The 65,797-nt window shown below is 39.4% G+C and overlaps 1 protein-coding gene and 1 non-coding gene across 2 annotated transcripts; both read right to left on the reverse strand.

The window, feature by feature from the left end:
* Nucleotides 1-21,030: 21,030 nt before the first annotated feature.
* Nucleotides 21,031-58,828, reverse strand: LOC126973755 (cytoplasmic dynein 2 heavy chain 1-like). The gene is made up of 18 exons (XM_050821074.1): nucleotides 58,781-58,828; nucleotides 57,120-57,295; nucleotides 55,011-55,113; nucleotides 50,454-50,603; nucleotides 49,154-49,296; nucleotides 48,116-48,242; nucleotides 47,915-48,028; nucleotides 46,763-46,973; nucleotides 44,219-44,304; nucleotides 43,128-43,238; nucleotides 41,405-41,573; nucleotides 39,027-39,192; nucleotides 36,601-36,796; nucleotides 35,543-35,757; nucleotides 34,486-34,582; nucleotides 31,227-31,363; nucleotides 28,482-28,691; nucleotides 21,031-21,262 (listed from the first exon to the last, which is right to left on the reverse strand). Exons 2-18 carry the CDS (start codon nucleotides 57,293-57,295, stop codon nucleotides 21,031-21,033), a joined length of 2,643 nt encoding a protein of 880 aa, XP_050677031.1. The 5' UTR covers nucleotides 58,781-58,828.
* Nucleotides 32,739-32,856, reverse strand: LOC126973948 (U5 spliceosomal RNA). The gene has a single exon (XR_007731451.1). It is a non-coding gene; the product is annotated as a U5 spliceosomal RNA (small nuclear RNA).
* Nucleotides 58,829-65,797: the final 6,969 nt, after the last annotated feature.

Below are 65,797 nucleotides of genomic sequence, written 5' to 3' on the forward strand. Positions count from 1 at the left end.
TCGCCCCAGCCCCACTCGTAGCGGCAGCTCCAGCCTGCGGATCACCGACAAGCTGGTGATATTAGTATTGACACACTCTCAACACAAATTATCTTGCCCCAAGTTAAGCATATATAGCCTGTGTTATGGGTTGCAAGACAACGACATATTTAATACAATATACTTACTTAAACATACATAAATACATTTAAACATCCATGACTCGGAAACAACCATCCATATTCATCATATAAATGCTTGCACCTACCGGGATTCGAACCCGGGACCTCTAGCTTACTACGTAAGATCGCTAAACGCTCGACTATAAAGGCTGATAATAATGCACAATGCGGTTTTCAAGGAGCTTCCTTCCACGTCCTACAAACCTGTTGAATGAGCTCCCTTGTGCGGTGTTTCCGGGACGTACCGACATGGGTACCTTCAAAAAAAGTGCTTACACCTTCCTTTTCCGGTAACGCGGCTGTAATTCCTCTGGCGTTGCAAGACAATGTGAACGGCGATGATTTATTTATTTATTTATTTATTATTATTTAAAAACTAGATTTATTTAGAAATACCAACATTTGTTTATAATGATGCATTATATATTTATAATATAGACTAAATATAATGTGCTTAATGTAACAAACAAATACAGGTATCTACCACATGCTTTAATAATTTTCACAAAGTAAATATTAGTTTAAGGGGAAAATAAATATACGCTAACAAGTAATAATAGTTAAATGATTTGGTTTGAAATTATTATTACATAAGATTATTATATATATATTATAAAACTAAGAAACAATTATTATGACTACATTTTATTCACTAAACTTACATACAAATAATTTACGAACTGTATAGACAAAAGTCGTGAAATTAATATCGATGTAATCGCTATATATGTTTACCATCTTGCACAGCATAGGAATAGGAGAGTTCGCTCCAAACATACATCTTCGAACCGGTGGAACTAGCGGAGCAATTTGCTTCCGGGGATATCTACTAGTGACACGAAAATTAATTTTATTCAGAAGCTGAGGACAGTCAATCTTGTCATTTAAAAGTTTTAATATAAAGGTAAGATCGATTAGAGTTCGCCTGTCTTCTAAGGAAGTCATTTTGAAAAATACGAGTCTATTAGCATAGGTAGACAGACTTTTTCTTAAAAATCCGTTCGAATAAATTAAATGCCAAATAAATCTTTTTTGAATTCGCTCTATTCTTAACATGTGTGTCGCATAGTGAGGATTCCAATATGCTCCCTACCAATGAGTTGTAAAGTGAAATTTTTAAAAAGTTGTCATGAAATACTTTTATGTTTCTAATTAAAAATCCTAACATTTTAGATGCCCGAGAGGTAGCATACTCTATATGGGGAACGAAAGTTAACTTAGCATCAAAAACAATGCCTAGATTTTTAATTTGATTTAACTTATGAATAGAAGTCCCATTAATGCTATAATTGTACGCTACGTTACTTATTTTCCGTGTAAAAGTAATAAAGTGGCACTTATCTGAGTTTAATACCATACCATTATAATGGCACCATAAAGTAATGCTCTCGAGATCTGATTGAAGTCTGGTACAGTCTTCGATTGAATTAATTTCTTTTAATATTTTGTTAAGTCATCGGCATAGAGATAAGGTTTTGATGATTTTATGGAATTGACGATATCGTTAATAAAAAAATTGAAAAGTAGGGGCCCTAAATGAGAGCCCTGCGGTACACCAGATGTAATAAATTGAGGAGAGGAATTGAAGCCATTCACCACCACAAAAAAGTAGCGACTAGACAAATATGATCTAAACCATTCCAAAAATGTGTTGGATATACCATAAGCTGATAATTTGGCGATCAAGATACTATGACACACTCGATCAAAAGCCTTACTGAAGTCAGTATATACAACGTCGACCTGTTTCTGTGCATCCAGTAATTCGGTTATAGTTTCACAAAAATCTACGAGATTGGTTGTTGTTGATCTTGAAGGTACAAAGCCATGTTGAACTTCATGTAAGAAAAACGTGACCCACCGATCACCGCCGCCCACAATAAGCTATCGATATATTATCACTAAGCTAAATTAGTTATTGATAGAACTTTACTAAATAATCACCAGTTTAATAAGGGTGATTTATGAAGCGAATATGTATAACTATGACGTCACTAAGATGGCGTCTTGTCCCGTTATCTCGCAATCACTCACCGAGCGGTACGTATGAGCGGCGCTCCACGGCCACCGAGTGGAACATGGCGAGTGACACCAGCAGCCTGGTGACCCGCCGGTCGCCCCGCACTCCGCCCCACGCTCTCAGCGTACTGCAAACGGTGCTCTTCACACCCGACCCGCCCTACACACAGACAGATACACAACCATACTTAATTCATGTCACTAAAAATAATGTGAACCATCACGTGACAGCTGGCAGATGTGAAACATCGAAATTATTTAAATACCAGATTAATAATAGACATAAAACTACAGATCATAATCTTAGTGGAACTAAATATGATACAAAAAGAATACAATATTACGAATTTTCTCCAATAAATGATTACAATTTATTCAATAAACATTTATTTTCTATATAGACACAAATTTTTGATTCAAAAATCTCCTTAAAATCGTGACAACTCAATTATTTTCATCAGTGACTTCAGTAATAGTTATATTCAATGTTGCCTCTGACTGTATTACTGTGACAATATTGGTCGATGATAACTGAAGTACAAAAGTATTAAACATAACATTATCAAGATATCTAATAAGAACAACATCTACTGTTGCTAATGTTAAAATAAAATTCTTTTTGAAAGAATGAATTTAATGACATAGATTCATTTTTTGAAAATTAACAATGAAATCCAAAGCCAAAATCAATAGTAGGTTATTATGCCTTCTATAAAAAATAATAAAAGGTATATATTAGTACTTAGTACCGTATCAGTTAACGGCCCTTTTCAATAACCTGTCTATCCTTAGTTTAACTTACTATAGAGGTAGACAAATCTATCCTTTTACGCTTACTTACATTTCAATAACCTATCGACACATAGCATTGGACTATAACTATATTGGACATAACTATAGATAGATAAGACCTTGTCATTAAACGGTGACAGCAACGTATCCGTAACTAGAGATACGTTATTGAAAACGGCCGTAAGTCAACATAGGAAATTACCTCAAGTATGACGTTGACACAGGAGCCGCTGATGCTGACAGGAATGTCACGTTCCTCGCATACTATCCAGAGACGGAACTCGTCACTCAGCTCCGCGGACTGCGAACAATTCAATTGTTTAAATACAAAAATATTGATATTGTTCATATAACGACCTGTATAGCCGAGTGGTTAGCGATCCTACCTACTAAGCTAGAAGTCCCGGGTTCGAATCCCGGTAGGTGCAAGCATTTATATGATAAATATGGATGTTTGTTTCCGAGTCATGGATGTTTAAATGTATTTCTGTATGTTTACATGAATTTATGTATGTTTAAGTAAGTATATTGTATTAAATATATCATTGTCTTGTAACACATAACACAGGCTATATATGCTTAACTTGGGGCAAGATAATTTGTGTAAAAAGTGTGTCAATATTATTATTATTATTAGCAGATAAAATATTTTTGAAGAGATAACACAATATATGTATGATTGATATACATATTTGATAAACCAGAATTGTTTATGTAATTAGTGCTACTACATTTTTGGACGAAAAAGTGCGACTCTTATCTATACAAACTTTTCTACAACTAAAAATAATCTTGATCACAATGTTTACACCTGGAACAAACAAACTTATAATGCCTACTACTCGGCTACGTCAAGTTTGTAAGTCTTCTGGGGCGTTGTATATGCTTTTATAACAAGATCCCAGAAAATGTTTAAAACAAATGTATTACAAAATTCAAAAGAATTGTTAAAAAACATCTGTGTGGTAAGGGTTACTATAACATAAATAACGTTCTTAATTAAACCACTGATTGGGAATAGAGCGACCGCCCTCAGGCTATTAAATAATAAGTTTTATTGTACGAAACCGTATTTTTATAAAAAAAAATAAGCCCGCTGAGTTTGTTGCGCCCGATCTTCTTAGATCTGTGGCATCCTTATTGGAATGGGTGGTAGTTTTAGACTTTCAATAAGTGATATTTTATCCTATTTTGAACAAAAATATTTGAATTTGATCTTACGATCTAAAAAGTGCACATTAGACTCCATCAAGCGCATCCCACGATCGGTCACTATCATTCAAGAGATACCAACATACCTCATACCTCATACCTCAGTAATGTTGTGCTTTTCCACACATTTAAAACTGTTATATTATAGGTTATAAAAACAATTATTATTGTTGCCTGTCGTGAAAATTTGTTTGTTTTTTTTATGATAACAAGGGACGAGACGAGCAGGACGTTCAGCTGATAGTAACTGATAAGCCCTGCCGATTACAATGAAGTGCCGCTCAGGATTCTTGAAAAAATCAAAAATTTTGAGCGGCACTACAACTGCGCTCGTAACCTTGAGACATAAGATGTTACGTCTCATTTGCCCAGTAATTTAACTAGCTACGGCACCCTTCCGACTGAAACACAGTAATGCAAACACATTATTGCTTCACGGCAGAAATAGGTGACGTTGTGGTAATCTAACTGGCATCCAGTGCAAAGGAGCCTCTCACCGGTAATGGTATCATCAGTAAATAATTTTATATCAACATACGAACCTTAAAATTACATGGGAACAACCGTAATATGTGAAGGCCGTTTTTATTAGCAAGTCTCTTTCTCGCCTACCCCTAATGCATATACCCTTCCTTGTCTTGTAGGTATAGGATACAGGTGCGCGTGGGGGTGTAAATATTTCATATTGTTTAATGCACCTGCGCCGCGAACTAAATCATCTTTAATATTAAACCTCTAACTGTGAAATCGTCGCTGGTGTGAACCCATGGTTAAAAAAATCCAGAAAGTGAAGAAGCGAGATGAAACCGAATTCAGTGAGTACTTATCCTTCTTCTTACTCCTAATTTTTAAAATTAAAAAAAAAAACGGTGTAAAATACTATTGAGGTTTTAAAACAACCGCCGGGTTCGGTGTTGGGATGAAGACTGACTCGCATGGATTGGGATTTGGGATATTATAAAGAGTAGAGTGCTTGTTTAAGCGGGAATAGATGATGAGTCCGCAATAAAGGATGCAAATTATATCTATAACAGTACCAAACGTAGGGCTAAATTAATTCGTATATCTGAACAGCGCATACAATGATAATACTATAAACATGATAATTTGTAACGAGTCAAATGAAGTGAGCAGCGGATGTCGGAGGGGTGGCGCTAGTGTAGCGGTGTGAAGTGTGAGGTAAGTCGTGGAGGGGTGAGGAGAGGAGAGGGGTGGCGAAGGGTATATATATATAATGCCTTGTTCAGGATTAAATTAATTATTCTGCAGTGATAAAGTGTTGTTAAATAAATCCGAGAGTGTATATTTGAAAGTTGAAAGTTATAATTGTAACATCTGTACATAATACAGTGGTTTGTGTTGGAATTCTGTTTTAATTTTCCTTGATTGCTTTACAATTACCAATTCAAGTTAGTCAATTGAGCTGGTAAAGGCGTTCTTTTCAAAGTGTTTTCAAAGTGACACTTAGTTCACTTATCCCTCTCTAAGTAATGGGCTCGTCGGAAAGTTAAAATACAAACCGGCTTTTCACGCAGATGAAGCAAGAATTCTCCGAATTGTTTGGTGAAAGGTGAAGCACCGACGACGATAGCAAGCCAGCCGCCCTCCCTGCATAAAGCCACGCCCTCCTCCCATGCCTCGGGACCTTCCTCTATACCCACCTGCGATATTACACACAATAAACTTGAAATTAATAAACGTTTTGCTATTTTTAAGCGATATCCCTCACTTCTGTGATTAAATATAAAAATTTACTTTATACCAAAATTTATGAACGATGCGTGACTCGAACCCGCGCCTATCGAGTTCCGTCCGAGAGCTCTTACCAACTGAACCAACCGTTCTGACACAATATGAGAGTTGAACAATATATACTAAAATTTCGGGGGTTTTCACGGGTTTTAGCCTCGCATCGCCCATTAATTTTGGTACTATTATATATTATCTTATATATTATGTTGACTTGTCTAGAGTTAACAGATATTTTTAGGTACCTACCAATTTTTAAAAACTAAGATAAACTTCTATACCTCAATTGTATAATAAATGTCCGAATGTACAGAAATAATGAAAGGTGAGTCTTGAAATGGTCCTTCAAGCCTAAGTACACTCCATTTCATGCTCGCTGGTTAGTAAGACCATGAAAAGGGGTGCACTTAGGGGTAGACATATATATTGGTTTTATGGTAAAAGTATTTATTTACTTAAGATACTAAATTAATCTATGACACTTGCTAAATAACTACAATTATTGGTTCTACTTTTGAGTACGCGGATCTCTACTATTAAGGTTAAAATGGTTACTCGGACCAGTCAGGTAGACTAATGGTTAATGGTAACTAGGACCGAACCGATCAATGGTTACTCACGTACTGCATCTCTACTGTGCATTGGTAATAAATAATAATGGTTAAAATGGTTACTCGGGCCGGTCATGTAATGGTTAATGGTAACTTGGACCGGACCGATCAATGGTCACCCGTGTACTGCCTTACGAAAGGCAACACATGGTTTTATTACAATTAATTTTATCTACTAAGCAATATTTGTAATATAATGCGTTTGTAATGTAAACTACAGTGACCTGTTTGAGGGTCCGTGTGAGATGCGCGTGCGCTTGTAACTGGTCGCTGGCCTGCGCTCCCAGCAGCAGTACTGGTCGCCGGGAGCTCGACCAGCGCGCGGCACACGACATCGACTCGCCACCGCACATCACGCCCGCACCTGCACCGCACACGTGATAAAGTCTGTACGGAACGAGAACCGTCGTGGCATAAAATGGAACTAATATTATGACTTTTATATGGCTCATCCCAGAAAATATTTTTTGAGACGGAATATGAAAACACTTTATTCTATAATAACTAACAAGTATCAAGATGTCATAGTCGTAATATTGTGTTGTCAACATTACAAATATGGTAATTAAATAATGCTGCGCCCTCAAATCTTATGTCAGTTCTTTTTTCGCATAGGCTGTATGAGTAAATAAATATGATATTTCTAACTATAGAAATTGATTATGAGTACCACAACGGCGCCTATTTCTGCCGTGAAGCAGTTATGTGTAAACATTACTGTGTTTCGGTCTGAACGGCGCCGTAGATAGTGACATTACTGGGCAAATGAGACTTAACATCTTATGTCCCAAGGTGACAAGCGCATTTGTAGTGCCGCTCAGAATATTTGGGTTTTTCAATAATCCTGAGCAGTACTGCATTGTAATGAGTAGGCGTATCAGTTATCGTCTCGTCCCTTAAGCAAAAAAAGCGCAAAAAAAATGCTGGGAGACTTTCTAACGCCGCTTCTTCTCTCTCAGCGCGCCATTTGTTTTCGAAGCGCTAGTAGTGTCTAGTTTATTAGAAATGACATCAAAAATAATTCTAATGGAATCAATTTTGAGAAAATAAACGCATTTTATGCCATTTAAAGCAAATACTTTATTGCACTAAAAATATATAAAGTTAGAATTCCTCTACATTCATAGTAGCAAAAAATTTAAAATTAAACTTTCTTTGTAATCTATTAAATTCCAATGTACAAAAGAGAATAGTCAATTTGGGCATTGTTTTCTTCACTCATAACATGTCCGGTCAGATTTATTCAATTTTTCAATTACCACCACTTCGGAAAACGTTGAACTTTAATTAGAAGTGGCAAGAATCTCGATGTTATTAATCCTTCTTTCAAATGAATATTTACAGCTATCATATTTCGACAAATATTTTAGAGCAGGAAACGACTCGCCCCACGCCACCGCCACAAGCTACGACATTTAAGCGAGCATGACAAAGAAGAACCCATCTATAAGTACTGTGTATCTATATATTATACAATACTAACTAACAAAATAAAATAGAGTCTTTTGTTAAGATATCTATAAACTAATTATCAATAATTATAAAAAAATCTAATTATTAAAAATAATTGCATGTTTTATAATTGGCATAGTTGGCATTAACAGTTTTCAATTGTTTCTGGTATTAACATTATGTCTGACATATATTTTCTAAAATTTATTAACACTTGCATATATAAAATCTTCATATATATATATATTGGTTGTAAACAGTAATCATTTTAAAATCTTTAAATTTACATCCAAGTTACATTAAATCTCTATCTTTAGGCCGCATTTAGTACTCGACCGACGATGAGCGCTGATGTCGGTCAAGCTTAGCAATAACTGTGAAAACATACGGCAATAACAAACGGCGCTTTTGAATAGCTACGTCGCGCTGACGAGAATTGTCGGTCGAGCTGAACGGTCCGGCGTAAGTCGGTCCGCTGATGCGCTATGCGTCCAATCAAGTTAGTTTGAGCACTAAACGCTACTACGAGTACGCACTACACTTGACTGACATCAGCGCTGACCGTCGGTCGAGCACTAAATCCAGCCTAACTGCGGAACAGGCGCCACGATAGCCGGTATCATGTAATATTTGTCTTAGGATAAAATCCTTGGTTATAAGCGATGAAATGACTGATAAAGATATTTCACCCAGCAGTGTGTCGACCAGAGCAACAATAGCGGTGTAGAGCGAGTCCGCACGTAGAGCAGCTACCACCACTACGGTCTCGAGCGCACCGAGCTGCAGACCTCCCAGCACCTTCAGGTCACCCGACTGAGCGAACTGGTTCCACACGTCCTGCTTCTCTAGCCGGAGTTTGTCGAACAACTCCTTGTTTTCTACCTGGAATGATTCACGGTGGGCCTTCAGAATAGAACCTACTGTAGACGAATAAAAATCGAAATGAACAAATGGATTTTTCGGACTATGAATAGACAGTCTGCCCTCAAATCGAAAAACCAATTGGTTTTCTTATATAATTTAAAAAACTGCGATAGAGATGGACGAAAATATCTCAATAACCGAAACACTTATTGTGAAGGAAATGTTGAAAGGATTTTTGGGTTTTTCAAGAATCCTTAGCGGCACTGCATTTTAATGGGCAGGGAGTATCCATTACCATCAGCTGAACGTCCTGCCTGTCTCGTCCCTTATTGTCATTAAAAATATCAATTGACTCCTTACTTTTATAGCAGCAAGTTTCTTCAGACACTCGTCGGGCACCCAGCTGAAGGTCCTCTTAATGTCGGCGACTGTGTTCTGATCATCCACTACCTCGGAATTACCGACGAACAGTCGCCACATCTATAACGATCAGTAACATTGGATATGTTAAAATTATTCAACTTTTACAGTTTTCTTCTCACATTTAGGCCTCATTAAGATGAGTAATATTTCAAAATAAAAATCCAGGTGTTCATAAAGTAACTCTCTCATGCAGAACGGCGAAAATAATATATATTATGTACTTCATTAGCACGAATAGACATACACACACACTTACACACTCGTATATACATATACTGACTACCATCTGTCCGAATACAATTTCATATGGTGTTTTACTGTGTGTTGATTGCTTAAAAATAAAAATCCAGGCCTTTAGCAAGGCCTTTTGGTAAATGGCTGCCAGATCATATCTATGTATTATTTACAGCTTTTTAAGTGCTGTGGATTATGTGTAAATAAATAAAATAAGAGCAGGCAACGGGCAAGAGGATCACGTGACGGGAAGTAGTGAGGCAACCGCCAATTAGTATCTGCAACACCGTCGGTCAAGAGTTGCGTTACCGGCCTTTAAGTTGTGGGAGTATGCTCTATTCTTGATTCAATGACGCTCAGGTTCCATGGTGGTGGCTATATCTATGATATTAAACAATTAGGATAAAAGGCATTTATTTCCTCAAAATTGATTCCTTTTGAATCCATTTTGAAGTCTTTTCTCATACTACTACCGCTTCGGAAACAAATGGCGCTCCGAGTCCCTCTCAGAGAAGCGGCGCAAGAAATTCTTCCAGAATTCTTTTTTTGCGCTATTTTTAATAAATACAATATTGTAGTGTCATATATTGAAAATTATCGTTAAATAATCATAATCTAGTCCCAGGCTGTCTGATCAGTTAGATTTTAAGCTGTGGGGTAGTACCTATAGGATTTACGACAGAGACATTTTTTAATAAAACATTTAAATTTATTTATTGATAATGGCTAGTAATAATGAACAGTGGCTGGGACTTTATTGTAAAAGTGCAAGTGTATACATTTACCCTTAAAGCTATTTTGTATCTTATGAACTAGATTTAGTTACAAGCAATCTCTTATTTCCAGTTTTATAATAATGAAAATCACTATTAAAAGCAAAACGATTACCCAGTTTTTTACTCAGATAAGCATCATTACTCTAAAGTCTAACTTAAGCGTTTTATTAAAGTTTAATATACATTTCTTATGACTACCATCTACGTTGAGGATGGGGATCATATAAACATTACAACAGGTACTACTTCACAATTGAGACAATAATGTACTTTCCAAACTTCACATCCTTTGCACTAAATAATCGTCCACTGTTTTTTTTAAGCTATATTTTTTTTGTTACTTCATTTGACAAAACAACAATATTCATCATGCACCAATTTTAAAATATACAAGAAGAACTAAAAGACACGTAGTAAAAATATCAATATTAGTTATTATGTACAAAAGATTTAGAGACATACAGATTTCACTTACACTCCATACTTACTTAGATCATTTGTACTTCTAGATAGACTGTGACAGCTGTAAAAACATCGAATTAAATTGAGGTTGACAGTTAACGTGTATATTGAGCAACGCACGCACACTTACACAAACTGACATACAAATGTCGAGTGCAAGACATAGCTTGTCACACACACTCAAGTAATAAACCTGGCCTGTTTTCATCTGTTGTTAGACTCGTTTCTAGACGTATAAATTATCTACGCATACTTAATTCTATATTTAGTGAAGCTGTTCGAGCCTATTTGCTTAGCGTTTCCAATTTGCTTAGCGTATGATGCAAGGAAACTCGTATTTTAAAATAATTTTAGCTATTTGTATATCTTAACAAGAGAATAAGAGAGAATATCATACCTTTTCATTTTATTTCATGCATTATCTAAAAACGATATCTAGCTGCTCAGTAATTAAGAGGTTAGAGTTGGTTTAATAAGAGTATAATTTATAAATTAACATACACTGTCCGGGAAATGGTCCGGGAATACTTGTCTCAACAGATGTAGAACTATCGTATACTTCTCCTTCTTGGGTACGCTCAGTAACACTCTCTCTATTATTCTCCTACTCATATATTTGATCAGCTCTTCGTTGTTTATATCCTTTGAATTCTGAAACGAAAATGTTTATAATATAGATGAAACAAAGACTGGGCGTAAATACAATAATGTGTCAATGATTCTGATGTAAGCGGTATCATCTGCACATCACAGTGACAAAATGATTTGACTCATAACCACTTATGGTGTATTATTAAATAAACTGCACGTGTCACATTCAGACTGAAAGTTGAAATGTGACAGTAGCCTACTGGTAAGATAGTCCAACTAAATAATGATAATATAAGGCTGCAATTAGAGCTTGACCGACGGTCAGCGCTGACGTCGATCAAGCGTAGCTATAACAATAAAAACATAATTTGAACGCTCGTAGTCCAGCGCTGATAAATTGCTATGCGCGTAGAGCTACGTAGCGCTGACGATAATCATCGGTCGAGCTCGTTGGTCCGGCATAAGTCGGTCCGGTGACGCGCTATGGCGATTATATACTGCAATTATTGTACACGCGCAATCAAGGTTGCTGTCAGCTGAGCACGCAACATGGTCTGCGCGTACGGATACGTGCTACGCTCGACTAACGTTAGCGTTGAGTCGAGCACTAAAGGCAGCCTAATTCATCAAAGTCTAGATAAACACCTACTTTATAATTTTTATTTTACCCAATATTACACAAATAAAACTGAAAACAAAATTTTATGAATGATGCGAAACAAACCCGCGACCTCTCGCGTTACGTGCGAGCGCTCTTACCAAATGAGCCAAGCGTTCGAGTGACGTATCGTTGTAACTCTGAGGTTGTGGCTGAAATTCTGAAAGAAACGTTTATAACACTTCCCGATATTTAATTGAGCTAAAATTTTATACACCTACATAACTTCAATGAGAATGCATTAATATGATATTACACATAATCTGATCTTGCAGCCATGATTATCTCTTCAATAACTTTTGCTGCAGTGATGATTGTCACCTTACGAGATAACTCCTTATTAATTAGTAGCTGGGATGTTATGCATGTATGTAAATTTATCTTAAGAAGCTTTCTCTCTGTACTGTTTTTTCAACTCGGGTTATCGCTGACAACACTGTCAATACAATAGTTATTGTGCAGTTTTTATTGTTAGACAGCCTCGTTCGTTCCTTAAAATTTTGTTTTAGGTTTCATTTGTGTAATTAATCCCAGAAGTGAGGGTTATCACTTTAAAACATTAAATTTTATAAATAAATAAAATACTTATATAATATGAACACACCGGCGCCATCTTGACCGCGTCAACGTAGACATGTAGCATGGTGTCGAGGGGCACGCTGAGCAGCGGCCGCTGATTGGCCAGCTCCTTGACCGCTAGCACGAGCCGCGCCCCCCGCCCGGAGCTCGTGCGGAACGTGTCACAGTGCGAGCTCAACTCCTTATCAACGGCTGCGGCCAACTCCAACGCTTCCGTGACTGTATCGCTGGCACTTCTGGTCTTGTTCAGAGACTCCACGAGATTCTCATCATGTAGTATATCGTTGCTGCTTGATAGATCTTTCAAAAGGTTTTCCTGAAATCAAATAAACCTTTCACTCAAACTAAGTGTGGACCATTTTGATCAACTAACCAAGGACTAGAAATTACATAAACGTAGGTAATAACTATTTTATTAATCGGACATTGTTTGGGCAAATCATTTTGAGGTTATGTTTTAGCAATTTCAATACTTGAACTTTTTTTCATGAACATAAATAAATTGTAAGCTTCTTTCCAAGACGGAAAAATTTTAGGTACTATAAGGTAAGGTACCTTACAATAAAATAATTTAATCTTAAATTTAGAAATAAAGCTATATTATCTTACTAAGCACAATACTATAAGTGATAGGTATTTATTGGAATAACATAAACCAGCTAGGTGCTCACCTGCAATTGATGTAGCTGGTACTGTAACGCGGCTCTTTTTATTTTCATCTCTTTCGATCTCTCATTGATTTCAGGGTTTTGTTTCTGCACGGTGTAGTGTATAAGTTGATCTGTCAATCGTCAAACACGTATAGTTGGTTTTAAGTGGACAATCATAAGACCATACAAGGCTTGTAATGTAATTCGAAATCTGAACTTCCAACTGAGAATCATAAATCCACAAGGACATTATTAAACTAAAACTTCTTTAGGTGAGACAGCTCACTGAGTATTTAATATTTTGTTTTATTAACCACACCTTATGGAAGTTTTTACTTCTGTCATATGGTCTAAGTGCACGCCGTATTTTTTTTAATAAAAATTAGTAAACCTCTTCTTTCGATATCGAAAAAATGGCGACCAAAAAACTTTCTAGGAAAGTTATTCAATAAATATTTTGGTTTGAAATAAGAGAATAAATAAGCTGATATATAAGTATATATCACCACCGAGTATGCTTTCTTGTAACACAAAACATCTGTACTTGTTTGTTTTAAAGTTCCCACATCGTATCAACCTGGAAACGCCATGGACAGAAGTTAGTTGTATATTGGACTTGCATCCTGGACCATTAAATAAAATAAAAAAATAGTTGCACCGCACCATTTTGGAAGAACCACACTAGGGTGGAATGTTATACATCGAGATAGTGAGTATGGTAGTGGACTTTGCGGATACTAGAGCAATATCTGCACGCAAGCGTCAGGAATCAAGCGAAACTGTTCTTGAAACAGTCAAACATGATTGTTTTGTATGTATTACATTTATATGATGTAGGTAGTTCGAAGTTGCATGCACATACATTTACAATTACGGACGAATTCATTGATGGACTGAAAATTGTTCTGTAGTTTAGTAGTAATAAAATTATGAGATTCAAAATCTGCGAATATTCGCGAATGAAACAGACACTTTTTTATTTATGATGAGCTCTGCATTTTAAATTTTAATAATAATAATCATTTATTTTCAAGACTAATAATATGTGGTACAGAATGTTTTGTGCCCTACCCTCTGCCGTAGGATACCCTGAGTTGCAGAGGCAAGGTCCTTCCGAAAGTCTATACATAATTAGCAAACTCACTAAAATGAGGTTTGCGTGTCTGTTTTTTATTTTCTTATTTTTATTAAGTCTATGTTAGTATGTCAAACTGTGCACAAGATTAAATAAGTTGAGTAATTGATGCTTAATATTTATTTATTTTACTTATTTTTTTATTAAATTTACTGAAGTAGTTATAAGCGTATGCCGAATTAAATTCATATTGTGACTGAGCAAAGCCTGTTTTAATGATTGGGGTACGAAATGTGGTTATTCTGTTATTATCATTAGAGTTTCTATTACTTTTTACATGAAATCGTGAAATTATTCCATAAATATATAGCTGACGGATACTGACAAATTTACTCTCTTCATGTAATTGGTTGGTTGGGTACCTAAACGGCTTATTGAAAGTTGTTTTTAGTAGAGTTCTGTGCGCTCGTTCTAACTTCTAACTGAAGCATAAACGTTTTACCAGCTCCACCCCACGCACAAATGCAATAGGTCATCATTGGAACACACAGAGATTTGTACACCATCATAGTTGTCTCGACTGGGGCCACATCTCTTAGATTTCTAAATATGGAATGAGACGTTTTATTTTATTTTTTGTATTATAAATTTGGGCTGTCCAATTAAGGTGTTCGTCTAGCGTAACACCAAGGTATTTTATGGTTCCCTCTTTGGCTAGGATGTTACATTTACAATAAGATCGATTGTTATTCCGGTATCTCCCTTTTTTCAAGATTATAGCCGTCATCTGTTAATCTATCAAAAAACTGCACTTCTTACAATCGCTTTTTGTTAGACAGTTTCGCTAGGCTGCCGAGTAGTATGTGGTACCTATCAATGCGTGAAGTCTCGCAGTAAAATACACGGGGTTGACAGCTGCGAGTACATATGAGGGTAGTTTATCTTTGAGCTGCGTGTTTCGTGTGGCGAGGATAATTCGAGCATCCCCGCAGTGTACGGCCGACCACCACGCGTCGTGCACGTCCTCCACGTCATATATCACGAGCACACGGTCCATTCTGAAAATGAATATTTACAGAATAATTCACTAGTAAGAGGCTCCTTGGCACCGGATGCCGGCTAGATTATGGGTACCACAACGGCGCCTATTTCTGCCGTGAAGCATTAAAGTGTAAACATTACTGTGTTTCGGTCTGAAGGGCGCCGTAGCTAGTGAAATTACTGGGCAAATGAGACTTAACATCTTATGTCTCAAGGTGACGAACGCAATATTCTTATTGTTTTTTTCAAGAATCCTGAGCGGCACTGCATTGTAATGGGCAGGGCGTATCGATTACCATCAGCGGATTGTCCTGCTCGTCTCGTTCTATATTTTCATAAAAAATGGACAACCTGACAGTCGAACAAGACATACCAAAATTTACAACCCATGTGTACTCGAATGGTTGGCCCAGTTAGTAAGAGCGCTCGGGCGGCACCCCAGAGGTGCGGTTTCGAGTCCCGCATCGTTCATAATTTTTGGTGCAAATTAAATTTCTATAGTTGTACTATATATGGAGCAACATACTTGATAGCGTACTGCACAGCGGTGGACAGGTTGTCAGAGCTGTGCGACACAAACTCGCAGGTGGTGTCGGCCAGGGAGCTGCGGAGCCAGGTGACCGCCTCACCGTCAGGGTCCACCAGCAGGGGGCTGATCCCGTGCCTCACACTTTGTAATATCTGCATTTTGTTATTACAAAAAGATAACATTGTGATGAGTAGACACTCGTGAACACGAATGATTTGAATAGCACCATACACAAGTACCAAAATGCAAATACAAGACGAATATAATTTTCAAATGAGAAAATTAACACATAATAAAATAATTATCTATTAATAATTTTTAACGTACTTAAATCAGATGCTATTTACGTCTAAGCCTCTGATTGAACTAAATTCATATTAAAATGGTTTTTATTCATCACTATTTATTGAAATTCACTTGTGGGCGGCGGTGATCACTTAACAACAGGTGACCCGTACGCTCGTTTGTCCTCCTATTCCATAAAAAAAAAAACTATACTAAAAACGATATAGTTAAAGTGTTTGTTATCTTATCATATATATAAGGAAATGTTTAGCTATTATTTGAATTAAAATCACATCGTCAAGTGACTACCTAGGTACTAATGCAAATGTTTAGAACTGCCCACTTAGAAACAATGCTAATGAAAACTTTTTTGAATTTAAATTTTAGAACTCTTTGGTAATCTAATGTAGTATATTGCATTAATTTGTCATTTGTTTTTGTGAATTGGCGGCAAACGTATCTATATACTGATGACTCTTACTGTAACATACAAGGTTGTCATCTTTTGTTATGAAAGAGGAGGAAAAAAGCAAAACAAAATGTGGCACTGGTCTTCCAAAACTAGAGACCACTCAGTTACAGTTGTGTCCATACAAACATAACGAGCGCAACACTGATTTTCAGTGACCCCATCGTGTGACGTTTGGTGCTTATATATTACGTAAAGCTATTTCTCCATTTGCTTACACATTGCAGAAAATCTCTTGAAAACATCACCTTAGAGTAACGCCACATGTCCAGCTAATAATATACAAAATACAAGGAGCGAGGAGCGGAGAAGACCGAATAGAGAAGAGGCGATAGTGAAGGGTGTATAAATGTCTTGCTTGAAGTTGAATTAATTATTCTGCAGTGTTAAAGTGTTGTTAAATAATTACGGGCTCGAGAGAGGCAGACGATTGATGCCTTGGAGATGTGGTGCTGGAGGCGTGTGTTGAGGACCTTGGACGGCCAAGCGAACAAATGTCTCACAGCTCAAGATAAAAAGCCGTCTGTCCACGATATGTCACCAACGAATTCTTTCGTATCTTGGCCACATAATGCGCAGGGGTAATGAGAGCCTGGAGAAATTTATCGTAGTAGGGAACACAAATGGCAAGCGAGACCGAGGCTGATCTACCAGATTGACCGACCAAATAAAAGACTCCAGGTCCCCGAGGTTTAGCTCCGTCATTAGGGCCGCCATAGACAGAAGTCGATGGAACGAATAGTTCACTCCAAGTGTGGACCACGTCTTGTTGATGACCACGATCCTCAGACATGAGGGAACGACTAGAGAGAGAGAGAGAAACAATAACCAGAGTATAGTTTTAAAAGTTAATGGTTATAATTGTGAAATATGTCATATGAAGGCATTTGTGAAAACTACTATTTTTAATTTTCTCTGACAGCTTCACGTAACTGCAACATTGAATACATACGCGGCATACCTGATCAATGATGATAGCATTTTTGATGGCAGACTGGTCTAGAGGCAGGCCATCTGCTTCCCATTTCAGCTGCTTCTCCGGTGACGACAAGAAGTTAATTACAGAAAATGAATCATCCCCAAATCCTATTTGACTACTCCACTTTTTCAGCCATTCTCTGAAAAATACAATAGAACCGCTGTAGTCTTAGTGAAACTTAAAAATTAAATACTAATAATTGTTGACTGTAATTCACCTTTCTGCATTTTTGGAAACAAAAATTATGTTACTTGGAGTAATATCATCCGTACATTTAGGTTTAAACTAAGTATTCCGAGGTCACTTTATGATTTTTTTTTAGTTAGGGATGGGATACAAACAACCCTACAACATGGGATTTAAAAGAAAAGTACAAAAACCAACCGACGTATACTATACTTAGTCCGGTCATAAATACTGTTACAATTAAAAATAAACAAAATATTACATTTGAATTTGGAATCTTTTCTTTTTATGGAATAGGAGGACAAACGAGCGTACGGGTCACCTGGTGTTAAGTGATCACCGCCGCCCACATTCTCTTGCAACACCAGAGGAATCACAAGAGCGTCCCCGGCCTTTAATCTGTCATTTTTATATGATTGTTCATTGAATTTTCTCTTTTTGGCGCCAATACATTGTACAATATTTTGCGGTTTTAAAATGGAGTGGGGTGATAATGAGAATCGAATCGCATAACACAAAGTAGGTATGGAGCCAAATGCAATTTTTAAAACTCTCCATACGCTTGGTATCAGTAAAACGGTTGTGGACCGGACTATTAATAGGTACAATGAGACCTTCTCTGTTTGTGACAGAAAAAGATCTAGCCGTCCACGTAGTGTTCGTACGAAAAGGTGGTCAAAGCAGTAAGGGAAAGAATTCGAAGAAATCCTGTCCGAAAGCAAAAGATTTTAATTAAATACACACAGTAAGACAAGCTACATGATATACCACAAGAAAGGTAATATAATATAATATTAATATCGGAATTTTCGGTATTCAGAGTCAATTCGTCCTGAAAAACTCAAGGGAGAACGTGTTGTCGAAACTCATATTTCATAAATATAAATGAGGCATAACATAGAAATGGTGTAGATTTCAACTCTTTTCGTCGACTGTTCTAGACTTCAATTCGATTCGATAGGGCAAGAGAACTTCGGTTGCCATTTTTTTTATCAATGGCATGCCGTGCCGCGACTTTGAGAAATAAGCAGTAAAACATTATAATTAACGCCTTGTTGCTCATTATTTAGTTTATAAAGTGTTGCAAAATTATCATTCTTCACCATTTCAGCCGGAAGACGCCCATTGCTGGACAAAAGCCTCCTCAAAAGATCGCCGTGAAGATCAATCCAGCGCTACCCTAATCCAACCTATTCCGGTGATCTTGACCAGATCATCGGTCCATCTTGTGGGGGCCTACACTGACCTGTATAAATACCACTGGACAGGCTGTTGCATATGTTTGACAGCAAATTTTTTGTGCCTATTTGAAACGCCACTCGCGAGCGTCCAGAGAACTAATTCTGACGTATAATACATATGGCTGCGAGAGAAGGGTATAGTACTCTGAAGTATTATTACATTATGCATTAATTTCGGTCGTTTTCAGTGTTATTTATATATAACGTAATAAAGAGTACACAATTTTTTTTTGTAAATAGCTTCCCTATGGATGTTTGTTTAGCTGAGGTTGTCTTCACTAGTTTTAGTACCGCATACTCTCACTATATGGCCAACAGCGCCAAAATGACGAATATCAAACAGGCACAAAAGCACTTTGACAGCCGTCAGTCCAGTGGTAATTAGGAGAGGTCAGTGGGGGCCTACCAACACTGTGCGTCCGGTACGTGGTCGCCATTCGAGGACTTACTGCCCCAACAGCCATCTGTATATCGAGTTATGTGCCATGCTCACTGCCACTTCAGTTTCGCAACCATCTGGGCTTCGTCGGTGACTATGGTTCTCCTACGGATCTCCTCATTTCTGATTCGATCTCGCAAGCCGACTCCAAGCATAGCAAATTATAGACATTTCTAATACATTCTCTCACCTTTTAATATATTGATTTATTAGCTCGGAAACCTCACCTTGCTTGCGGCTCGGTAAGGTGCGGTAAGTACACGACGTAGGCCGCCGACAACAACGATCTCTGGTTCAGCTGCTCGATCTCCGTTGATATTGTTTCCAGCTGTAACAGAAGGTAATTTTTTTTACTACGACGAATTCATTTTTTTACTACGACTTTCTAATATTTTTTGTATATCTATCGACAGTACTGTTCCTTTAGTTTGCTAGGATTAGTAATACAGTAGGTATTAGTGCCGTACCACAATAAAATATGTGAAGTTTCGACAAGGTAGTAAAGAAAGCGTAAATCGGTTTTGAAATATTATCTTACGTATCACTTTAGTTAAAGCAAAATTCAAAATAAAATTCCTACCGCGTATAATGGATATTTTTTATTTTAAAAATAAAATTGTTTTTTTTTTAAGAAAAATAAAATAATCGGCGTTTTAAATACATTCATTTTAGGTTATAATGTGAAAAATCTTCTTTACCTACGGTGTGAAGTCTCTCCTAGTTAGAGTGAATAAGGTGAATAAATATAATTATAGCAGCTATGTTATTTACAATCTAATATAACATATCATAGGCATATTTAAGTAATGTTAAAAGTTTTATCTATATCCATGCTTTAAGTTCTTTATTAAAAATTCTGAAACAGTTAGCTTATTGCCAACATTAAAACACCCAATGTTCTAATAACCATTACATCATCCAAACGAGTGTTGTTATGTTGTATTGAATTTCATAACAACACTCATATGTTTTTTTTCGATCCCTTCATGCGCAAAGAGTTTCAACATACAGCCACATTCTTATTGCTCGATGCGTGGTATCTGTATGAATTTAAAAAAAAGAACATTTTCGTTTACTCGCGTTCCACACTACCAGAACGTCGCGCGTCGTAAAAAAAAGTAGGTTATTCGAATCCCCGCCATTTTTCTTCGATATTTTTAGAAAAGCAAAAGAACATTATATTCGAGTGAATTTTAATTATTGCACTATACAAAATGTAAATTACTACTAAAATAAATAATTGTTTCATTAATACTTAGTTTATTTGTATATAATCAGTAATGAATGATAATATTAGGTTACTACTAGGACTGGTGTTTTAATGTTAGCAGTAAGCTAACTGTTCCAGAATCTTTTAGAGGATTCATATTCTAGGTGTAGATAAAGTCTTGTATGCAACTGTTGATAATTAGGTATTAAAACACTCATGTGATACACATTCGTGTTTTAATACCACTTATTACACAACAGTTGCATAAATAACTATTGTCTTTCATAATTGTGTTGTTAGCGCCATACGTCGTCATAATGCTACGAGCAGTCAGTACGTGTTATCAAGCCAGGTGACTCACGTCGGCCTCCCACTGCGTACGCTCCCGCGGCAGTCGCCGCAGCAGCGCGGCCGCCCGCTCCGTGTCGGCGCTGATGGCCGCCAGCCGCAGCTCGGTGCGCGCCGCGTCCGCGGTGTGCTCCCCCAGCTGCTGCTGCAGGCTGGCCACGCGCTGCTCCACGTCCACCAGGCCGCCTGACAGCGCCTCCACCTGCGCCTCCGCCTGCTGCAGGTTGCTGACCACACACTTATACTTTATACATTATCTGTTAGTATAAGTACAGCATTTGTAAGTGTGTTTTAAATTTTATTGATGATTTATATTTAGTGCAAGTGGAGACTAATAGTTCCCCGATAACACCACAGGGACGGGGGCGGCTGAAAACCAGCGCTGCTTGGAGTAATGTACACCGAGCAGCAATTTTTTAATTTGTATTTTTTACTTTTATATAAAACGGGTGTCCTTGTCATTAAAAAGCTTAAATATAGATTAGTAAGTAAGTATTTAGTAGTAAATTTATTTTTTGAATTTGTTTTTAGCATTGTTTTTGGCATTAGTTAGTTTAGTAACGTTGTGCATACCTTTAATTTAGATATGTAAATAGTAACACTTATTAATGTTTATCTTATTCGTATATATCAAATTATGTATCTAGTGGGTAAGCCTTAATCTTAATATATATAAATTACGTGACACGTTGTTTGTCCACGATGGACTCCTTAACTAATGAACGGATTTAAATGGCGATTACTTCATGGAGAGCAGTTTAGTCCAACTTGAGAGATAGGATAGTTATTATTTCGATTTGGGACCCATAATTATTTTTATTTCCAATATTTGTATTGTATAGACATATTTTCTGAAAGAGAATTTATTGACGCACGGTTTGACAGGTACGAAATAATTCTTAATGTTATGAAATATTATTGACTAATTATTAAAAACCATTATTTTAGTTATTATGTACAGAACAACACCTGTCAGGTCAGCTAGTAAATAAATAAATGTATCTTATTCTGTATTTTTTCTTTGAAAACATAAATGTAATTTTATATTTATTTTATTTTATCAGTGAACTGATTTAAACTAGAGACGAAACTGATGTCCGGTAACCATCCGGCCAGATTCCAGATAGATTTAACACCAGGCAAATCATACCACAATAAGTTATGGACACTGTTTATTTTTATAAATGCACGTGAAAATTTTTTGTTTTTTTAATTAGCTTAGTATTCAAAAGTAACAAAAGGCAAATAGTGGTGAATGAATACCAAATTTTCCGCATTTGTTGGTAAAGGGCGACTCCGATTGGTTTCGTATACTAGACCAGCTTTTGAAAATAGCATTTAGCTGTAAACGCCACTGCCAGGTGCTGGAAGATAAATTCTACCAAATCTTGACAACTGTGGATACTGGCTTAAATTACCTGACCACCAAACGGATGGGGTCGTGATTGAGATCGATTCTAGGAGTCTTTAAGAAAAAGACAATCTTCTTAGCAATTGAAACAGTCCCAAAGAGTGTCATGAGCTTCACGGGCGAAGTTGCATCTAGTTTCATCTTCTTTTATTCACTTAGCAGGTTTTTTTAATGAAAATAAGGGTCAGGACGAGCAGGACGTGTAGCTGATGGTAATTGATACACCCTGCCCAGTACAATGCAGTGCCGCTCAGGATACTTAAAATACCTGAAAATTCTGTGCGGCTCTACAACTGCGTTCGTCACTTTGAGATAAGGGTATTGTGATATGTAGTATGTTATGGTAGATTGTTATATGTTCAAGTTTTTTGTATTTCTGGTGTGACGTTTTATTTCAAATTTAATGTTTGGTTTAGTATTTAATGCTATGGTAATAATAGTTTAAGATTGGTTTGTTTGTTGTTTGCATATATTATTCTTGTTTGTTTGTAAGTGTCGCATTGGGTCCCCTGTAATGATAGTTGCTATGTGTTGTAAATAAATTAATAAAGATTATAAGCTTATTCGCCCAGTAATTTCACTAGCTACGGCACTCCTCAGACCGAAACACTAATGCTTACACATTACTGCTTCAGGGCAGCAATAGGCGCCGTTGCGGTACTCATAATCTAGCCGGCATCCTGTGCAAAGGATCTCAACGGTGCTGATCACGTTGTGTCCCGCGGAGCACCTACCGGTGCAGGTCCCGCAGGTCTCTCTGCAGCGGCTCCACTCGTGCCAGCGCGGCTGCGTGCTGCAGGTTGGCCCTCACCCAGGCGGCCAGCGGGGCGCACGCCGCACTCGCTCGCCGCGCGGTGCTCTCCTCGAAGGAGGCCCCGCGCCGCTCCAGTAGACGCTCCACCTACCGGTGAAGGTCCCGCAGGTCTCTCTGCAGCGGCTCCACTCGTGCCAGCGCGGCTGCGTGCTGCAGGTTGGCCCTCACCCAGGCGGCCAGCGGGGCGCACGCCGCACTCGCTCGCCGCGCGGTGCTCTCCTCGAAGGAGGCCCCGCGCCGCTCCAGTAGACGCTCCACCTACCGGTGAAGGTCCCGCAGGTCTCTCTGCAGCGGCTCCACTCGTGCCAGCGCGGCTGCGTGCTGCAGGTTGGCCCTCACCCAGGCGGCCAGCGGGGCGCACGCCGCACTCGCTCGCCGCGCGGTGCTCTCCTCGAAGGAGGCCCCGCGCCGCTCCAGTAGACGCTCCACCTACCGGTGAAGGTCCCGCAGGTCTCTCTGCAGCGGCTCCACTCGTGCCAGCGCGGCTGCGTGCTGCAGGTTGGCCCTCACCCAGGCGGCCAGCGGGGCGCACGCCGCACTCGCTCGCCGCGCGGTGCTCTCCTCGAAGGAGGCCCCGCGCCGCTCCAGTAGACGCTCCACCTACCGGTGAAGGTCCCGCAGGTCTCTCTGCAGCGGCTCCACTCGTGCCAGCGCGGCTGCGTGCTGCAGGTTGGCCCTCACCCAGGCGGCCAGCGGGGCGCACGCCGCACTCGCTCGCCGCGCGGTGCTCTCCTCGAAGGAGGCCCCGCGCCGCTCCAGTAGACGCTCCACCTACCGGTGAAGGTCCCGCAGGTCTCTCTGCAGCGGCTCCACTCGTGCCAGCGCGGCTGCGTGCTGCAGGTTGGCCCTCACCCAGGCGGCCAGCGGGGCGCACGCCGCACTCGCTCGCCGCGCGGTGCTCTCCTCGAAGGAGGCCCCGCGCCGCTCCAGTAGACGCTCCACCTACCGGTGAAGGTCCCGCAGGTCTCTCTGCAGCGGCTCCACTCGTGCCAGCGCGGCTGCGTGCTGCAGGTTGGCCCTCACCCAGGCGGCCAGCGGGGCGCACGCCGCACTCGCTCGCCGCGCGGTGCTCTCCTCGAAGGAGGCCCCGCGCCGCTCCAGTAGACGCTCCACCTACCGGTGAAGGTCCCGCAGGTCTCTCTGCAGCGGCTCCACTCGTGCCAGCGCGGCTGCGTGCTGCAGGTTGGCCCTCACCCAGGCGGCCAGCGGGGCGCACGCCGCACTCGCTCGCCGCGCGGTGCTCTCCTCGAAGGAGGCCCCGCGCCGCTCCAGTAGACGCTCCACCTACCGGTGAAGGTCCCGCAGGTCTCTCTGCAGCGGCTCCACTCGTGCCAGCGCGGCTGCGTGCTGCAGGTTGGCCCTCACCCAGGCGGCCAGCGGGGCGCACGCCGCACTCGCTCGCCGCGCGGTGCTCTCCTCGAAGGAGGCCCCGCGCCGCTCCAGTAGACGCTCCACCTACCGGTGAAGGTCCCGCAGGTCTCTCTGCAGCGGCTCCACTCGTGCCAGCGCGGCTGCGTGCTGCAGGTTGGCCCTCACCCAGGCGGCCAGCGGGGCGCACGCCGCACTCGCTCGCCGCGCGGTGCTCTCCTCGAAGGAGGCCCCGCGCCGCTCCAGTAGACGCTCCACCTACCGGTGAAGGTCCCGCAGGTCTCTCTGCAGCGGCTCCACTCGTGCCAGCGCGGCTGCGTGCTGCAGGTTGGCCCTCACCCAGGCGGCCAGCGGGGCGCACGCCGCACTCGCTCGCCGCGCGGTGCTCTCCTCGAAGGAGGCCCCGCGCCGCTCCAGTAGACGCTCCACCTACCGGTGAAGGTCCCGCAGGTCTCTCTGCAGCGGCTCCACTCGTGCCAGCGCGGCTGCGTGCTGCAGGTTGGCCCTCACCCAGGCGGCCAGCGGGGCGCACGCCGCACTCGCTCGCCGCGCGGTGCTCTCCTCGAAGGAGGCCCCGCGCCGCTCCAGTAGACGCTCCACCTACCGGTGAAGGTCCCGCAGGTCTCTCTGCAGCGGCTCCACTCGTGCCAGCGCGGCTGCGTGCTGCAGGTTGGCCCTCACCCAGGCGGCCAGCGGGGCGCACGCCGCACTCGCTCGCCGCGCGGTGCTCTCCTCGAAGGAGGCCCCGCGCCGCTCCAGTAGACGCTCCACCTACCGGTGAAGGTCCCGCAGGTCTCTCTGCAGCGGCTCCACTCGTGCCAGCGCGGCTGCGTGCTGCAGGTTGGCCCTCACCCAGGCGGCCAGCGGGGCGCACGCCGCACTCGCTCGCCGCGCGGTGCTCTCCTCGAAGGAGGCCCCGCGCCGCTCCAGTAGACGCTCCACCTACCGGTGAAGGTCCCGCAGGTCTCTCTGCAGCGGCTCCACTCGTGCCAGCGCGGCTGCGTGCTGCAGGTTGGCCCTCACCCAGGCGGCCAGCGGGGCGCACGCCGCACTCGCTCGCCGCGCGGTGCTCTCCTCGAAGGAGGCCCCGCGCCGCTCCAGTAGACGCTCCACCTACCGGTGAAGGTCCCGCAGGTCTCTCTGCAGCGGCTCCACTCGTGCCAGCGCGGCTGCGTGCTGCAGGTTGGCCCTCACCCAGGCGGCCAGCGGGGCGCACGCCGCACTCGCTCGCCGCGCGGTGCTCTCCTCGAAGGAGGCCCCGCGCCGCTCCAGTAGACGCTCCACCTACCGGTGAAGGTCCCGCAGGTCTCTCTGCAGCGGCTCCACTCGTGCCAGCGCGGCTGCGTGCTGCAGGTTGGCCCTCACCCAGGCGGCCAGCGGGGCGCACGCCGCACTCGCTCGCCGCGCGGTGCTCTCCTCGAAGGAGGCCCCGCGCCGCTCCAGTAGACGCTCCACCTACCGGTGAAGGTCCCGCAGGTCTCTCTGCAGCGGCTCCACTCGTGCCAGCGCGGCTGCGTGCTGCAGGTTGGCCCTCACCCAGGCGGCCAGCGGGGCGCACGCCGCACTCGCTCGCCGCGCGGTGCTCTCCTCGAAGGAGGCCCCGCGCCGCTCCAGTAGACGCTCCACCTACCGGTGAAGGTCCCGCAGGTCTCTCTGCAGCGGCTCCACTCGTGCCAGCGCGGCTGCGTGCTGCAGGTTGGCCCTCACCCAGGCGGCCAGCGGGGCGCACGCCGCACTCGCTCGCCGCGCGGTGCTCTCCTCGAAGGAGGCCCCGCGCCGCTCCAGTAGACGCTCCACCTACCGGTGAAGGTCCCGCAGGTCTCTCTGCAGCGGCTCCACTCGTGCCAGCGCGGCTGCGTGCTGCAGGTTGGCCCTCACCCAGGCGGCCAGCGGGGCGCACGCCGCACTCGCTCGCCGCGCGGTGCTCTCCTCGAAGGAGGCCCCGCGCCGCTCCAGTAGACGCTCCACCTACCGGTGAAGGTCCCGCAGGTCTCTCTGCAGCGGCTCCACTCGTGCCAGCGCGGCTGCGTGCTGCAGGTTGGCCCTCACCCAGGCGGCCAGCGGGGCGCACGCCGCACTCGCTCGCCGCGCGGTGCTCTCCTCGAAGGAGGCCCCGCGCCGCTCCAGTAGACGCTCCACCTACCGGTGAAGGTCCCGCAGGTCTCTCTGCAGCGGCTCCACTCGTGCCAGCGCGGCTGCGTGCTGCAGGTTGGCCCTCACCCAGGCGGCCAGCGGGGCGCACGCCGCACTCGCTCGCCGCGCGGTGCTCTCCTCGAAGGAGGCCCCGCGCCGCTCCAGTAGACGCTCCACCTACCGGTGAAGGTCCCGCAGGTCTCTCTGCAGCGGCTCCACTCGTGCCAGCGCGGCTGCGTGCTGCAGGTTGGCCCTCACCCAGGCGGCCAGCGGGGCGCACGCCGCACTCGCTCGCCGCGCGGTGCTCTCCTCGAAGGAGGCCCCGCGCCGCTCCAGTAGACGCTCCACCTACCGGTGAAGGTCCCGCAGGTCTCTCTGCAGCGGCTCCACTCGTGCCAGCGCGGCTGCGTGCTGCAGGTTGGCCCTCACCCAGGCGGCCAGCGGGGCGCACGCCGCACTCGCTCGCCGCGCGGTGCTCTCCTCGAAGGAGGCCCCGCGCCGCTCCAGTAGACGCTCCACCTACCGGTGAAGGTCCCGCAGGTCTCTCTGCAGCGGCTCCACTCGTGCCAGCGCGGCTGCGTGCTGCAGGTTGGCCCTCACCCAGGCGGCCAGCGGGGCGCACGCCGCACTCGCTCGCCGCGCGGTGCTCTCCTCGAAGGAGGCCCCGCGCCGCTCCAGTAGACCCTCCACCTACCGGTGAAGGTCCCGCAGGTCTCTCTGCAGCGGCTCCACTCGTGCCAGCGCGGCTGCGTGCTGCAGGTTGGCCCTCACCCAGGCGGCCAGCGGGGCGCACGCCGCACTCGCTCGCCGCGCGGTGCTCTCCTCGAAGGAGGCCCCGCGCCGCTCCAGTAGACGCTCCACCTACCGGTGAAGGTCCCGCAGGTCTCTCTGCAGCGGCTCCACTCGTGCCAGCGCGGCTGCGTGCTGCAGGTTGGCCCTCACCCAGGCGGCCAGCGGGGCGCACGCCGCACTCGCTCGCCGCGCGGTGCTCTCCTCGAAGGAGGCCCCGCGCCGCTCCAGTAGACGCTCCACCTACCGGTGAAGGTCCCGCAGGTCTCTCTGCAGCGGCTCCACTCGTGCCAGCGCGGCTGCGTGCTGCAGGTTGGCCCTCACCCAGGCGGCCAGCGGGGCGCACGCCGCACTCGCTCGCCGCGCGGTGCTCTCCTCGAAGGAGGCCCCGCGCCGCTCCAGTAGACGCTCCACCTACCGGTGAAGGTCCCGCAGGTCTCTCTGCAGCGGCTCCACTCGTGCCAGCGCGGCTGCGTGCTGCAGGTTGGCCCTCACCCAGGCGGCCAGCGGGGCGCACGCCGCACTCGCTCGCCGCGCGGTGCTCTCCTCGAAGGAGGCCCCGCGCCGCTCCAGTAGACGCTCCACCTACCGGTGAAGGTCCCGCAGGTCTCTCTGCAGCGGCTCCACTCGTGCCAGCGCGGCTGCGTGCTGCAGGTTGGCCCTCACCCAGGCGGCCAGCGGGGCGCACGCCGCACTCGCTCGCCGCGCGGTGCTCTCCTCGAAGGAGGCCCCGCGCCGCTCCAGTAGACGCTCCACCTACCGGTGAAGGTCCCGCAGGTCTCTCTGCAGCGGCTCCACTCGTGCCAGCGCGGCTGCGTGCTGCAGGTTGGCCCTCACCCAGGCGGCCAGCGGGGCGCACGCCGCACTCGCTCGCCGCGCGGTGCTCTCCTCGAAGGAGGCCCCGCGCCGCTCCAGTAGACGCTCCACCTACCGGTGAAGGTCCCGCAGGTCTCTCTGCAGCGGCTCCACTCGTGCCAGCGCGGCTGCGTGCTGCAGGTTGGCCCTCACCCAGGCGGCCAGCGGGGCGCACGCCGCACTCGCTCGCCGCGCGGTGCTCTCCTCGAAGGAGGCCCCGCGCCGCTCCAGTAGACGCTCCACAGACTTGATAGACTCACTGCTTATTTGACTGGCGTCCAGGCACCTAATGTAACAACATTAATAATAATAATATATTTTATTTGACACACACATGAAACATTACATAGCTACAAAATAAAGAATAAAAAAGAAAAATTATAACTAAAACTAACCTAAAAACATCCAAATACAAAGAATAAATAAATAATTTTCCAAGGTTAACCTGTTCTTAACTATACTCTTATAACTGTTTAAATTTTCGTTGTGTACATTGTAATTTTGTAGTTTTCACTTTTGGTTTAAAATATCTTTGTTGTTTTTTGTTTTGCATTATTGTCCACTGTAAACATAATTAGTATTTAATTTATGAACGTGTTTTGTCTTCTAATTTATGTATATTTGTAACCTTACTATTGTAAAAGACTGATTTATTCCTGAATAAATAAATAGATATTATATAACAGCTGGTGTCAAAACGGATATTACTCAGGTTACCTGTGACAATCAGTCACAGCACTGATTTTCAGTAGCTCCGGTTTGACGCTTGACGTCACGGTGCTGAGTAATAAACTATTAGGCAATTATAAATATTTATCCCAACACAGTATTACCTATATAATAAAATAATGAAAACGTCCAATCTAGTACTTTTAATGCCTATTATTATTTGAGAAACCAGAGCTGGCCAATCTGACTCGTCATTATATATTTCTTCATTTTTAATCGAAAGTTTGAAATTGTACTGAGGTCACACAATGGTGGAGGCAGGTTGTTCCAGCATTTGGTCGCGCTATAACCAAAGCTACCTCTGCAGCTGTATGATGTTTAGGCACGTCTAGCATCCAGTTTTTAGAGCCCAAAAGAGCTGCGTTAGCTCAATATGTGTGTAGTCTTAAAATAAGGGATAGTTGTAAACCATTCTTTAACCAACTTAAATTTCTTACTTTGACCTCACTATACATCTATGAAATAGCATTATTTGTAAAAACTAACCCTGATACATTTGTCAGAACATCTGAAATCCACAATATAAATTTGAGAAGCAAGAATAGATTACGTTTACATGGCAGCAACACAGCTTCGATGTACAATAGTGTTCTTGAAATGGCGCCGAGAATATTTAACAAGATACCTACACATATCACAGAACTTAAGTTGACGTATTTTAAAAAGAAACTATTTAATGTGCTAGTGACAAAATCGTACTATTCCATAAAAGACTTCTTTTCAGATACAACACTCAATTAACATTTTTTTAAATATCATTTTACTTAATTTCTTTTTACCAATTTCACTTGTTAATGTTTAAAAATGTTAATGTGCAAAATATTCAAATATTGATATGTATATCAATTAACTATCACTATGTAGGTATATATATATATATTTGTTTGACTTGTTATTAATTACTATTTGTACGCCAAAGCATGCGGGCAAGGATTAAGGTTTTTTATATAGGTTTTATTACACTTCATTAAATTGTGCATGCTTATATACAGAAAACAAAAGAAATAAAGGTAGAGGTAGACCCTATGAGATGTGAAGATAACATCAAGAAAATAGCGGGGCAACTATGGACTCGTAGAGCAAAAGACAGAATAGAATGGAAATCTTTGGAGGAGTACTTTGTCGGAAGATAAGCTGTACCACAGTAAAGACCGTTTGCTGATATTATTAAGAGGCACTTATTTACTTTATTTTATTAGAACCTAGTATATAAAATTAGTACAGCAATAAAGGCTTTTTATTTTATTAAATTAGAATAAATCTATAACACAACCTAATACATTGTATCATATTTGCATAGTCGATATTTTGTCGCCACTCGTAAAATACTTCATTGAGATGTTCCGCTGCCCATTTCTATACAAATACTTAAATACGCTGTAAATACACATGTAAAATTTGGGGAGTTTTACAGTTATTCATACATTCCATAGTGATATAAATATTTACAATGTAAAGTTCTTAGATAATTATTGTCTAAATAGAGCCTCTAGCAAAGTATGACACTTTAGGCCGGTCCTACATTGGAAGCGGAATTTCTGTGTAGGTGCCGGCCTAAGGGTGCATGACAGGTACGGCTTACACTCGCGACACGTCAGTCATTACGTCCTCCATACGTCGTCATTGTTTTAGTTTGAGTGTGTTATTGAAAATAGAGGCTTATAGTTCGCCGCAATTTTTAAGACGCGTCGCTTTTGAGTCTTTCTAAAAGTGTAAATTATCTAAAGGTAAATCTTTATAATAATTTAAATTGGCCTTGGCCTGTGATAGAAAACAAGTCTATTTTAACCGACTACAAATATTACATGCTTGGCCCAATAGTTTTCATTTTATGAACATTTTTTATTAAAATTTTTGTCTACCTGGGTTGATATAATTGGTTTTTGTGTACGTCTGTTTTAGTTTTCATTCAGATTGATTATATATTATTATTATTAACTGACACTAAAAACTAAAAATAATAAAGTACGTATAAAAAAAAACCGACTTCAAATACTGAAAAATATCAACTAAAAATTAAATTTAATGCACCTCTTATGCAAACATTACCTTTAATATTATTAAAATACTAAGTAAGCATCAGCTGGCATACCGAATGTCCTCCTTGACTCCTCGCTTAGACAGGAAGCTCTTCATCGAGTGCCAGGAAGTGTCCGCGATACCCATCAGCCGTAACACACCTTCCAGCACATCGCGAACAACCTCTGGCGGCGCTCGAAGCGATCGGACCTTACAACATTATTGAATTTATTATTATTTATATATGACAAAATGGGACGAGCATGACGTTCAGCTGATGGTAATTGATACGCCATGCCCATTACAATACAGTGCCGCTCAGGATTCTTGAAAAGTCCAAATATTCTGAACGGCACTATTGCAATTGCGTTCGTCACCTTCAGACGTAAGAGTCCCTCTGAAATCATGATCTGGAAAGGTCTCGAAACGTCGAGTTAACTTAAATAATAATAAAAATTTAACTTTTACGCAAAATCTAACGTACAATTACAATTACACGCGTTTTAATCCTTTAAAAGTGTTTTATTCAAATAAGATGTTAAGTCTACTTTTCTCAGTAATTTCACTAGCTACCGCGCCCTTCAGACCGAAACACAATAATGCTTACCCATAATCTAGTGGTACCATAATCTAGCCGGCATCCTGTGTAAAGCAGCCTCACTGGAAAGAAGAATGAATGGTTCGTTGGAATTAGATGACACCAGGGCAGTGTGGCAAGACCGTATCCAATGGCGGGTGGTAGAGTACAAATATGACAGCACCATTTCCTAACCCCTTACACCTTTTTCCTAGCAACTTACCTGGTACAACTTAAGAATAAGCGAGCCGCGACATCTATGGTATATTCGCATGGCGTAAAACACATTCTGCCAAGTAACCGCACTCGAAAGTTGAGCACCGGAACTTTTAATCATAAATCCAAGAAATCCTCGTATTCCTGTTGATATGTCGCCGTGAGATTTAAGTGATTTCTTCGTTAATTGTGCCGCGAATATATAATTTGGTTTACCAGCACACTCAGGCGAATAAAGAAGTTCCAGGATCTTGGAGAAGAGGTGTGTGCCGGCTTTTCCCCCTTTATTCGAAATCCCTGGCACAACAAAGAGGTGTGTAATGTGGATACACCTACCCCTGGATGATAGGCATATACAACGCTTAATATTATATTTAATGTAATAATATAGAAGTAGGGGTATGTTACATAAGGCGTACATTAAAGTGCTTTCACAATTGATGTGACAACTCGGCCGAAAGTGTTTCGCATAAATATAGTTGAGGAAAAGTTGTACGAATATCAAATTCTAACGAGGCGGGTAGAAAAAATCATTCATTAAAAAAAAAATTAGAAATGGAAATAATAACTTGATTTATTTTAATAATTATCATTTAAGTATATAGGTTTCCTAGAAAATTCAATGTACAATACTAAATTATTATTTTTATGACAATTTAAAGTAATCTCAATTCTCGCTATTGTATTATGAACATTACGTTAGATTTTCTCGTCATGTTATAGAATCCTAAATCCAAGTTTAAATCGAACCGATTATTCATATTATGTACAAATATTGTTTTATAATTTATAAGTTTCACCGAAGTGAAACTACCAAAAAATATATTTAGACTCATTTGAGTGTTCCCCTCCACGGAAATCTTTAGTAAAAGGCGAAAGATTTATACGTTTTGAAGGGAAACCAGAGTACCGAACGGTTGCTGTGCTAAAAGTATACACTTTGTGTGGACAAATTGTGACAGCGCGTTTCAATAGTGTACCGTATGGTTGGTGCGACATCTAGTGATTCTCGCGCAATGTGCCGCACGGCTGAAGCGACATCTAGTAATTTCTCGAGGAAACTGGTTATTTTATTTCTTGTGATGTTCAACAATGTAACTAACTGACTAGGTTTATAAATAACCACCTTATTTAAAATGTGTAATTCGCAGAATAGGTATCACGTCATAACAATAAATACATAACAATCATAAAACTCTATGCTTTCTAAGTGTTTATTATGTTAAAGAATGTTGGTAGTTAAAGTATTTTTAATACTAACGGGTTTTTTTTTTATTAAGTTTTGAAAAAATGCAACAAAATATAACAAATGTGTTTGTCCTAAAAATCAATATAAATGGTTCGGATGGTTACCAAACTTGTATAACTTATTGTAACATTAAAAAAAATTGTTAGTACAAATAATGCTATAGTTTCCCTTAAATTATCCTCAATTTGTGATTCTGCGTACTGTAAAAATAAGTGCCTATCTAGGAGATATAAACGAGAGTACCTAGAGGTCAACTGAAGGTCAAGTCAAAGATTGGTCACCGCCGCTTATGCTCTCATCGTATCGTCCTGGAAACAGCGCGCAGAGTTCATTGGACAGTTTTTTTGTAGTAAGTGATCAAGATAATAATGATGATATAGTCATCCAGTAACGGATTGGCATTTGTCATTAGGCTGTACACCAAGGATCTATATAATAAATACTGGACGGAGATGAGTGAATAGACATACGAAAGAGGCTCTACCGTGTAAAGATCAGAGGCTTCCCACAAGCTGGTAAAACTCACATGATCAAGATTACGACGTAAAATAACTCATGTGATAACGGATCACAAACCCTTTAACAAGCATCTAGTTTTTTTATTTTTTTTATTAGGTTCACTAAACGGTGAATTAATTATCAATTAATTTAACTAATATTGTATAAAACGGAAAAATACGTTAACATGTTGGGGCGAGTGCCTCCTTCTGGAAGTGAACACAGCATGCTTTTAAATGTGTTCTAGATTTTATATAAAACTAAAAACAATAACTTAAGCTAGATGAACACAATTCAACCCTACAGTCCCCAAGCCAATAATCCGCTTTTTCTAGTAGAAGTCTTCTGAACGTAGGGACTGACTAGAGGTAGAGTTTATTTAGGTGTCACCAACAGTCCCTGTGCTGGGCTAGAATGCAGGCAGAAGAGACGGCTACACATATCATCCTGGACTGCCGAAGTGTGGCCACATACCATGCCACCTGGGGTCATCGAGTACTCTCCCCGAAGTCATGGGTGACATCAGGAGTTTGAGTAACTTCCTTGAGGAGTTGGGATGGCAAGATTAGCAACCCAACCCTACCACGCAAAATAGGCGCACAGTAGGCGTCGAGTTGCAGAGAATAACCCGTGAGTACCTATAACTAAAGATGATATTTCAGCGTTTCGTATATGTCTTGGTAACTTGGCGGTAGGAATCAGGGCAAAAAGCTCTCGCGAACATTATCAGTGACTCTACAGTCTACACAGTTCGTTACTACCTTGGATGAGACATACGCACAGAAGTCTCACCTCGCTCAGCGATTCCGGCTTGATCTCTCCTACGGCGGCTCTGGCGGCTGCCACCACGGGTTCCACTGACGCCAGCTCAGCTTCTATCTCTTTCTTACTGCACAAACAACCGATTGAAACTGTTTTATTAGTCCTGCAAATACTATTAAGAGACTCGATAACCTGTAATAGCACTTCGTACTATAATAGGTGGCTAAGCAGTTTAAATTCATAAAGTTAATAACATTAAATAGAACGAAATAAGAAAGATGTTTTTTTTTCCATTAAAAACGCTAATAAGTCATAGCCTTGAATCGTAATAAAAAGTTAATTAAAGTACCGCAAATTTTTTGTCTCTTTCACATTAATTTATCCCAACGTTTGACTGATTTTCCAACCATGGTCACGGGCGCCATAGTATCGATCTAAATGTAAAAAACGAAATCTTATACGTCTGTGCTTATACAATAAACCATTTATTTGCGAGTCAAACTCGCTTTTGTCCAAACCTGGTTATTATTACTAGTATGTAGATAATTATCTGGTGGTATAATTACCTACCAACATATTAACTCATTACTAGTCATACCTTTAAACTACTACTCATATTGTGCATTATAATAGTCAGACATACACATTCTTGAACTATGCAATAACCGACCGATACAGTACTTATATCCTAAAAACAGGAAAAAATTGTTAAGAGTTAGAGCTCAACCATGTTCTCGTAGATTGTTGTCATAATGTAGACTACACACCTACTCTCCGGCAAAATTGCTATTTTGTGGAATAAGGCACCAGCTTTTATGACTGTTTCACATAAACCTACCGTCTGCATTTGCCTAGTTTATTTAAGATGTCCTAACAATAACAACTTCATACCTACTTGTCTAAATGCATTTACCAAACTTAACTATGTAGACTTCTTAATGTTTGTACCTAATGGTTGTGATGTATTATGTTGTGTAGTAGGTATTATGAGTATGTAGGAACTTGTACACGGTTATTGGTACAAAACGTTTTCTTTTGACACAAAATAAAATATTTGTTTTTGTATTAACGACGATAAGTATATTACCGTATCTGCAACTTTTCGTTTTCGCGCTCGATGTTCGCTTTGAGCTGGCGCATCTCCTCGTGGCTGTCAGTGTTCGCGCGCACCGTCGCACCGATCGCTTGAAGAGCTTTATTCGCTTTTTCTCTCTTCTCGCTAAGCACCGCTTCTTGCTCGTTCGCTTGCGCTTGCAGCTTACTCACTTCTTCGCGTGCCAAGCGCAACGCATCCACACCAGACTGTTTAAGTGACCACATAAAATTACAATCAAATACAACATGAGTACTTATGTATTACGCTGAAACTAATTTTGTAAATGGTAGTTCGTTGCCCAGTCGGAATGAGTTGAAGTTTTCCAAGCTAAATCTAGCTTGGTTAATTTCAGATAGACTTTATATGCTTATTACATATTTTAAGGGCTGGCCACATTGCACGCTTCACAGACAGTAGAGACCACCAAATGGAAAGGACCACCAGGTAAAAGATTCACTGGTAGACCAAAGCAGAGATGGGCAGATGACATCGTGCAGGCGGTGGGGAGAAACTGGATCGATCGTAAAAAAAATGGTAAAAGGGGAGGCCTATACCCAAATGGGGTCCATAACCAAAATTATACAGCATAAATAATTAAACAGGTCGCTTTAAATAAAATTAACACTAGATTTTAAGAACTTCAAATTACTAACATTTGATTGTATATTATGGAATAAAAATGGTTATGGAATAAATGGCTTATTATATTATATTATATATTACATAATATAAGGTACGTCACACGTTAAGGAGTGCAAAGAATCCACAAAGTGACAATTGTGACAAGGGACGAAGTGGGTTGGGCGGGTTGTTTTTCAATATAAGCAAACAATTCGTGGATTAGAAACGAAAAACTTAAACTATGAATATGCTATTTTAATATCTTCTGGGTGTAACAAATGTTTTGTGCCAGCAGTCATCATTTTTTATTATCAGCACATTTTGCGACAAAGCCTAGCATTCAAGCCTAGAGAGAGATTTAATATAAAAAAAATACCAAAAAAAAGCTTATGACATCATAAACGAAATTTCTGGAACATAATACGTACCGATAGCATTTCCTTGCGTAGAACCAGAGCTGATTTCTTCGAGGTGAAAATATAATAGAAAGATTTGATAAACTGTACGTAGCGTCGAGGACTCTTCAGCCATTCCGCCTCCAAGCTATTGTATATACTGCAAAAACCTTCAACAGGAATCGAATCTAGACCTTGTGACGCATCTATGACATCATCTTTCATCAGCCTGAAATCAATGGGCAATATTAACCTGTGTCTTGTACCTGGAAATGCCTCGAAAGGAAGATGTCTAGTTCAAAGGATTTTTCTCGACATGACATGGTTTGCTCGATGCACGTCGTTAGAGCCTGCGAAGACAGAGAGCGGTCAGGAGTTCCGAGTTCCGAGTTCCGCGTTCGGCGTTCATTAGAATATACTGAGTCTATAACAACAACGCATACAGCGGGCGGTCAAAGCGGAACGTAGCGTTCCAAGAGTTCTTTTCCCGTCAAGGCAGAGAACGCCGGAACGCCGCGACGTCTGAGTTTGAAATAACGGAAAAGTTAATTGAATTGGTTAGGGAAAGGGGTTTATTAATCGACATTCGAAATAAAATACAGAATCTTTGGTCATCTTTAAGTAAATCCTGAAAAATATTACTGAATTCGCCTTGTTCTTCTCGCGCTGTGTTAATTGGGTGCACCTCATACTTCCTTTTCTTCTTAGAAGCTGCTGAGCTCCACAAGATCAATAATTCTTCATCGGATGACGAACTTTCGAGTGACAAGTTGCATGTGGGCACCCAAACGAAACTAGAACGCGAGAATTTGCACGCCGCTTGTGTGCGTTGGAACTCTTGGGCGGTCAACGGTCACTAGAACGTAGAACTCTGACCGCTCTCTGTCTGCGCGGGCTCTAAATCAGAACGGTGTCATGATATATGCTCTATCATACTCTTCAAAATTTAGCTCATTTTCAGATAAAATTATCTACCACACAACTAGGCATTTCTTGTACTATGGGCGCCTGGTAACGGTATCTTTATCGATTTCATAATTATTTAAATTGCTCCCTGACAGTTGTCATAATGAAATTATTTCACAGCAGCACAGTCAAACGGTCAAAAATATGTCCATACAAAACTTATAAATATATATATATATATATATATATATATATATATATATATATATATATATAATATAACTATATACATAAAAATGAATTACTTTTCGTTAGTATCGCTAAAAACTCGAGAACGGCTGGACCGATTTGGCTAATTTTGGTCTTGAAATATTTGTGGAAGTCCAGGGAAAGGAGTTTCAAAGGTTAAGAATAAATATGAAAGTGTTCGGAATTAAATAAAAACAACAATTTTGTTTTTCCTGTTATGTGTCCCCCGTCGTCCGATATTTGTTTTGTATGGACATATTTTCTATGAGAGAGTTTATTGACGCACGGTTTGACAGTTCTGCTGTGAAACAATTACAACAACAGGGAGCATATTTTAAGAAATAATTCTTGATGTTATGATATATTATTGATAAATTAATAAAAAACATTATTTTATTTATTATATACAGAACAACATCTGTCAGGTGAACTAGTTGGAAATAGAAAAATATGGGTTCCAAATCGAAATAAAACTATCCATTCTTTCAAGTTGGACTAAACTGCACTCAATGAAGTAATCGCCCTTAAAAATCGTTCATTAGTTTAGGAGTAAACAAACATCAGGACACTGGATTTAAATATAATATTATGATATTTGCGTAAAATTAAAAGTAACGTGATTAATTATTTAACATACTATAACTCATACATTACTAAGTTAAATATACGAGAAGATTCAAGTGAAAACTCATTTTACACGTAGATAATAAATAAATATACATTATGCATTATAGTGCCTATAATGATTATCATAACTTCGTAAACTAAGTTACATCATCTATTGTTCTAACTATTCATTAAATTTTATGGCCAGAACTGCAATGAAAGTTTTAATCCTTAGCTGTTTCAATAACTTAATACGACCTAAAAGTATGTTATTATATTATCGTTATGTGGAAGTGTACCAAGAATACTGAAAGTATTTCTCGTTGGATAGCTAGGCTGATCTGTAGACCGTAGAAATAGCTGCCAGCGCTTGGGTTTCCAGAAGCCCTATTGAGGCGCGTAGATAGTACTTTGTACATTCTCCGCGCTTTTGGACCCCACGAGCCAAATGTCTCGACACCAAACGACACAAAGATGTAAGCTTCACTGAGTCCAACATATTTGCGAAGTTGGCTGTCTTCAGCAGTCGAAGTAGAGGCCAATGTTTATAAATGATAATAAATCGATATATCTATAGTTGGTGTGGGTGCAGATTACTAAGCAGTGCAATATAGTTGATATCTTCAATTCTTAAATGTAATACTACATAACGTGGCTGGTACAAACGGTGCTAAGCAACACAAGTGGCGGCGGGGTACCTCTGAATCAACAAACTGGGCATTTCCCTCATCGTCTCCTCCGACCACTGGTCGAGCCATATCATGTCGGAACTGTTGTAAAGAAACGGGTATTGTCCAAGCAGAGCGGGTAAGTCCTCTTGATTCTTGTCCAAACATATTATTATACCCAGGTTTTGTTTGATGTCTGAAGAAGGTTTTAGTTATTCATGCAACTGTTGTGTAATAAGGGGTATTAAAACACGATTGTGGGTTTATCACACGAGGCGAAGCCGAGAGTATCACATGAGTGTTTTAATACCTAATTATCAACAGTTGCATACAAGACTTTATCTACACGCAGAATATGAAACCTTTAAAAGATTCTGAAACAGTTAGCTTACTGCTAACATTAAAACAGCCTATATAACCTAATATCATCCATTACTGGTTATATACAAATAAACTAAGTATTAATGAAATAATTATTTATTTTAGTAGTAATTTACATTTTGTGTTGTGCAATTATTAAAATTCACTTGAATATTATGTTCTTTTGCAGCGTTTAAAATATCCGGCGGTGTGATATCAAAACATGAATCGCTCATTTCAAGAACAGTGGCGGGGTTTCGAATAACCTACTTTTTTTTTTAGGGCGCGCCACGTTCTGGTAGTGTGGAACGTGCGTAAACGAAAATATTCTTCTTTTAAAAATGCATATAGAGACCACGCATCGAGCAATAAGAATGTGGCTGTTTGTTGAAACTCTTTGCGCATGAAGGGATCGAAAAAAAAACTAAGGAGTGTTGTTATGAAATTCAGTACATTACAACACTCGTTTGGATGATGTAATGGTTATTACGACATTGGGTGTTTTAATGTTGGTAATAAGCTAACTGTTTCAGAATCTTTAATAGAAGACTTAAAGCATGGGTGTAGATAAATTATATATACGAATTGCTTATTAATCTTTTTTTTATCATTGCAGACGTAAGAGCTTGGAGACGTCATGTTGTTAGATGATGTTTCCTAGTAACGTCAGTGTTATTTGGGAGATCCAATTGGGACATTTGGAAATTGAAGAAGAAATCTTAACGATGCCACACATTGGGAATGCAGCGACCGCCCTCAGGCTATTAAATAATAAGTTTAATTGTACGATACTACTTTGTAAGCCCGCTGAGTTTGTTGCGCCCGTTCTTCTCACGAGTGAGGCATACTTTTTGGAATGAGTACTTTATACTTTATGACGCTCAATAAGTGATGTCACATTTTATTTTGAATAAAAATATTTGAATTTGAATAAAAGGTAATTTTGTGATTGGTGTTGTTTGGTCGGCCATTTTGAATTTGTTACTCATAGATAAGGCGCAATATATGTACGTACATACCATATGGCATAGACTTATATAAGCGTATACAAATAAAGATTTTAATTGACAACTCATAATAGCATAATAGTCACCAACGCTCACCATTAGCTGCTTATTACATTTACACCCACATTGACAAATTAATTTTGTTCACGCATTAACGGGCTGTCAGGTTGTCAAATATTTTTATTCAAATTAGGATTTCATCACATGTTGAACGTCGAAAACTACCACCCATTCCAAAAAGTATACCTCAGACCTGAGAAGAACGGGCGCAACAGAATCAGTGGGCTTTTTAGGGTTCTGGGTTTAGGGTTTAGGATTCAAATGGCAAAAAACGCAACCCTTATAGATTTGTCATGTCTCTCTGTCTGTGTATGTCACAGCCACTTTTTTCCGAAACTATAAGAACTATACTGTTGAAACTTGGTAAGTAGATGAATTCTGTGAACCGCATTAACATTTTCACACAAACATAGATAAAAAACAATAACTTTTGGGGGTTTCCCATACTTGGAACTGAAACTCACAAAATATTCTTCATCAAACCACTTACTTTGGCGAATCTATGGATAGGTCTTTAAAAATGATATTGAGGTTTCTACACTATTATTAAAACATTGATCAAAGTTACAACGAACTACTACAACTATTATATTATGCGAGTCCGACTCGCACTTGGCTGCTTTGTTTTTTTTTGTCATAAAAAAAAATGGTTGCTACACTGAGGGCGTTCGCTCCATTCCGAATCAGTGCTATCATTAAGAAAGTCATTTATGTTATAGTAACTTTTACCACACAAACGTGTTTTAACAATTCTTTTGAATATCTTAATACTTTTATTTTAAACATTTTCTGGGATCTTGTTGTAAGAGCAATATATAGCTACGCTAGTATATTCTAAGACCACGGTCAAAACTTAGAAGTATGACAAATGGAAGACCATAATGCGACTTTACCTATCTGGGAGAAAGCGTATAACAAATTATAAAAATCTAGCTTCAGTACCTAGTTTTTGTTAAGTATGAAAGCACACTGTGGACTCACTAGCGAGGCTCTGGTGCGCGTCGTGACCCGCAGGTGCTAAGGATGCCGGCAGCGCGTGGAGACTGTTCGCGCGCCAGCACGCTTCCACCAGCGACAGGTTCGCGGCATTCGAGTGCCGCTCTGTCATCAGAAGCAAAGTGCGGTTTCCCTCGCTCGCAGATGCTAAAGCCTGTCATAAGACAAAAAAAATCAATTCAACAAATTTTAATAAGATACTTTTGAAGGATTACGTCGCCCATTATTATTTCAATGATGGATTAACAAAAGCCTTTACCACACTGACCTCAATTATTTACCACTGGACTGGCGGCTGTCAAAGTGATTTTGTGCCTGTTTGATATTCACCATTTTTGCGCTGTTGGCCATGTAGCGAGTGTCTGCAGTACTATTAACAGTAATGACAACCTAAAACCTATCTTTTTTGTAAAAACTATTATTGTTGCTATGCTATTTTATAAAAAAATTGTACTTTATAACGTTGATTATCTTAATATATATAAATCTCGTGTCACAATGTTTGTCCTCAATGGACTCCTAAACTAATGAACGGATTTCAATGGGGATTACTTCATGGAGTAGTTGTTTAGTTTTTAGTCGTCATTGATAGTTTTTATTTCGATTTGGGACCCATAATTATTTTTATTTCCAATATTTGTTTTGTTTGGACATATTTTCTTTGAGAGTATTTTTGACGCGCGGTTTGACAGTTCTGCTGTGAAACAATTTCATTATAACAACAGGGAGCATTTTTTACGAAATAATTCTTGATGTTTTGAAATATTATTTGCAAAATACCTACAAAACGGTATTTTTTTTTATTATCTACAGAACAACGTCTGTCGGGGCAGCTAGTTGAAGTATAATATAAATAACACGGAAAACTAACGAATTTAATTCAAAATGCAAAAATATTTCAGAGCACTGTACGCTTCTCTCGCAGCCATTTGTATTATACCTACGTCAAAACTAGTTCTCTAGACACTCGCGAGTGGCGCTTCAAATAGGCACAAAAAAATAAAAAAACTGCTGTCAAAGATATGAAATAGCCTGTCCAGTGGTATTTATACATCAAAACACTTACAGTTGGTATTTATTTGGTTTAACTACGATATTTTTCGAAATTTTTTTCTGAATTATTTGTAATAAGTGTTCAGCCTCCATCAAAAGTTATTTTATGAGATTGAATACCAAGACCTATGCAAGGGTCCATAATCCAATGACAAGTATAGTGCACTCATCTATTTATCATTATCATCAGCCGGAAGACGTCCACTGCTGAACAAAGGCCTCCCCCAAAGATTACCATGACGATCGGTCCTGCGCTGCCCTCATCCAACGTATTCCGGCAATCTTGACCAGATCATTTGTCATCATCAATCGATCTCGGTTTGTTTAAGCACAGTTATAAAGACACAAAGACACCCATATAGCCGAAAGGTTAGTGACCCTGACTACTAAGCTAGAGGTCCCCCGGGTTCGAATCCCGGTAGTGATTTATTTGATGAATATGTATCTTTGTTTCCGAGTCATGGATGTTTGTATGTATTTATGTAATAAGTTTAGTAAGTATATATTGTATTAAATATATCGTTGTCTTGCACCCATAGTACAGGCTATGCCTAGTTTGGGGAAAGATAATTTGTGTAAAAGTGTGTCAATACTCAATATTATATTATCAGACGCCTTTTGGAACACGAACTTTACTTTATTGTGCAGCACTCACCTGTTTGAAGTTCGTCGTGAAGTGGGCGGAGAGTGAAGCGCTCGTGAGTCGAGCGGACAGAGCAGACCCCGCCCCCGACACGCCCACAACCACGCAGATACCGCCGTTTAACTATATAATAATAATAATTTTTTATTGCCATACAAAACATTACAAATATAATATAAATAACTAGGCTTCACCTGACATGGCATCATGGATTTATGTTTCCGTGCAGCGCTATTTTTCAGCCATCCCCTCCTCCCTAATGTGTTGAGTGGGATTGGATGTATTATGGCTCCCCGATTACTTACTTAAGCTATCTTTTTTATAACAGGATGCCGGCTTGATTATGGGTACCACAACGGCACCTACTTGTGCCGTGAAGCAGTAATGTGTAAGCATTATTGTGTTTCGGTCTGAACGGCGCCGTAGCTAGTGAAATAACTGGGCAAATGAGACTTAACATCGTATGTCTCAAGGTGACGAGCGCAATTGGTGGGTCGCTCAGGATTCTTGCAATGCCCTGCTCATTGCAATGCAGTACCGCCACCATCTGAATGTTCTGCTCGTCTCGTCCCTAATTGTCAAAAAAAAAAACTTGGAAACGCTTGTCAGTGTCAGTACAGAGCTATGCATACTTAAGTTCTTCGGACACGTCTCCCGGCGCGAGAGTGAGTCCATCGAGCGCCTTGTCGTGCAGGGCAAAGTGGAGGGCACCAGAGGGCGAGGAAAGTCGCCCATGCGATGGACCGACCAAATTAATCTGTCTGCTGAGGGCGGTCCAATGAACGAGTGTACCAGAATGTCGGCCAGCAGGGAAAAGTGGCGAATGCTCGTGAGGCGAATCACATCTTCCCCAGAAGACGTTTATTCGTAACGACCACGACCGCTCTACCAAGAGTAACTTTACACTGCGATTATTAGTTTATGACAAAACCTGCGTCAGAAGATCCCGTTCTTTCATATCTATATTCATTAAGTACCAATCTACTATTAGTGTTACTAATAAAGTGTGGGTGTATGTGTGACGATCTGTGTGTGTGTGGGTGTGTACGTTAATATGTATTGTGTTCGCTAATATATCGTAGGAAGGTTAGACTTGTGCTTACCGCGAGCGCTTGCACAGGACACAGACCGGAGAGCTCCTTACATGCCTCCACACCGCTGTCACCAAATAATCTATCATTGTCGCTGTCTGAAACATTAATGAAGTATTAGTTATTCATGCAACTGTTGTGTAATAAGGGATATTAAAACACGAATGTGGGTTTATCACACGAGGCGAAGCAAGACTTTATCTTCACCCATAATATGAATCCTCTATAAAAGATTCTGAAACAGCCAGTCCTAATATAATCCAAAGGAGTGTTATTATGAAAACGGATGATATAATGTTGTACTGAATTTCATTACAACACTCGTTTGGATGATGTCATGGTTATTAGGACATTGGATTTGACAACTGTTTTAGAATCATTAATAGAAGATTTAAAGCATGGGTGTAGATAAAATTCAATAACTAGTTGCCCGCCTCGATTACGTTCAGACAGAATTTGAAAGTATCAAATAAAAAAATATAACGCCTTACTCTTTTGAACAGCAATATGCAGCAGTTGCATATAAACATTGGCTACAATATTAACCTATTTGTAACCTATATTTCAATGTTACTCAGTGATATAATTTAGGTACCGTTATATTCTGATTTCTTACTGCTAAATATTATTTTGTTTAAAACTTATTTATTTTATATAAAATATTGCTGTGCCCTTGCAGGGCGTCACATATTGTCTACTTATCTAATGTACCACCTTTTTTAATAATGTGACTTGCAATAAATTATTTTGATTTTACCTGACTGGTGAAAGAATTTTTTATAATGGTAAAGTTTCTTCTTTTAATATTTGTATATAATAATAAATAGACATGGGACATTAATTACCCGGCTGGATCCGGTACCCGGCGGATTTGCGGCTACGATTGTTTTGGAACCGGCTTTGCCGAGAATTTGGTGTTTTTTTTAAATAATAATAATACTTTATTTCATTTTTTTACTCACTGCAAATAACTTTAATTACTAAATGTACAATATTTTTTATATAACATTAATTATTTACATCTTTTTATCATTTTGTATAATAATAACATTGAAAATCGGATTTGCAGTGATATTAAAAGGGGTGGACCTCTGATCCCGAAACTAGTTTAAACTGTATCTTCGGGGTCAGTGATTCGTCGACAAATACAATGACAAACACAAAACAAACTCACAGGACTAATGTGGCCCCTAAAATTGTGATAAATAACATGACATAATAAAATATTTAAGTTTAAAATGAATTAAAACAATATTCCTGTATTAAATAGATGTTGAAAATTTTAAATGCACTATCGTCTAAAATAACAGTATTTCTGCACGATCGGCTATTTTCATAGACTTATCGTCTGAAATTGGGCGTTGGCTGTAAACAGAACTTGTCTAACTTCGTCATCGGGCAAATGAAATGCTCGTATCCTTGCATTTCGTTACCGAAACATTAGTCATAGCCGTCTGACGCATCACTCAACAATAAGCGAATACTTCTTTAGATTCTTCTAGAAAAAAAATTACAGTTATAGAGCATGCAGATAGAAGTGAAAACTTAGAACTTTTAGTATTTAAATTTGAAATTTATTTTAAATAACTTATTTTCAATACAAAAACACTATTTTAACAATGCGCAGTTTATACACATTGACCTTTTAATTAAATCCATTTAATTTCACTTATAAGATATACACAGCACTAATGTTGAACAATACGTCCGCTGTATAGCTACAGATATACTGCTATAGGCATTTCGGTGAAGTTAACTCACCAGAATTCACCCATCCAAAAAGTGTCTAACTATATATTTATACTAGCTGACCCAGCAAACGTTGTATTGCCGATATTAAAATCGCGATACAAAAGTAACTGTTGATCGTAGATGGGTGAAAATTTGAAGTTGTATGTATTTTTTTATGCTGACTCATTATCAAAAAAATTTAAAGAAAATGTCAAAAAAAAAAATGGGCGTGGACCACCCTTAACATTTAGGGGGATGAAAGATAGATGTTGTACGATTCTCAGACCTACCCAATATGCACTCAAAATTTCATGAGAATCGATCAAGCCGTTTCGAAGGAGTTTAACTACAAACACCGCGACATGAGAATTTTATATATTAAGATATTTTTTTATTGTTTATTTATCGCGTGCGCCAGTCATAAACATATTTACATATGCGAACACACTATCTTTAACAGAATTCGGAAGCTTATTGTATACAACAAGAAAACTGTTAAAGAAGCGACTTCGTTTAACATCTTTAAGAAAAAAGGCTGCTTTATCACATACCTACATACATCTTATTTATATAATAACTCAATAAACCATATCTTGTAACTTGGACCACCGCCTTAAAACCGGAAAGCAGCAATGAGCAAATTCGCCTCTCATTCACTGATTTTATGTTCTCATGTAAGTGACGACTGTCTTAATGAGAAATAAAGTTCTTTAAGCCGATCAAAAAGTGCCCAACGCGGCTAAAGTAAGCTTCACATAAATATTTTATAGTAAATCTAAAATGTTTTAACTGTGCGGAGGATATAAGTGATGATAAATGACGTACACGCCTGGTTGATGAGAGTCTGCACAGTTTGATACCATTTGGCGTAGTCAGTCGCTTCTAGATACACGCCCGTTGTATCGCCGCGTAGTTTGGGAACATAGAACTGCTTGTCATTATTCAAATATTTACGGGCTATATCATCGTATCTGTCCTTCTCTTCGTCTGTTACCAAGCGGTTACGAAATGTTACCATCGCTTGAGCGTGTAAGGCCTGGAAAAATGTTTATGGTTATTTTATGGGTTTTGTACTCGGGGGGTAAACAAAAGCTACTATTGCTTAGATTCCACTGTCTGTCGACTGGCATTGTATTACTATTACTTTTACTTTGAAGCATGTGAACCTTCGGTGGTGCATTAGGTAGAACCGTTGACTAGTGGGAGGCTCCTTTGCAAAGGATGCCGGCTAGATTATGGGTACCACAACGGCGCCTATTTCTGCCGTGAAGCAGCTATGTGCAAGCATTCCTGTGTTTCGTTCTGAAGGGCGCCGTAGCTAGTGAAATTACTGGGCATGTATATATGCGTATGTCTCAAGGAAACGAGCGCAATTGTAGTGCCGCTTAGAATTTTTGGGTTTTTCAAGAATCCTGAGCGGCACTGCATTGTAATAGGCAGGGCGTACCATCCTTACTTTACTCATCTATCTTTACTTTTAACTTTTAATAACATATCCCCATTGACCTGTATAAATACCACTGGACAGGGTGTTCCATATGTTTGACAAAAAGTAAATTTTTTGTGCCTATTTGAAGTGCCACTAGCGAGCGTCCAGAGAACTAATTATGTCGTATAATACAAAGTGCTGCGAAGGAACGTACAATACTCTGAAGTATTATTGCATTTTGAATTAATTTCGTTCGTTTCCCGTGTTATTTACACATAAACGTTATAAAGTACATATTTTTTTAAATAGTTTCCTACCATCTGTCGATGTTTGCTGATGTTGTCATCACTAGTTTTAGTACCGCAGACTCTCGCTACATAGCGCAAAAATGGCGAATATCAAACAGCCACAAAAGCACTTTGACAGCCGTCAGTCCAGTGGTAAATAATAGAGGTCAGTGCATAGCCCCCTCATTTTTGAGAACGGTTGTAAAACTTAGAGTCTGCAATATAATAAACTTAATAATAAATAAAATAGAGGGAGCTTACAGCGACAACTTGTTCCACGCTCGTCGGGCTATACCACTTTATATTCTCACACATTTTTCTTAAATGCGAGGTGTTCCAAACGTAATGTATTCTATCATCGAATGCCTCCAATATCTACGAAACAATACATTATTAGTACCAATCTATATAATACCAAATGAGAAAACATTGTGTATAAGTAAAAAGGAAAATAAAACTTACTTCTTTAAACATTGATAAAATATCTTTAGCCAATTTAGATAGGTCATCCTTCTTCAATAATTTGCTATTTATATTTTCATTTAAATAGAATTTAACTAGTTCCAATATTTCTTCATCACCAGGCTCTCTGTAACACAATATTTATATTTAAAGTAACGTAATTAAAGTAAAAACATGTTTAATTATTACTCTAAATTTCACAGGATAAGCTTTTAATTTTCATAAAATATACTTTTTCGCTTGGAATAAGTAAATTTAATGCTTTGTCTAAAAACACTGCTTTACAACAATTATTAAATTATGTGTCTTCTTGTACTTTGAATTACATGAGAAAAATATATTTTCGACAATTAGCAAGATTTAAGAGTTGATTCCTGTCGCCCAATTCCAGCTTCGTACCAGACGCCACACATTGAATTACCATGCTACTACTCACCATCTGGATATGTGGCTTTCCTTCATAGTTCGGTTTTCAAGGAACTTTCTAGCACGTTCAAACCATGCATATGTAACGAATTTCTTTGCGGGTCCTTCCAGGACGATACGACATTGGGGCTTACCTACCTCCAAAAACCTCGAGAACACCTATCCAAAGGGCCATCAATGCTCCTGCTATTCCTCGTGAAGGCGGCGATAGTCACAACCCATCAGGGTCACATGCTGTCAAGCAGGGGCATGCATATCATATAGGCAAATAGGCAGTTATGAACCTAAATAAATATAATCTTAAAGTTAATTTAGTTTAATTTGATTCCATTATTTTATAACGAAACTTCTATTGAACCTCCACTCATAAATTTTTTCCTAACCAACTACGGTAATAAATCTCCAGGCTCAACTACGACTAGATACATCTGCAGTGCCTACCTTGCTAGAAAACCAATACATGCCCCGGCTGTCAAGGTCACCGAACGCCTAAAAAATGTAATTAAATTTTATTTTTTCCCACCCAGATATTCTACGCAGCTACTTCCTTAAATTTGTTGATCTTTTAATAGAATTCGAGATGATGAACACCAAACATCGTTGATCACTCACGTAAGTCGCACGTGCGTCATCTTCGCAGTCAGCCGGGGACAGAGGTCGCCTGTCGCTGATGTCACGACAACGTTGACCGTGCCCGCGCTGTACCACACTGCCCCGCTCTCCTCTAGTGACCACGACCCACGAGCTTCCATCAACTGGTTTGAACAATAAAACGAATAAATTTCCTTTTCACTAATATTTCTTAGTTGTCTAATTGGGCACCAGGGAGCAGGTCAAACTGATCATTGGGATACTTCGCGTAATTAATATGGTAGAAACAGACCAAGTTTCTACGCCGCGCTAAATAGTCGAGCTGTTCACAGAGTTCATCTCCAACAATTCGAGCAGGTTTATAGGTACTGGGGTGCTCCACAGATAAGAAAAATACTCTATATGTGGCCGGACATGTGCCATGTATCATCTCGCTCTATTATGAGTCCCGGTATCTTCAAAGCCAATTTGGCTTTACCTTCCAGATTACTGCGGATTCAGTGCAATTTTTTTTTTCTATTTATTTACGGTGTATGTGGATGATACAGCTACTGTACTCAATAACTTTTGTATTAATTTATATTTACTTTTTTGACTTACTCGTGTAAGGAGTTGCTGGACTGCAGAAAAAGGCGTGGATTTGATTCCCACCTAACCGACATCATGTGCAAAGAAGTCTCCCATTGGCACACAAAAGATAGGTCTCCTCCTTCGCCATATTGGCTAGGGCTACGCAATGGCAGCAGAAATGAAGATATTTTCGCTAACAAACACGCTACGAACGAAGCATCATATTATGCTTAATTAGGTGCCCTGGGCATGTTAACTGTGTCAAGACAAAAAGAAATATCCGAGAAAAATATTGTTAATTTAACACATCAAGCAATATAAATTCTGTTGTAATTACACGAATTTTAATTCATTAAAATTACTTTTTAGATCGATGATATGTTTATTTATTTATTTTTTGCAGAGGAGGAAAATATATTTACGTATTGAAGACCCCGAAACGGAGCCCATATATCGGACTCGACCGACTAAAAACCTCGTCTTTGTTGTCAGTCCTAAAGGCTTTTACAGCGACATAGGACGTGGGTCGTGGATGCCGCAAATTCTACGCAACAACAGTCCCGGGGCGTCTCTTAAGGTGACTCGAATCTCGGACCGGCTGTGTGCTTGTGGGAAGGATAGAAGAAATGAAATGGGATGAAAAAATGAAATAATAAGAATAACACACTCGCTGGCGAGTGCGATGATGTATTATGTAATGTCTATAAGTGTGTATGTATGTATGTATGTTTGTTTGTTTGTACAAAGATACCTGCAACAAGAAGCTCTGCACGTGCGACGAATCCCACGGGTCAAGCGGCGCGCGGTGTAGTGAACGAACAACCAATGAGACGCGTCCGCCCGCGCCCGCACTGCGGCCCTTGTCGTTCGATGCGCACGCACCACTCCGTAGAACGTTCCTCTGATATATACAAATTAAAATCATCTTTATAGAAGAAGCCTTTTTGTAGAGCAATATTTTTATTAACTGATCATGATTCATCATCACAATGGCAACTGAGAAGGTGATAACTTTTTATTGAATTGAGTTTGGCAAATGTTCCAAAAATGCTGCTTATATAGGATTTTACAAAAATACTGTATGACTGACGAATCACCCTAGGCATCTACTACTTTGTTGCCTGCAAATTGTAAATACAATACCTGTTGAGCTAAATATCATCCAACTTATATACTACCCGGTTACATATCCCTGGACCTGATGTCGATGATGACACATCGTCATTTTGTTATGATGTGCAAAAGATGCCAGGATATTATTATTGATAAATTACAATTTTTTTCAGTATTGTAGATTGTTGTAAAGGTGTTGTGTTGTGATGCTGATAATTATTATTATAATGATGAAAAATCAATTTAAAAATTTGGGTGAAGTAAGAAAACGGTATTTATTGTGTAGCCTTAGCAAGGTTATATTGACTTTTGTTTAGAACGAGAGGCCGCCCGCGAATTTTCCGCGAAGATCCCAGATTATTATTTCATTTACCTTAACTGTCTTATTTCTGAACCGATTGGAATAAAAAAACTCAAAACAATACGACATGCTTGCCACAATACAGAAAACTGTGTTCAAATTGGATAAGCCGTATCTAACATTAGTTACATAAATTCTAAACGTTGGTTACATAAGTATATTCAAATTCATTCAAATTCAAATTCGAATATTTTTATTCAAAATAGGATTTAAAATCACTTATTGAACGTCAAAATCTACCACCCATTCAAAAGAGACTGCCTCAGACCTGAGAAGAATGGGCGCAAGAAACTCAGCGGGCTTTTTTTTTTAATATAAAATATGGATTACAATGTAATATCGTTCAATAAACATTTATAATTAAAGAGCCTGAGGGTGTTCGCTTTATTCCCAGTGTCATTAAGAAAATCGTTTATGCTATAATAACCTTTCCCACACAAACGTTTTTTAACAATTCTTTTAAATTTCGTAACACATTTGTTTTGTACATTTTCTGGGATCATATTGTAGAAGCATATACAGCGCCCAACAAAAGACTTACTAACTCGACCCAACCGAGTAGTAGGCATAACAAGTTTATGTTTGTTCCTCGTGTTAACATTATGAATGTCACAGTTTCTAGAAAATTCCTCAATGTGCTTATGAACATACAAAACATTATCAAAAATGTATTGAGAAGCAACAGTCAAAATGTTTATTTCTTTAAATTTTTCTCTGAATGATTCTTTAGGACCTAGGTAATAAATCGCGCGAATAGCCCTCTTCTGCAGCACAAAGATAGTATTAATATCGGCCGCACTGCCCCATAACAATATACCATAGGAATCAAGAGTAATGCCAAGAAATATAGCAGATTCCACTGCTTTTACCACCTTTCCATTTAATAAAATATTCGCATCTACATTTTTGACATTTGGCGTGGTGAATATAATATATTTGGTTTTATGATTATTTAACAATAAGTTATTGGCGCTAAACCAGTACACGATGTCAGATAGAGCATTGTTTACTTCGTCATACAAAACTTGGCTTCGTTTCACTTTGAATATAAGTGAAGTGTCATCCGCAAACAATACCACCTTGTGTTTTTTTTCTACAAGGTTAGGTAGATCATTTATATAAATTAGGAAGAGGAATGGTCCAAGAATAGACCCTTGTGGTACCCCCATACCGAGAGGAGTCCCAGGAGATCTCCTGCCATTCACCTCGACCCTCTGAATAATAGGTTGTTTAAATATGAGATCAGAAGATCGAGTGCAGATCCTCTTATACCATAGTGGCATAGCTTCCTGACCAGCGTTGAATGTTGAACACAATCAAAAGCCTTAGATAAATCACAGGAGATACCAAGTACCATTCTACCATACCATTCTGTGATTCCTCCCAGGCCTCAAAAATATTCCTGATGAGTTCAACACCTGCATCCGTAGTCGAGCGTCCCCTAGTAAAGCCAAATTGTTTTATATGAAGTAACTTATAAGTGTTAAAGTGAGTAAGCATTTGGCTTAAAATAATTTTTTCAAAAATTTTACTAAGGGTCGGCAACACCGAAACAGGGCGATAGTTATTCGGGTCAGAAGTGAGTCCCGATTTAAATATTGGTGTAATTTTACTATACTTCAGAAGGTCAGGAAACACGCCATGTTCAATACAGCTATTAAAAACTAGTGCTAGATATGGTGCTACGACGTCAATAACAGAACTTATTATTTTTACAGATATGCCCCATATATCAGCAGTTTTTTTCATTTCTAAGGATCTGAAAGTTTTAATTATTTCTGCTGGGCTAACAACACTGAATTTGAAACTTTGTTTACATTCCTTAACATTTTCCAAAAGAAGTGACTCTGCAACACTGGTGGAGGAGACAAGGATGCTTGAGATGGAAACTGGAATGTCAGAAAAAAATTTCTCTAAAGCAGAAGCTACTTCCTGCTCAGAGTGGATTTTTGTATTGTTTATTATTAGATTATATTCAAACTTGCAGTCTTTCGCTCTTCCAGATTCCCAGTTAATGACTTTCCAAGTCATTTTTATTTTATTTGAAGCATTTTTAATTATTTCTCTAATATGCATTGACTTAGCAATAGTACATACTTTCTTAAATAATTTTGAATATTTTTTCACATATACAAGGAAAGATACATCATGATTACATGATGATCTCTCACTATATAGTTCATATAACCGTTGTCTGCTCCTATGAATACCAGCTGTTGCCCAGTTGTTAAATGACAAGAGACCACCCGAGTTGACTGTCTTTGAAGTAAATATAGAAGCAAACTCTGTTTTAATTATTTTAAATAACTTACCATACATCTCATTTGGAGTACTGTTATAATTCAAATACAAGTTTGAGAGTTTTTCTGAAACATTGCCTCTATATTTCTCCATGCGCCTATTGTTTACCGGAACAAACATAAACTTTTTAGTTGAAGTACATTTGTTTCCTTCAATATTAAAAGAGGCTAATTGACCAAAGTGGTCTGAGCTCAGTTTACTAATTATTGATTGAGAAATAGGTTTATAATTAGTAAAAATATTATCAATACAGCTTTTAGAGGTGCTGGTTACTCTAGTAGGTTCTAAGAAAATATTTGATAAATTATATGATTTAAACAAAGATTTGAATCATAGAAGAAATATATTATGTTAAGTTAAGTTAATACTTGTGGTGGATTTTTCTAATAAGTTAATATTAAAGTCACCACAAATCATAATATATTTCTTAGATTCTGATAATTTTGATAGAACCTCCTCCAATACACTCTCAAATAACTCATATAATGCATCGGGGGGTCTGTATATGCTTACAACAATGGCACACTCAAGCTCTGCACAGGCTATTTCAATGGTACGTTCAACAGAGAGGCCCACAATATCTTTACGGTCTTTGAAATTAAATGATTTTCTTATAAGTATAAGAGAGCCGCCACGTGTTGCCTTTTCTCTGCTAAACACACTTGCCACCCGATGACCACTAGAGTTAAAAATGAGCTCATATTTTCTAAGCCAGTGTTCAGTAAGACATAAGATATCAATATTTTCATGGTTCATTAGTAACTCCAGTTCCAGTTCTTTACCTAACAATCCTTGCATATTTTGGTGCATCAGGTTTATAACTTTACAATTATTATGTTTAATAATACTTGTAGATTGTGTATTTATATTGCTAGAGGAGTCCCCTATTGTCTTATTGACTAATTTAAATAATTTGGAACATATTCCAAACTAGAAACTAAACTATAAAACTGCTCAATAGAAGCAGTGTTTATCAAATAATTACTTTGCTCAATAGGAGCAGAGTCCAATAAGCTATTACACTGCTTAATAGAAGCAGTAAGTATAATGTGCGCTGCTTATTTAAATACGTATGTAATCTCCATACCGGCGCACTTACGATTTTATTATACATATGTGTAGATTGTTTCAAACTATAACAATATATATACTCTAAACAAACATAAACTCGCAACTCCAACTACTAGGCTCCGTAAAATTGCTAAATCTTTTAAAGTGGATTGTGTTATAATAAACTCCCAAATGATATAAATATTAGCAATTAAAAATTTTTAATGTATCGCAAGAAATAAATTAACATCTAAGGCCTATTATAATGTGAAAGATTATTGGAATGATAAAGATAGTTGGGATCAATGTTTCAAAATTTATTGGTAATGAATATTGTTATGTTCATTTGAATGCTATTGTAATTTTTGTACTTCATCCTGACTTGCTCTAAATAACTTATAAAGTTTTACTGAATTTGAATAACTATTTTTAGATCGCTAAAATGTATCATAGAATATTATTTATATAATTATTGAAACTTACTCTTTTGAGTTCCGCAATGATATCTGACGGGGTTGTGATTGGTGTGCACTCAACTGTCACAACAGTGGAGTTTGTATCCTTCAAGACGTACTCTACCAAAGCACTGAAACAGGATTTAAAAAAGGCATACAAGGCATTTATTTTCTTAAAATTGATTTCCCTAGAATTCTTTTTGATGTCATTTCAAATATACTAGACACTACTACCGCTTCGGGAAAATATGGCGCTCTAAGAGAGAAGAAGCAGCGCGAGAAACTCACCCAGTTTTCTTTTATTGCGCTCTTTTTAATGAAATATACAATATTGTACTGTCATTGCTATTACTATAAAATAATCATAATCTAGTCCCAGGCTGTCAGATCAATTCGATGTTCAGCTGTAGAGTAGTAGGACTTTTTAGGACGACAGAGCCATTTTTTACTTAATACATTTAAATTTATTTATAGATAGGGATTGTAGATGTATTTTCATTAAAAATGTAACATCATTTATTTGCCGCTTACGTCTAAACCACGCTTGTACTACAGTATTTCTAGCTAAAGTGAGAATCAGAGACCATTCCCTTTATTGTTGTGTCCTAGATGAGGGAAAAGTGGATCATTTGTTCTTCAATTACCCTTTAATGAAATCTTCATTGTACAATTTTATACATCCTGGAGTTCCCCGCCCAACTTCCTGCCAAATACACACGCGTCATTCAATTTCTAGTTTTAGGAAGTGCTATTTCCCATTGAACTTATAATAGAATGAAGGCGAATAATGCAGATATAGTTATGAACAGACAGATTCGAACACTCTATACAAAGACTTACAAAAAAATGTGCGGGAACAAAAAAACTCAAAAACGAATACGACATGCTTGCCACAATACAGAAAACCGTGTTCAAATTGAATAAGCTGTATCCTTTCATGTCTCCTCTCCTTAGTTTTCACTCCTTTTGTAAATATTCTTTGTGTATATAAAAAAAATTATACTCTAACAGCATGTATATTTGTTTCAGGTATAAGAAGAAAATAAAACTTGGTTCAATCTATGCACCGATCACTACCATTGAAATTTGAAAACAAATATCTACTCTAAGATTTCTAGTCTACATAAACTTGACATTGGCTTTATTGTATATCTTCCACAGAAGCCAGAGTTGGAAGAATAGAAAAGAATTTATAAAATTTATCAACTAAAACTTCTGAAGAGAAAGTGTCGTTCGCGAACACACCACTCCACTGTCACGACATATAATTTACTCTTTAAAATTATTTATTTTGTTGATATAATGTTCACATTATACCTTTATATATAATCCCCCTTATTCATAATTTTCTGCTAACTTAAAGCATTGCTAATTCTCACTCTGTCTTCTATTATTGACCTAAGTCAGAATGAGAAAAAACACTCCTAAGCGGCTGTTTAAAGTTAGCGGACCATTATGAATAAGGGGGTATGTGTTTAGTTAGACGCACCTACAGTTAGGTATATCAAAAATAGTTTTTAAAGAATAATAATTTACTTTTTTACCTTAAGTAAATCTGTTGCACAGATTAAAAATAATGTTTAGTACTGAAACTATATATGTTTCTTTAGAAAGAAAAAAAAAATAAAGGTATCGATTTAATAATTCTTCTCCATAAAGCTCAACCTTATCAATACGAAGTAATAACGTAAGAAGTGGTCAACGGTAACATGGTTAATTTTGACATTCATAAGTGTCGTTTTTAACCCAAAGTCATTGACATTTTTAGAGATTTGATATAAAAGAAAGAAAGAAAGAAAAATAATTTATTAACAACTTAAACCTAGTATACAAGTAGACTTAGTATTAATTTATATTAAAATGCAGAATTGGAGTTCATCTCAGCATAATACTGACCATACCCACAGGTGATATGATCAGCGCTGGTCTTCCGGAGAACCCCAGGTGGTGTAGCGGATTGCCATACTAAATACAGGTTATACATACATAAAGGGTTACCATACTAAAATAATATTATCATAATAAAACAGTTATAAATACAAAACAACAATTACATAAAATTTCGTGAGCTGGCCCAATTCAACAAGTTAGTGATATAATTAGGTACACTAAAAAAAGTATGTCTGTGTGTACGTACTGCTTTGCGCACGCATCAGGAGCGAGCACCAATAGATGTGCGTTGCGGGCCACAGCAGCGCGACACGCTCGCTCGGCGCGGGACACTCGCGGGCACAGCACCAGTTCTTCATCTGTCATCGTCACCTCAGGTCCCGTCAGCTCCACCATCGGAGGAGGTCCCAAAAGCTCCGACATCTTAAATTCAAATATTTTTATTCAAAATAGGATTCAAAATCACTTATTGAACGTCAAAAACTAACACCCATTCAAAATAGACTGCCGGTTTTTTTTTTTATAAAAATATTGATTACAATGTAATATAGTACAATAAACATTTATTTAATTATAAATGTTGCCTGAGCAGAGCCCGAGGGTGTTCGCTTCATTCCCAGTCTGTGGTGTCATTAAAAAAATCGTTTATGCTAAAGTAAACGTATTAGTTGACAACTAAGTGTCGTGCCAAGTAAAGTATTGCGTATGGAAATTGTAACTGCCGCCTTCAAAAACTGCTATTTATCAATAGAGCAAGATAATAGTTTACTCTGTCCAACAGAACAGCGCTCTACCAGGCGTAGGTCCAGCAAAATATAGAGAATTGATTTTGTCTCAGTCCCTTCGCACTACGTCCGAACCGTACCCGTGAAAACGACTTCCTACTAGAATCGGCTTCCGTCATCCGATTTCTTTCCGTCAATCGTTAGAACTAGTTCTACGACTACACCGGACCGTATTTTCACGGATACGGATCGGATTCGGAACAGACGTAGTGCGAAAGCGCTCTTAGTCAAAGTTAGGTGAGCCACTTTTTGTGGTATGGCGCTGCTTACTGCGCTGAAGAATAACTGTTTCAACTCAGCGCTAACCTAAGAATGTAATCAATCTCTGTAATGAGATGCCTCTGACAACGAGACTCTGCAATGGACTTAAGGATAAAGTGGTTCATTGAGCAATGACTCAGAGAATTTATTGGCAAGGAAGGGCCCCGTGCCACTCTGGCCACTGCCGTTCAGCTAAGTACATTAATAGATTCTTTTAACAAAAATTTGCAGAACTCGTTAGTCGATTTGGCAGGTAAAACAGACACACGGTATCCTTATTATGGTGAGAACCCTGAGGGGTCACATTAAACAAAACAAGGTCTTCGAACAACCCAGGAATATAAACTATTGTATATAAACTATTGTATATATATTGTATAGGACCTGCGCTGGTTTCGGTTACTGGCCGAAACTGAACACAAAAGGAACCCAAAGTCTTACTGCGGAAACCGAAACCACTATTCATTATATTATATTTGTTTCGGTTGATAGCAAAACTTCCATAATGAGAATTACAATTGTTGTTCGCTTACTTCAGAAAATGGTATAAAAAAGTAATAGTTATTTATGCAACTGTTGTGTAATAAGGGGTATTACAACACGAATGTGGATTTATCTCACGAGGCGAAGCCGAGTGTGATAATAGTATCACATGAATGTTTTAATACCTAATTATCAACAGTTGCATACAAGACTTTATCTACACCCAGAAAATGAATCCTCTAAAAGATTCTGGTACAGTTAGCTTTCTTACCTAATATCATTCATAACTGATTATAAACAAATAAACTAAGTATTAATGAAACAACTATTTATTTTAGTAGTAATTTACATTTTGTATAGTGCAATAATTAAAACTCACTCGAATATAATGTTTTTTTGCAGCGTTTTTTTAATCGCTCACTTTTTGTAAACAAAACAATAAAAATATAGAAGAAAAATGGCGGGGATTCGAATAACCTACTTTTTTTTACGGCGTGCGACGTTCTGGGAGTGTGCAGAGCGCGTAAACGAAAATGTTCTTTTTTTTAAATTCATACAGATACCACGCATCGAGCAATAAGAATGTGGCTGTATGTTGAAACTCTTTGCGCATGAAGGGATAAAAAAACATAGGAGTGTTGTTATGAAATTCAGTACAACATTACGACACTCTTTTGGGTGATGTAATGGTTATTAGAACATTGGGTGTTTTAATGTTGGCAATAAGCTAACTGTTTCAGAATCTTTAATAGAGGATTTAAAGCATGGGTGTAGATAAAATTTTAAACTTAACAATGAAATAAGCTTACTTGTCCGTAAAATGCATTAACAGCGCTATCCTTGATCAAGCCCACCACACTTCTCTGTAGCGCCGTATAAATCAACTCTTCTGGTGACAAATGTCCGTGCAATGACATTTCTTGGAAGATATATTCTATTTGTGTTATAATTTGTTGCACCTGAAATTAAATTAAACAATTTTATCACCCATTCTATATTATGTAACTAATGAGAATATAAGACAAAAATGCTATAAGATGGAGTACTGGTATTTCCCAAGTATACGCGTCAGTAATATCTCATACTCCAATAGTTATAGTGGGGCCTTTGATACTCCCAAACAGATACAAGAATTTATAAACAGAAGTCATATTCAAATTATGAGCAATCTAATAGTAAAACCGAATCAGCGACTAGTTGACAGTTTTAAAAGAAGAATGATATCTCCTTATATACCGAATGATTCTTTAGCCCTACAAGATATTTTTTAAGCTTTACTACCTATACTAATCGAGAAGAAGTCACGAGAATAAAATGCCGCTCTTTTATATTCAACATTTCCGTCGTTAAACCAACTTAAAGTTATGCAAGTCATTAGCGTCAAATGGTCTTTTAAACGTGCGTCCACCCGCAGGAATGCGCCCTTCAGTCATATTGTTTATTTTTCTTCAAATTCCAAATCCTAGCTCCCCACTCTCCTTCCCGAAAATGCTCGCTTCTGTCATACTCGTATTATATATGCTAATATAATTATCTATAATACACCTCCTACTTTTCAATGTTCTGCCAATAGACTGCATTCAAAATATTCTTGTGTTTTGATTGTTCATTAATCTTTCATACTACAGACCAATAAAAATCCCACCACAGTAAGTTCACTTAAATTTATTACAATAAATTACTTACAATTGAGACTTGGTACACTTTGGCGACAAGTAACGATATATTAGCCGCAAGCCACTTCATACATCTCTGTATAACGTCGACCAACAATGGCGCTGTTTGTTTGACAGCGTCGCTCTCAGTATCAATAGTCCTTACCCACTTCTGTAGTACTTCTTCACAACAGCTGTCTTCCTCACTACAAATAATTTTCCTTCATATAATAGCTATCAAATCTTTAGTGGTCAGTAATAAAGGCGACTTAAATAATTCTGTACCTCTTTATACCTCTTTATTTGTGAACTTAACATGGTCAAACTCAGAGACAGAAGAGTGATGTATGACATAGTTTTTCTTTACAACACTATTAACCATGAAGTAAATTGTGAGTACCTGCTCAGTCGCGTTGCACTTAAGGCCCGAGAAGTATCCGAGAGCTAAATTATCCAAAATTTTCTATACCCCGCCCTGTAGATCAAATCTAGGCTTACAGTCTCCGGTTAAGCGCATTCTTGAGGAGTATAATTTAATAAATGGTCGCATCGAATTGGATGTGTTTCATGACTCTTTATATAGTTTTAAGCAAAAGATTTGGGAGCATTTCAAAATTTAGTAATATTATTGTTATTAATTATATAAAATTATTTAGTATTATCAGTATTTCATAGTTATTTGGCAAAGTTATGTACACCGTAATTGTTATACATATCAGACACAATACTCTGTAATATATAAAACTAGTTGTGTATGCGTAATATGTGTAATGTGGTTGTAGTATCAGGTATACCAGTGGGAGGCTCCCTTGCACAGGATGCCGGCTAGAATATCGGTACCACAATGGCGCCTATTTCTGCCGTGAAGCAGTAATGTGTAAGCATTACTGTGTTTCGGTCTGAACGGCGCCGTAGCTAGTGAAATTACTGGGCAAATGAGACTTAACATCTTATGTCTCAAGGTGACGAGCGCAATAATTGTGGTGCCGCTCAGAATTTTTGTATGTTTCAAGAATCCTGAGCGGCACTGCATTGTAATGGGCAGGGCGTAGCAATTACCATCAGTTTAACGTCCTGCTCGTCTCGTCCCTTATTGGAATAAAAAAAACCTTTGTTCAGACTTCCGGCTGATGATGATGACAATGAACACCTAATATTAAAAAAATACCCCCAATTCCTAATATTTTTATAATAACTAATATTTTCTCAAAACAAACTTTCATGTCCAGCCAAAAAGTTGACTGATACAAATACAAACCTCAACAGAATGATCCCCATGCGAGACACGGTGGCTGGCGAGGCGTGCTCTAGGCTGTCCGTTTCAAACAGAAAGTTCACGTTCTTGTCAAACTGTACGCGCCAGCCCGACGGCAGCGTCAGCAGTCTGTTGTCGTCCAGAACAGAGTTCAGCGCCTCGATCCACTCCGGGTCGATGTCACCGTCGCATACCACCCACGACCAGACTTCTAAGGGATACAATTTTTTTATCAAAATAAGGGACAAGACGAGCTGGACGTTCAGCTAATGCATTGCCGCTCAAAATTCTTGAAAAACCCAAACATTCTGAGCGGCACTACAATAATTGCGCTCGTCGCCTTGAGACATAAGTAAGTCTCATTCAATTTGACCGGCATTCTGTGCAAAAGAGCCTCCTTGAAAAAGAATGAAAATACAATATTGCTCACCAAAAAAAAAATACTAGGGCATAGTTTGAAGGCAGGTTAAGCTGAAATACACCAGAATAGTGCAAACACATTATCCTTCACATTGTCACATCAAACTCATGATACTTTTATACGAGAAGATGTATTATAATTTTCGGTCAGTGGAAGGTTTCTTAAACACAGAATGCCTATTATATGGGTACCACAGCTCCAGTTGTTCAAGCATTGCTTATGTTTCAGCATGAAGGACGATGTAGCCGGGGAAACTTACTGGGCTATTAGGATTCATAACATCTAAAGGTGCTTTTGTCTGTGCGACAATTGTTGAACGCAGGGCGTTTTAGTTAAAATAAGCTAAACGTACCAGTGGGAGGCTCCTTTGCACCGTATGCCGCCTAGATTATAGGTACCACAACGGCACCTATTTCTGCCGTGAAGCAGTAATGTGTAAGCATTACTGTGTTTCGGTCTGAAGGGCGCCGTAGCTAGTGAAATTATTGGGCAAATGAGACTTAACATCTTATGTCTTAAGGTGACGAGTGCAAGAGTAGTGCCGATCAGAATTTTTGGGTTTTTTCGAGAATCCTGAGCGTCACTGCATTGCATCGGCAGGGCGTTTCAATTACTATCAACTGAACGTCCTGCTCGTCTCGTCCCTTATTTTCATTAAAAAAAAGTATTACTCGTCTAATCCTTGTTCTATTATAAAGGAGACAGTCGCGTGTAGTATCGAACCTGGGGGCTGGTCAGCTATCTGCAGGGCGACGGTGGATATAACCCCGTCAGTCCACTGGCGCGTGTCGCTGTCGATGTGTCCCAGCAGGCACTCTCGACTCATAGCCTTCGGGTGTATCACGTACTCAACTATAGAGCGGCCGCTTTGACTTAAAGCCTGTAAATAAAAATTGTATTTTTTATGGCTGTACATAATGGAGTGCTTGTCGCCACGTTAATGTATGGAAGTGAGAGTTGGGTATGGCAGAAGAAGCATAAAAGCCGAAAACGCAGTTGAGATGCGATCACTGCGTAGTATGTGTGGGGTAAGACTGACTGATAGAATTCCGAATGCGGTAATACGAGCGCGCTGTGGTTTGAAAGAGGATGTTGTGACAAGGACTGAAAAAGGAATGCTGAAATGGTTTGGACACGTGGAGCGAATGAGTGAAGAAAGAATGACGCATCAAATATATAAGGCAAGTGTGTGTGGGCAAATCGGTCGCGGGAGACCTCGTAGAACATTCGTCGACCAAATTGGGGACGTTTTGAGAAAAGGAGAGGTCCGAAGCACCCGCAACCGGCGAGCATGTATGAAAAAAGTAATGAATGTAGAGGAAGCGCGTGAATTTTGAATTTTTATTGATTTTATTTCGAATTTTGAATTTTTTTTTTTAATTTTTTAGGAATTTTGCTGATCTGAGGCAATTTAATTCAATATAGTAGTCAATCGTAGATTTTTAGATCTTGTTTTTAGTGACTGCCACTGTTCCGTTAGTCGTTGCACTCAACCGCCTGTTAAAGAGGATGCACATCACCCAGCTCTGGGAATATTATTTTCTATCCACAATTTACGATTAATTAAGCCAAATGCTAGAATGATTCGACTTTTTCACCGTGCTAACTACGAGAAAATCAATAATGCACTGTCCGAATATAATTGGATTGAATTATTGGATGGCCGTGATATCTTGGATGCAGTTAATGTTTTTTATGAAATAATGCATTAAATTGTAAATGATTTTATTCCAGTCAAAATTTTAAGAAGTACTAACAAGTTTCCCTGCTGGTACCCTAGATGCTTAATAAAAGTTATTAAAGGAAAATTAAAGTATCATAGGAAATGGAAAAATTATAACAGAATTTCTGATTATGATACGTTTAGTCTGTTGCGTGATCGCGATCAAAGGTTATAAACTAAATATTATGACTTGTATATTTCAAAGTCTGAAAACAAAATAAAAAATTGTAGCAAATTCTTTTGGTCATTTGTCCGAGCGAAAAACTCTTCCACTAACATCGCTGATATTATGAATTTAAGCAAATTAACGGCAAGTGACGGAAATGATATTTGTTCCCTTTTTAGTAAATATTTTGAATCCGTTTATGAGTCACCTGTCTTAACCAACAATAATAATTGTGTAAGTGCTTCGAGTAAGTATAGCTCTGTTAGCATAGGATCGGTTTCACTTTCTCCTATTATAGTAAAGAGATACCTCAGTAAACTGGATATTAATAAGGGAAGTGGGCCGGATGGCTTGCCTCCTATTTTTTTGAAGACGTGTCGTAGCTCTCTATCTCTTCCTCTTTATTTATTATTCCACAAATCTATTTGTAGTGGCGTTATGTCTCAACTGTGGAAACAAAGTTATGTGGTACCAGTTGTTAAATCAGGTGACAAGTCAGTGACAAGTACGGGCACAATGTGAAAAATTACAGACCCATATCCAAATTATGTACTATTGCTAAACTTTTTGAAAACAATATATTCGATTGTGTTTTTCCTATACGACCCATTATTATTCGTCAACAGCATGGTTTCGTTAGCAATAAATCTGTGGAGTCCAACTTATGTGAGTTTGTTTATCAGGTAACTACTGCAATGGATCAAGGCTTCCAGGTGGATGTTGTGTATACCGACTATTCAAAAGCTTTTGATAAAATCTGTCATCTTATCTTAATTCGTACAATTGAAGAACTCGGTATACATGGCGACCTGCTCCGTTGGCTTACTTCATAACTCAGGGATCGCAGCCAGGCTGTTACAGTTAAAGGTTACTGCTCTACGTTCGTGCCTGTTACTTCTGGTGTTCCCCAAGGATCTCATCTTGGACCCCTTTTATTTAACCTATACATAAATGACATTATTGCAGTATTTAAACATTCTTCAATTCTTCTCTATGCTAATGATATGAAGATATATAAAACAATAAGTAAACCTTCTGATTGTAGCTTATTACAGGATGATTTGAATGAATTGTGTAAATATTGCAATGATAATCTCTTACAACTTAATATTAAAAAATGTAGCGTAATATCTTTTTCTCGCAAAAAATGCTATTAAATTCAAGTACACTTTAAATGAAAATCTTATTGAACGGGTTTCATCGGTGAGAGATTTGGGCGTTCACCTTGACTCTTCGTTAACCTTTATTCATCACTATAGATGTGTGACTGCAAAAGCCTATCGCATGCTTGGGTTTGTTCTTCGAGTCAGTAAAGATTTTAAACATATTACCACCGTGATTCTTCTATTTAATGCATTTGTTCGTTCTTTACTTGAATTCGGCTCGGTAATTTGGAATCCTCATTACAAAGTCCATATTCAAGAAATAGAGAAATTCAAACGAAATTCCCAAAGCATTTAAAATTTAGGTGTTCCGCTATCGATCAATGTGTACCTAACTTAATCTCTCTGGAAAAACGTCGTAAGGTAAAGGATCAAAAATTTCTGCTAAAATTACTTCATAATATGATTGACTCTCCACTTCTTCTTAATTGCCTTAATTTCCGATGTCCAAGACAATCTTCGCGAATTAAATCTTTATTTAATTTACATACAACACGAACTAACTATGCACAAAATGCCTTTATTCATCGTTCTTGTTTAGTATACAACAAAGAATTCTGTTCAATTGATTACTTTACAGGGTCGATACAGAAGTTGATTGAACAAATTAAGAAAATGTCTTAGTTTTAACTTATTCTCATTAGTATTAAATAATATTGCATCTCTTTATTAACTTAAAAATGTATGCTATTATTATTAATATTATTACTACACTCATCTATAATTTTCTATAAATATTTTGTTATTTTCAATTCAATATATTTAATAATATTTATTATTTTCATTACAAATAGGTACTTTTAAATTGTAATTAAATATTTCGAATATATATATATATATATATATATATATATATATATATATATAGCTCGAATTTTTCTATGTACCATTTAATTGTGGAAACTTTTATTGGTCAGTGATTTATATTTTAAGTTTTATTTTTTAAGTGTATTAAGTTGTACTGTTTGTTTCCCGAATAAAATAAAATAAAAAATAAATAAATCATTTATACC

Source organism: Leptidea sinapis, chromosome 30 (assembly GCF_905404315.1).
Source record: "Leptidea sinapis chromosome 30, ilLepSina1.1, whole genome shotgun sequence".
Classification (NCBI taxonomy): Eukaryota; Metazoa; Arthropoda; class Insecta; order Lepidoptera; family Pieridae; genus Leptidea; species Leptidea sinapis.

Excerpts from the sequence above, each read along its gene's own strand:
- LOC126973755 (XM_050821074.1), bottom strand. The coding sequence starts at position 57,295 with ATGTCGGAGCTTTTGGGACCTCCTCCGATGGTGGAGCTGACGGGACCT. Across the intron at positions 41,574-43,127 it reads TCACGACGAACTTCAAACAG|GCTTTAGCATCTGCGAGCGA; the intron begins GTGAGTGCTGCA and ends GTCTTATGACAG. Across the intron at positions 35,758-36,600 it reads TACGCAAGGAAATGCTATCG|TCTGGTGTGGATGCGTTGCG; the intron begins GTACGTATTATG and ends TCACTTAAACAG.